Source organism: Nerophis ophidion, linkage group LG17 (assembly GCF_033978795.1).
Source record: "Nerophis ophidion isolate RoL-2023_Sa linkage group LG17, RoL_Noph_v1.0, whole genome shotgun sequence".
In the NCBI taxonomy this organism is placed as follows: domain Eukaryota; kingdom Metazoa; phylum Chordata; class Actinopteri; order Syngnathiformes; family Syngnathidae; genus Nerophis; species Nerophis ophidion.
The window spans coordinates 1,324,327-1,396,415 of NC_084627.1; the positions used below are offsets into that span (position 1 = coordinate 1,324,327).

At 40.9% G+C, this 72,089-nt stretch overlaps 2 protein-coding genes across 4 annotated transcripts in view; both read left to right on the plus strand.

Moving 5' to 3' along the window:
* Positions 1 to 2,986: 2,986 nt before the first annotated feature.
* Positions 2,987 to 40,231, plus strand: zdhhc8a (zinc finger DHHC-type palmitoyltransferase 8a). The gene is made up of 10 exons (XM_061875692.1): positions 2,987 to 3,288; positions 24,742 to 24,863; positions 24,937 to 25,094; positions 31,039 to 31,211; positions 31,278 to 31,380; positions 36,157 to 36,248; positions 36,314 to 36,443; positions 36,518 to 36,632; positions 36,762 to 36,874; positions 38,953 to 40,231. The coding sequence occupies exons 1-10, from the start codon at positions 3,185 to 3,187 to the stop codon at positions 40,069 to 40,071; spliced, it is 2,229 nt and encodes a 742-aa protein (XP_061731676.1). The 5' UTR covers positions 2,987 to 3,184; the 3' UTR covers positions 40,072 to 40,231.
* A 15,523-nt stretch (positions 40,232 to 55,754) lies between these two features.
* The window catches only part of arvcfa (ARVCF delta catenin family member a), a 63,884-nt gene continuing 47,549 nt past the window's right edge, over positions 55,755 to 72,089 (plus strand). Inside the window, exon 1 of one of the 3 annotated variants that reach the window (XM_061875695.1) lies at positions 55,755 to 55,913. In XM_061875695.1, the coding sequence (XP_061731679.1) occupies positions 55,893 to 55,913 (21 nt within the window). In that variant the 5' untranslated portion in view covers positions 55,755 to 55,892. Of the gene's footprint in view, positions 55,914 to 69,145; positions 69,318 to 72,089 lie in introns of those variants that run through there. The other 2 variants (XM_061875694.1, XM_061875693.1) reach the window with 2 other exon arrangements.

Here is a 72,089-nt window from a genome sequence, read left to right on the forward strand (position 1 = left end):
AGGTCCTTAAAAAGTGTTTAGGATTATGACTGTTTTTGCAGCAGGCCTTAAACAGTCCCATAGTATAAAAGTTGTTGGTTCCTAAATACTTCAGAATATTTTTGTTGTAGACGATCTTTGACTTGATATTTTAAGCATCAGGTGCTAAAACTGTCGTTTTCCAACGTCTTTAAAATGTCATATAGAACAGTGTTTTTCAAATACAGTCTGGTGTGCCGTGGGAGGTTATGTAATTTCACCTATTTGGGTTGTGTTGGCCCTGCGATGAGGTGGTGACTTGTCCAGGCTGTACGCCGTCTTCCGCCCGAGTGCAGCTGGGATAGGCTCCAGTAATTAAAGTCTGCAAATTTGCCGTTGTTGTTGAGTGTCGGTGCTGTCTAGAGCTCGGCAGAGTAACCGTGCAATACTCTTCCTTATCAGTAGGTGGCAGCGGGAAGCTAATTGCTTTGTAGATATCGGGAACTTGACAATTTGCAGGTAAAAAGGTATTTAATGCTTAAACCAAAATAAATGAAACGCAAGTGCCGCTAAGAAAAGGCATTGAAGCTTAGGGAAGGCTAAACGAAACTAAAACTGAACTGGCTGCAAAGTAAACAAAACACAAAAATGCTGGACGACAGCAAAGACTTACTGTGGAGCAGACGGCGTCCACAAAATACATCCGAACATGACATGACAATCTGCAAAGAAGGTTAAAATCGACTGAAATATACTTGATCGCGAAAACAAAGCAGGTGCGGCGAATAGCGCTGAAGGAAGACATGAAACTTTTACAACGAAACAGGAAAAGCCACCAAAATTGGAGCGTCCAGACAAGAAGTAAAAGACTACACACAGGAAGACACCCAAAAAACTCCGAATAAGTTACGACGCGATGACTTTGAGACAAGAGCTCTCCCGTCCAAAGGCAAAACCTAGTAACTCACTTCTAGCTGATTTAGACAAAAAAAAGGAAAAACAATCTTATCTTGATGCGGTCTTACAAAGATCTACAAAGTCATCAAATGTTTAGATGTTTTCTTGAGCTTTCATTTTCTTGCCGATTGAGCCATGGATTGAATCTGCTTTCTCCAGATATTTTCTCACAATCTCGGGTGGGCCCCATTCTGTGTTTGCACATTGGCCGTCCAGTTTTTATTTTGACCTCCACAGTTATCTGCCCAAAAGAGTATGCAAGGGGGGAGAATCAAGAACAATACATTTAATCTTCCAAATATCCCCTCGTGCCATAATATCACATAATCAGGTTGACCGTCGGCCCCCATTCGTGCAAATGTCTCATTAAAGACAATAAGGCGACTGACAAAGAAGCTCTGATTGGTCCCTCGAGATACTAGGTTTTTCTGTTGTATCTACGCGGTTATGTGTTAGTTGCTAGGTCCTGCCATGCGCGTAACAGCTTACTTACGGAAATAATTACAATATCGCATACACTAATGTAAAGCATATCACCTAGGAACTCCAAAATTATTATCAGCTCAGTTTTGACCAAAATTGAGTTACTGGGTTTTGCCTTTGGACGGGAGAGCTATCGTCATGCATGGTTGACTATGGTTTGAATTCATATCCAACCTTTACATCAGGGGTGTCAAACTCAAATACAGAGTGGGCCAACATTTTAAACAGAGGTTGAACAAATTAACCTTTTAACAGGGACCCAAACAAGTTTTGCATTAAAAAACATTGTATGCCTTTTTTTATATTTGCAATTTTCTGAGGTAAATATCAAATGTTTTCCACAGGCTAATAATAAATTTGAAAATTAAATAACAATAATGAATTAACCAAAAATTCAAGCCTTGACGTGGGAAGAGAAAATGCATGAATAAAACGTTAATTATTGGTCAGTTTGCTGGAAGTTTCCCGGAAGAGTTAGTGCTGCAAGGGGTTTTGGGTATTTGTTCTGTTGTGTTACGGTGCGGATGTTCACCCGAAATGTGTTTGTCATTCTTGTTTGGTGTGGCTTCACAGTGTGGCGCATATTTGTAACAGTGCTAAAGTTGTTTATACAGCCACCCTCAGTGTGACCTGTATGGCTGTTGACCAAATATGCCTTGCATTCACTTGTGTGCGTGTGTGTGTGTGTGTGTAAAAGCCACAAATATTATGTGACACGCTGTTAGTATGGAGGAAAAGCGGACGTGACGACAGGTTGTAGAGAACGCTAAAGGCAGTGCCTAAATGCACGCCCTTAATATAGTTGTCCAGGTGGAAATCGGTAGAAATTCGGGAGAATGGTTGCCCCGGGAGATTTTCAGGAGGGGCACTGAACTTCGGGAGTCTACCGGGAAAATTAGGAGGGTTGGCAAGTATGAGTATTAGCGGTGAATGCGGTGTTACAGCGGCACCGACGCTTTATAAGATCTAATGCTAAATTGATATTGCCTCAAGGGCCAAATTAAATTACACGGTGGGCCAGATTTGGCCCGCGGGCCAGAGTTTGACACCCGTGGCATACATGAACAACTTTTTACTGGCAATATCTGCTGCTGAGTTTCATTTTTTTTTGAATGATTTCTGCTGGTGGTGTACCTCCACATTTTTTCAATGAAAAAAAATGTGCCTCGGCTCAAAAAAGGGTGAGAAACACTGATATAGAATATACAAGTGGTTTTTGTCGCCCTCCAGTGGTCAGCTAAAATACAACAGGATTAGTAAGGCAGGTGCAATGTTCATATAGAATGTAAATGGCATAAAAGTGGTGTTTTAGAAGTGTTTTATACTAGAAAATGATTTGAAATGAGAATGTTTGAATGTTTTTAAACATAATGATCGAAGCCGAGACTTTTTACGTGATCTGTTCCTTCAAAGATGCTCATAAAGTTGTATTGTTGGAAAGTAGACATACTTTGTGTTAGAGTTGTATAAAACATACAATTTTTTTTTTTTTTTTTAAGTCACCTCTCGCCCATTCAGTGTGCTGTGGCGGACTTCCACGTCACCCACGAGTGAAAGCTCCACCTTTGGGATGAAGCGAAGCTGCCAGCTCTCACTGCCCTGCAGGCACTCTCAGGACGGGATGCGCGCTTCCTCCTCCTCCTCTTCCTCCCACATTCTTTTTTTTTTTTTTTTACTCGAACATGCTTCTCTTCTTCTTCCAGGGACTTTTCCACGGTCGGACTAGCGAGGACGTGCTCGGTCTTCTCCCCGCCGCTATGACACGGCAGTGAGCGCACCGGACAGGATGCCCGCCAGCGGCTCCGACTCCCTCAAAGCGTCCGCTTTCATTCCCGTGTGCACGGCCGCCTTCCTGCTGGTGGCGGCCACGTCACTCTTCTTCGTCTTCACGTGAGTCCCCCGCACTTTTGCCGCTTCTTATCGATACAGGCACCCTTTTAGAGGAGCCGATACCAACTTTCAGACGTGTGTGCAACATGCATACCTTGTCTCCACTCTATGCATACTGTACGTACATCCAACCAGCATGTGTCCCATCATCCAACCAACCAATAATGCAACATGCATCCAACCAACCTTGTCTCAGATCTATGCATACTGTACATGCATCTCAACATCCATCCATGCATGCATCCAACCACCCATACATCATCCATCCAGCATGTGTCCCACCATCCATGAATGCACATGTAGCCATCCAAGCAACCAATAACTCAACATGCATCCAACCAACCTTGGCTCGGCTGTATGCATACTGTACTTGCATCTCAACATCCAACCACCCATGCATCATCCATCCAGCATGCGTCCCATCATCCATGAATGCACATGTAGCCATCCATCCAACCAACCAATAATGCAACATGCATCCAACCAACCTTGTCTCCACTCTATGCATACTGTACTTGCATCTCAACATCCATCCATGCATGCATCATCCACCCATGCATGCGTCCCACCATCCATGAATGCACATGTAGCCATCCAACCAACCAATAATGCAACATGCATCCAACCAACCTTGGCTCGGCTGTATGCATACTGTACTTGCATCTCAACATCCAACCACCCATGCATCATCCATCCAGCATGCGTCCCATCATCCATGAATGCACATGTAGCCATCCATCCAACCAACCAATAATGCAACATGCATCCAACCAACCTTGTCTCCACTCTATGCATACTGTACTTGCATCTCAACATCCATCCATGCATGCATCATCCATCCAGCATGCGTCCCACCATCCATGAATGCACATGTAGCCATCCAACCAACCAATAATGCAACATGCATCCAACCAACCTTGGCTCGGCTGTATGCATACTGTACTTGCATCTCAACATCCAACCACCCATGCATCATCCATCCAGCATGCGTCCCATCATCCATGAATGCACATGTAGCCATCCATCCAACCAACCAATAATGCAACATGCATCCAACCAACCTTGTCTCCACTCTATGCATACTGTACTTGCATCTCAACATCCATCCATGCATGCATCATCCACCCATGCATGCGTCCCACCATCCATGAATGCACATGTAGCCATCCAACCAACCAATAATGCAACATGCATCCAACCAACCTTGGCTCGGCTGTATGCATACTGTACTTGCATCTCAACATCCAACCACCCATGCATCATCCATCCAGCATGCGTCCCATCATCCATGAATGCACATGTAGCCATCCATCCAACCAACCAATAATGCAACATGCATCCAACCAACCTTGTCTCCACTCTATGCATACTGTACTTGCATCTCAACATCCATCCATGCATGCATCATCCATCCAGCATGCGTCCCACCATCCATGAATGCACATGTAGCCATCCAACCAACCAATAATGCAACATGCATCCAACCAACCTTGGCTCGGCTGTATGCATACTGTACTTGCATCTCAACATCCAACCACCCATGCATCATCCATCCAGCATGCGTCCCATCATCCATGAATGCACATGTAGCCATCCATCCAACCAACCAATAATGCAACATGCATCCAACCAACCTTGTCTCCACTCTATGCATACTGTACTTGCATCTCAACATCCATCCATGCATGCATCATCCACCCATGCATGCGTCCCACCATCCATGAATGCACATGTAGCCATCCAACCAACCAATAATGCAACATGCATCCAACCAACCTTGGCTCGGCTGTATGCATACTGTACTTGCATCTCAACATCCAACCACCCATGCATCATCCATCCAGCATGCGTCCCATCATCCATGAATGCACATGTAGCCATCCATCCAACCAACCAATAATGCAACATGCATCCAACCAACCTTGTCTCCACTCTATGCATACTGTACTTGCATCTCAACATCCATGCATGCATGCATCATCCATCCAGCATGCGTCCCACCATCCATGAATGCACATGTAGCCATTCAACCAACCAATAATGCAACATGCATCCAACCAACCTTGTCTCAGCTCTATGCATACTGTACTTTGATCTCAACATGCATGCATCCAACCACCAATGCATCATCCATCCAGCATGCGTCCCATCATCCATGAATGCACATGTAGCCATCCAACCAACCAATAATGCAACATGCATCCAGCCAACCTCATCTCAGCTCTATGCATACTGTACATGCATCTCAACATCCAACCACTCATGCATCTCAACATCCATCCATGCATGCATCCAACCACCCATACATCATCCATCCAGCATGTGTCCCACCATCCACAAATGCACATGTAGCCATCCAACCAACCAATAATGCAACATGCATCCAACCAACCTCGTCTCAGCTGTATGCATACTGTACATGCAACTCAACATCCAACCACCCATGCATCATCCATCCAGCATGCGTCCTGTCATCCATGAATGCACATGTAGCCATTCAACCAATAATGCAACATGCATCCAACCAACCTTGTCCCAGCTCCATGCATACTGTACTTGCGTCTCAACATCCATGCATGCATGCAACCACCCATGCATCGTCCATCCAGCATGCGGCCCGTCATCCATGAATGCACATGTAGCCATCCAACCAACCAATAATGCAACATGCATCCAACCAACCTTGTCTCAGCTCTATGCATACTGTACTTGCATCTCAACATCCATCCACGCTTGCATGCATGCATCCAACCACCCATGCATCATCCATCCAGCATGCGTCCCACCATCCATGAATGCACATGTAGCCATCCAACCAACCAATAATGCAACATGCATCCAACCAATCAACCTTGTCTCAGCTCTATGCATACTGTATTTGCATCTCAACATCCATCCATGCATGCATCCAACCACCCATGCATCATCCATCCAGCATGTGTTCCATCATCCATGAATGCACATTTAGCCATCCAACCAACCAATAATGCAACATGCATCCAACCAACCTTGTCTCGGCTGTATGCATACTGTACATGCATCTCAACATCCAACCACCCATGTATCATCCATCCAGCATGCGTCCCATCATCCATGAATGCACATGTAGCCATCCATCCAACCAACCAATAATGCAACATGCATCCAACCAACCAACCTTGTCTCCACTCTATGCATACTGTACTTGCATCTCAACATCCATGCATGCATGCAACCACCCATGCATCATCCATCCAGCATGCGGCCCGTCATCCATGAATGCACATGTAGCCACCCAACCAACCAATAATGCAACATGCATCCAACCAACCTTGTCTCAGCTCTATGCATACTGTACTTGCATCTCAACATCCACCCACGCATGCATGCATGCATCCAACCACCCATGCATCATCCATCCAGCATGCGTCCCATCATCCATTAATGCACATGTAGCCATCCAACCAACCAATAATACAACATACATCCAACCAACTTTGTCTCAGCTGTATGCATACTGTACATGCATCTCAACATCCAACCACCCATGCATCTCAACATCCATTCATGCATGCATCCAACCACCAATGCATTGTCCATCCAGCACGTGGCCCATCATCCATGATTGCAAACGTAGCTTTCCAACCAACCATTAATGGTTGGTCGATCATGCACACGCTGTACGTATCCAACCAACCATCAATGCTACGCCCATCCATCAGATCCTGCATCCAACGTCCAGCCATCCAGCCTTGTGTCCAAGTGTCACATACTGCCATATCTCAAGCATCCGTCATCATCCACAAACATGTCCAGATCCATTCAAATCCATCCACACCTAAAGCTTATCATCCAACCCATTTATACATCCATCCATCCTGATTTGCGCATGCAATTGCTAAAATAGTTTCCCCCTGCTATAATTGTCACGTGACCCATAAAAGCAGGAGCACATGCTGCCTTGATGCCGTGACACCGATCTGACGACGAAATGTTGCACTTTTACCGATAAGACACCTTTTCCCACCGACACCAGCGCCCCACATTGAGATCGACCATGATGCACTTTTAAACATGCCGCCTCCCACAAAAACCCTCCCTGGGAGTGAGGTTTTGACCTATTTGTGGGGAGATTGGAAAGAGTCCACATGAGGCGGAGATCCATTTAAAAATGTAAACAGATAAAAACACAAAGCACATTCCCATACTGAATGATATCAGTTGTGTTCCGTGGTGACCTTTCACCTCCGTGGCCGTATCTGCCCCACTTTCCCGTACGTGTAGACGTATATGTTGCAGCTTTTTACACGGACGGGAACGCAGCGGCAGATTGGGAGTGCGGGAGGATTAGGATGCTGGATGCCATGTGATCCCCATCTGGGAAAAGGGAGTCAGAAACCTTTCTTCCCACGTCAGATGTGTCACACTCACGCATTTCATTCTTGGTCATCCTCATGAAATTGTCAATAAATGCGTGTTTAGCTCAAGAGGAACATTCATCCCATCGTGTTTAAACCTTGTGTAATGCTTGCATTGTTGTTACTCAGCCAGCGTTTGTGGGTCTGATGGACCCGTTGCATTTTCTGGCTTTTAATGCCTCACAATCCAGCCCTTTTATGTTAAAATACTGAACATATGTTTACCTTATCCCAATAAAAATCTGTTCAGTATTTAAACATAAAAGTGTTGGATTGTGAGGCATTAAAAGCCAGAAAATGCAACGGGTCCATCAGACCCACAAACGCTGGCTGAGTAACAACAATATGAACGTTGCACGGAAAAGTTCTCTGCCAGTTTCTGCATCCCACAGGGATTCTTCTTTTGTGCTTCTGCACCTGCGGTTCCCACACAAGGTTGCAACATTGTTTGTCAACACTGTCTGCTCTCATTTTCTCGCACATTTGTCCCTCTGATGTTCTATGTACTTACACTCTGTCCTCCTTGCTGCCTAGGCCTGGTGTGTGTGTGTGTACGTGTATGTGTGTGTGTGTGTGGGGGGGGTTACACAGAACATCAATTTCCACACTTCTTTTAGCCCCGGGTCCAGTGGACCAGGACATCTTATATGTAATATAAATGTGTAGGGGGTGTGTATGGTGTGTGGTCATTAAATATGTATTCTGATATATGTTCTTCACAGAAAATGAGCCAAAGTCAGTTAGTCTCAGTTTGAAAAATTAATTATTGTTTGATTTTTATTTTAATAAAAAATTCAAACTGGCCCCACAGACCTGAACACCACACAAGGGTTAAACTTGCGCTATTGAACAGGCCTGAAAAGTTGATCCTGTGCTTCATACCCATATCTTCAACTTACAAATTTTTTTGTTTACAAAATTGCCTAAAATGAAAACACGCTAACATATAGCATGTAAATATTCTTATAGTTAGTTAGCGTGTCATGAAAAAGTCTAGCATTTTGACTTTGAAACAGTTTGGTTGAGAAGTGTGAGAATACAGAAGTTGTCAATTGGAATTTAATGGAGTTTCAGTTTCAGTTTGAATTGTCAGTTTCATTTCTACTTCTTGTTTTACAACGTCTATTCAAATTCAGTTCCAGTTCATGGAATTTGTAAGACATTCTCAATTCAATTTGCAGCTTTTCACACAATTATCATTGCAGAACTGTGTGTGTGTGTGTGTGTGTGTGTGTGAGTGTGTGTGTGTTCTGGCAATGCTGACTTAGTGGGGACATCGCTCTGTTTACACAGTCACCGTTAGGGGACCTCTGACGGTATGGGCACAAAAAAAAACAGTCTCCTGAAGGGAAACCTTTTTAAATGATAGTCAGAACCATTCTGAAGATGCCTAAGAGATTTTTAAGCTTTGGCCCATAAAACATTAATAGTACTGTGATTCTGTATGGTATCCATGAGAGATGCGCGGTTTGTGGTCTCGTCCGCGGATAAACCGGTTGACATGACGAAAAAATAGATTTTAATTAGATTCGGGCGGGTGGCGGTTGAACCATCCGGAAATATTTGATATGCATGGTTCTGTGATCGGTATCCTTTGCCTTTCAAAGTGCCGTTTAAGACCCGTGTCATAAAGCGAAGAAGACAATAGGAGACGCTATTATTCTCCTGAATAACTGCCGGTAGTCACCCAGATAATAAGTATTAGGGCGTGCTATGAAGCCATTGGCTTTGTCGCCTACAACAACATGTACGATCTGCTTGTCAGTCCAGCATCGTGTTGTGTGTGGCTTCCGCGGCAACACACACACGACTGCAAGGCATACTGGGTGACACAGAGTACACTAATGGTTGTGATATAAACATTTTTAACACTCTTAGTAATATGCGCCACGCTGTGAAGCCACACCAATTAAGAACGACAAACACATTTCGGGAGAACATCCTCACAGTAACACAACATAAACGCAACACAACAAATACCCATAATCCTTTGTATTCATGACACTTCCTGACTATTTTATACACCCCGCTAGCAGCAACCCCCCCGTGTGTCGGTAAGGTGGGCGGGGTTGGGGGCGGCCCTAAGCTCTGGAACACTCTGCCGCTCCATGTTCAAACTGCTTCCACAGTGGAGTGTTTTAAGTCTCGTCTTAAGCCCCACTTTTATTCTTTGGCTTTTAACACTACGTGAGTTGTGTGGTCCTCTGTCCTCTGTTGTCCTCTGTGTTTTTTATACACTTTGATTTTTTATTTTACTGTTTTAATTGATTTTACCCTTTAAAATAGTTTTTAATCATATTTGTTTTTATATTGTTTTTATTGGTTTTATTTTTATTCATTTTTTGTTTTATTCAGTCATTGGTGGAGCATAATATTGTTTTTAACATGGCTGTGCAGCACTTTGGAAACGTTATTGTTGTTTAAATGTGCTATATAAATAAAGTGGATTGGATTGATTGATTGGATTGGGGGTGTAAAATATATTCAGGTATTGGTCACGGATACAAAGGATTATGGGTATTTGTTGTGTTGCGTTTATGTTGTGTTACTGTGAGGATGTTCTCCCGAAATGTGTTTGTCAATCTTGTTGGGTGTGGGTTCACAGTGTGGCGCATATTAGTAAGAGTGCTAAAGTTGTTCCTAACACAACCATCAGTGTACTCTGTCTCACCCAATCTTGAACGTGTAATTGCGGAAGCTGCACTCAACTTGTTGCCGGACAAAGAATCGGTTCGTACATGTTGTTGAAGGTGTCAAAGGCGATGTCTACACAGCACGTCCATATTCTTGTCATCAGGATGAACGCTTTTGGATAGTCGCGGGAACGTTAGCGTCTGCAATTGTCATCATTACTCTGTGAGACAGGTTTAAATAGCTCTGTGAGTGGTAAAGGCGGACAACGTCTGATGTATTTCAGCGGGCGGTTGGCGGGCGGGTACGGTCCTGATTAAATGTTGGTTCGGGTGGACGGCAGGTGGATGACGACTTTGGTGATGCGGATGCGGATGATATAATTGCCTATCCTCGCATCTCTAGTATCCATCCTTAGTTAAACCTAATGTATTTTTCCAAAAACTGAATCTGGTTTAGTGTTCCTTAGGAGGACATTTTCATACAGCATGATTATAAAACATTATTACCTTAAAGTATGGTTCACATTCAGAATTTTCCATTCCTTCTATGTATGGTAGTTGGAGTTGCAGACTACTTCATTACTGCTAAATAGCAGTTTTCATTAATGTCACAGAAGATGCAGGATTTGCTTTAACATTTAAGTGGTGAAACTTCCTGAGGATCATGTCGTATTTAATTTGAATTTTTTTTTTTAAATGGTCCTCACACAGTAGTTACGTACAAATTTGTGTGAATTATGCAAAATTATTTAAATTTGGTCCCCATGAACCATAATAACTATTTTTCCCCAGGGTCCCCAGTAAGTATGATCAGCACATTACTTCATCAATCCAGAGATTTAAAGACGTGTCTGAGCTAACTGGGCAGTGACCATTTTACTTCATTTTTTTTTTTATGCCTCCACAACCTGTAGAAAGGGTGGTCCCAACTGCAGCCTTTTTTAGATGAAAATAGCACTTTAGATCCATTTCAGTCTGGATACAAAGCTTTGCACAGTACTGAATCTGCACTTTTAAAGGTTTTTAATGACTTGCTTTTAATGTCTGATTCTGGCAGCTCTGCCATTTTAGTGCTTTTAGATCTTACAGCTGGCTTTGACACAGTCGACCACACAATTCTTTTAGACCGCCTGAGAGACTGTGTGGGTGTCAGGGGGACTGCGTTAGATTGGTTCAGATCTGACCTGTCTGAGAGGTCCTTCTCTGTCAGGCTGGGGGACGCCACCTCCTCTTCTGCCCCGCTTTACTGTGGTGTCCCCCAGGGATCTATGTTAGGCCCCATCCTGTTCGCTCTTTATCTCCTCCCTCTTGGAGATATTTTTAAGAAACATGGAGTGTTTTATCACTTTTATGCAGATGACTGCCAAATTTATATGCCGATTTCAAAAAGCCACGGCCCCCTTACACCCCTTCTTAACTGTCTATGTGACGTCAAGGCTTGGTTAGCCCAGAATTTTTTAATAATGAATGAGGGAGAAACGGAAATTTTAGTTATTGGTCCGGCCCTCACTAACTTGGGACCATTGCAAAATGATGTGCGTCCCAAAGTCACCAGCCTTGGCGTCACTATAGACAGCCATTTTAAACTAGACAAACAAGTCAATGGCGTTTTAAAATCGTGTTTTTATCACCTTTGTCTTTTAGTAAAGGTTAAACCGTTTTTATCTTTTAACCTTTGGCCTGGACTACTGCAAATGCACTTTATGCTGGCATTAGCCAAAAAGCTCTCTCCCGGTTGCAGTTAGTCCAGAACGCGGCAGCACGACTTTTAACAGGGGCCAGGAAACGCCAGCATATAACCTCAATTCTTCAGAGTTTGCACTGGCTCCCTGTTCATTTTAGAATTTATTTTAAAACATTGCTGTTTGTTTTTAAATCTTTACATGGACTGGCACCTCAATATATCTCGGACCTCATCCAAATTTACATTCCTACGCGCGCTCTGAGGTCCGAAAGCCAGTTCCAGCTCGTGGTGCCCAAGACCAGACTTAAGACCAAGGGAGACAGGGCCTTCCCTGTGGTCGGCCCTAAGCCTTGGAACACTCTGCCCCTCCATGTTCAAACTGCTTCCACAGTGGAGTGTTTTAAGTCTCGTCTTAAGACCCGCTTTTATTCTTTGGCTTTTAACACTACGTGAGTTGTGTGGTCCTCTGTCCTCTGTTGTCCTCTGTGTTTTTTATACACTTTGATTTCTATTTTACTGTTTTAATTGATTTTACCCTTTAAAATAGTTTTTAATCATATTTGTTTTTATATTGTTTTTATTGGTTTTATTTTTATTAATTTTTTGTTTTATTCAGTCATTGGTGGAGCATAATATTGTTTTTAACATGGCTGTGCAGCACTTTGGAAACGTTATTGTTGTTTAAATGTGCTATATAAATAAAGTGGATTGGATTGGATTGGTCCCCACAAGTCATGATCAAAAACTTGGATTGTGTGTGTGTGTGTGTGTGTGTGTGTGTGTGTGTGTGTGTGTGTATTCTTCCTTGCCATCTTCCTGCTTTTGTTCTCCAGACCTTGAACTTGTTTTTTTCAACGTCACGCCTCCTCCACAAAAAAAAAAGAGAAAAAAGCAGCAGATAAAATCCATACTTCTCACTTTGTCCAGCTATTTAGAGAAAAGCTATACACATGTATTTTTTTTCAGAAAGTCAAGTAAAATATGAAAAAAATTTTAAAAGTTTAATTTTGCTGAACCGAGCTATGGGGCGGCATAGCTCGGTTGGTAGAGCGGCCGTGCCAGCAACTTGAGGGTTGCAGGTTCGATTCCCGCTTCCGCCATCCTAGTCACTGCCGTTTGTGTCCTTGGGCAAGACACTTTACCCACCTGCTCCCAGTGCCACCCACACTGGTTTAAATGTAACTTAGATATTGGGTTTCACTATGTAAAGCGCTTCGAGTCACTAGAGAAAAGCGCTATATAAATATAATTCACTTCACCTCACTGAATCTGCACCAAAACGTACAGGAAAGTATTCCCGGCCCTTCACTTTCCCCACATTTTGTTGTGTTACAGCCTCATACCGAAATGGAAAAAAGTCATTTTTGTCCTCAAAATTCTGCACACAATACCCCATAATGACAATTTTTTATTTTTTATTTCGTCCAAATTTAATAAAAATAAAAAGTAAGGAATGACATGCATTAGTATTGACATCCTTTGCTCAATACTTTGTTGATGCACCGGCAGCAATTATATAAATATAAATAAATGGGTTGTACTTGTATAGCGCTTTTCTACCTTCAAGGTACTCAAAGCGCTTTGACATTACTTCCACATTTACCCATTCACACACACATTCACACACTGATGGAGGGAGCTGCCATGCAAGGCGCCAACCAGCACCCATCAGGAGCAAGGGTGAAGTGTCTTGCTCAGGACACAACGGACGTGACGAGGTTGGTACTAGGTGGGAATTGAACCAGGGACCCTCGCCACGCCGTCCCTATACTAAGCAGTTTGGCCCATTCCTCTTTGCAGCACCTCTCAAGCTCCATCAGGTTAGGTGGGATGCGATGGTTTTCCTCCAGGATGTCTCTGCACTTTGCTGCATTTATCTTTCCCTCTAACAATTATTGTAGTCATTTTTATGTTGTCCTGCAACATAATCAAACAAATAGCGATCCATCCGTTGCATAATTTTGTCTGCACGCCTTCGAAAACACTCTTTACTCATCTTAAGCGGACAGTACAAAAATGTGTGTGTGTGTTGTGTATTGTCTTGTAGTTCTACCCTTCTTGAGACATCAACAAGGAAAAGTACCTTGAAATGAAGTAAATTATATTTATATAGCGCTTTTCTCTAGTGACTCAAAGCACTTTTACATAGTGAAACCCAAGTTACATTTAAACCAGTGTGGGTGGCACTGGGAGCAGGTAGGTAAAGTGTCTTGCCCAAGGACACAAAGGCAGTGAGTAGAATGGCGGAAGCGGGGATCGAACCTTTAACCCTCAAGTTGCTGGCACGGCCACTATACCGACCGAGCTATACCGCCTCACAAGTTAGGACCAAAATCATGGTCCCAATACAGAAAACCATTGCATCTAACAGAGAGCCAAATACTAGAATTCGTGAACATTGCTCCAAAGCCAGGATTTTTTGTTGTTGTTGATTTAATGCGCGTCCAAAAGTAAACATTGACAGGTGCAAAGGCATATATGCTAAAACAAGACGGAAGCTAAAGAAGGACTTCCCTATTCGTCCCTGAAAAAAAAAATGGCCAGGTGAACAGCCGATTTTACGACTTCTGGTGCTGACGTAAGACAACACGCGTCCTAAAAGTGACCATAGGATGAACAAATAGACTACAATACTAAGACTATAGCGGCCATCAACAGTTAGCTTCTACAGCTGGGTTGTCCAAAGTACGGCACAGAGGCCATCTGTGGTCCGTGACTCATTTGTCATCCCCCTTAAACACGTTACAAAAAACAAAAAATAGAGATCTCATTTGCACCCCTGGTGGTGAAATCTGTCACAATGAGGGCGGTGCCAAAAAGGAGGGATTTTTCAAATTGACTGGTGTCGGTTTTAAAAGTGCTCCCCCTCTGGTCAACATATGAAATAACAAGTGTGTGTAAACATTTGAAGCGCTCCCCTTCTGGCCAACATATGTAATAACAAGTGTGTGTAAGAAATAGTAATGCGCCCCCTTTTGGTCAAAAGTAATACAAATAAAAAAAGAAATATTAGTATAGAGACATACTGTAATAAGTTGAAGTAAATAATGAAGATTAAAAAGAAATTACAAAAAACTAAAGAACTTTTTAAAAAGCAAGTCTTTTTCTCACAATGTATAAAATTGAGAACAATTTCTCATATTTTCGTTTCTGTAATATTGCAATATTTTCTCGTAAAATTATTCTTTTATGTAAAATTATTCCTCTTTAATGCAAAATTTTGTCATATAAAATTCTGACTTTATCACAATTTTGCCATTTTTTTTTGTCGTTCTTGTAAAATGGTGACATTTTTTAAATGGAATGATGACTTTTACCATAATTTTGCCAAGTGAAACTGCAATGATTATGATAATATTAACAATTTTTTTTAGTTTTCTTATAAAATTGGGACTTTTGTGGAGTAAAATGACGACTCTTTTCATAAAATTGCCCAAATTTTAAGCTTCTTTTGAAAAATTGCGACTGTTATTGAGTAAAATTCCACTTTTTATCGTAATATTGCACAAATGTTCAGTTTTTCTTGTAAAATTTCGACTTGCATTAAGTCAGGGGTGTCCAAACTTTTTCCACTGAGGGCCGCACACTGAATAATCAAAGCAAGCGGGGGCCATTTATTTAAAAAAAAAACAATCCAATATATGTATAAAAAATATACATTTAGACCTCCACTCAGGCTTGATCCCGGGGACCCTAAAGGGTTTTGGTAAAAATAAAATGTTAAAAATGTGTCATTATTCAGTATTATTATTTTTATAATAATTAAAGTTTTAAATCTCTAGATCAACATTAGGTCAATCTGTCAATATGACGTTTTTAAAGATTGAAGTTGTATGCTTTTTTGGTATTAAAAAAAAAAATGTTTTTTATTGAAAAAAACACAAAATATGCAATATTTTCACCCAATAACATTTTTAAGTAGAATGTTTGAGATTATATAGTAATTGGAGCCGGAAAAAGGTCAACAATTCATAACAGCATTGATTTTAATTCACTATTATTTTTTGTGCAATGACACTTAAAAACAAAACACTCTGATCCAAAAGGGTCCTACTCATAAAAGTGTTAAAAAATAAATTATACTTTTTTTTTTTACTGTTTACTTTTAATACAATGGTCTCGAGATCAACTTCCGATCTATCTGTCAGTTATAAGTTGTTTTTTTTTGTTTATGTTTTTTTGTTTGTTCGTTTTAGGCCATTCTTTAAAAAAAAAAAAACAGCTCAGTTTTTGATATGGCAAACACAAAATATCCAACATTTGCCTCAAAAAATATCTAAAAGTGGAATATTTAATGTGACGTAATTGGAGCCTTGAATTGGTCAATAATTCATAATTGATTTTGATTCACTATTTTTTTTAATTTTTTTTTTAAGAAAGAAACAGCCTGCATGGCAGCTTTGTGTTATTAGAGTAAACATTGCAACATGTTCTTGTTACATTTCACCTGTTTCCTCTTTTATAACACTTTTTATGTCTTTAATAGGGATTCACGGTGGCAGAGGGTGTAGTGCGTCTGCCTCACAATACGAAGTTCCTGCAGTCCTGGGTTCAAATCCAGGCTCGGGATCTTTCTGTGTGGAGTTTGCATGTTCTCCCCGTGAATGCGTGGGTTCCCTCCGGGTACTCCGGCTTCCTCCCACCTCCAAAGACATGCACCGGTGGATATGTTGATTGGCAACACTAAATTGGCCTTAGTGTGTGAATGTGAGTGTGAATGTTGTCTGTCTATCTGTGTTGGCCCTGCGATGAGGTGGCGACTTGTCCAGGGTGTACCCCGCCTTCCGCCCGATTGTAGCTGAGATAGGCGCCAGCGCCCCCCGCGACCCCAAAAGGGAATAAGCGGTAGAAAATGAATGAATGAATGTCTTTAATTTTTTGCCAAAGTTTTTTTAAAATGACCTGCGGGCCGCAAATGTCCCCCGGGCCGCATTTTGGATACCCCTGTTTTAAGTAAAATGACGACTTTTATTATAGTACCGCCAAAATTTTATGTTTTTCTTGCGAAATTGTGACCTTTTTCTTGTGAAATTCCAACACATTCTTGTTTGTATATGCATAGTATGTATATATTATTAATGTTGTAAATACAAATCTTTATATATCTAGAAAGGGTGGTCCTAAAGAGGGAGGCATTTTCCTCGGGTCTCAAGAAGGTAACAAATACAATAACGTGTGTGTGTGTGTGTGTGTGTGTGTGTGCGTGTGTGTGTGTGTGTGTGTGTGTGTGTGAGAGTGTGTGTGGTGTGACAGCCGACATAGTGGTGATGTCATTAACAGTATTTCAACAACTTGCAGCTTGACTGAACTGTCTGCTGTGCCACTGACCCACTGCAGGGATGAGGACAGCGTGAGCAGCTTACTACTGTGTGTGTGTGTGTGTGTGTGTGTGTGTGTGTGTGTGTGTGATTTAATACAGCTCTGGCCAGGGCTCTTTCATTAGGTGGAGGGCTTGTCTTGTGGGGTAATGAACTGTCCTTCCCTGGTGGCGCGGTCCAGATGGCCCTCGGACCAACGGAGTCCATCAGGAGACGAGCACATTTGTAATCCGGTTCTGAAGAAATCAGTGCCACCGGTTCTCACACGGCTGTGACATGATCCAATTATCTGACAGTAGAACGCAATCTGCAAGACACACATCACTTTATTGGGCTCGGTCAGTTTTTCCTCTATAAAAAGGAAAGCAAATATTGTTTTTGATTGCGTTTTTAAAAAAAAGGAAGCTGACATGCACCTGGGGATAGGTTGATTGGCCCTAGTCTGTGAATGTGAGTGTGTTGGCCCTGCGATGAGGTGGCGACTTGTCCAGGGTGTACCCCACCTTCCGCCCGATTGTAGCTGAGATAGGCGCCAGCGCCCCCCCGGCCCCCCGCGACCCCGAAAGTGACTAAGCGGTAGTAGAAAATGGATGGATGGATAGAAGCTGGTGTAAAAGATTTCAAATAATAATTATGAAAGAAATGGTTAAAAAAATAAATAAAAAGAAAACATGTAGATGAGGTACTGTATAGAAAATAATTGAAAATAACATAAAATGAACAAATCAAGGTTAAAAAAATATTTAAAATAATACGTTTTAATAATCAAAAATATAAACATACTACAAAAATGTATAATATAATAATATAAAAATAAAATAAAATGGGGTTGGTAAAAAAAAAAGGTGCAGTGAAACTATACAAAACTGGAGTGTAGGAAATAACTGCAAATTGTTTTAAATGTATTCAAATAAATAGATTATAAAATATAGATTACATTAAATATTATTCTAAATGTAAATATAATGAGATTCAAAACATAAAATACACTTATAAAAGGATTTAGTTGCCAGTGGAACACTTGGATACATTTATATATTAAATGTGTTTTATTTTTATAATACTATAGTAATTTTAGGATATATAATACAATTAAAAAAATAAATACAATTACATTATAAAAAAATAATTATTTTAGATATTTGTTCTTTTAAAAAAAAAACATCTAGTAATAGACCAAGATAGTATAAACTACCATGAATGTGTCATTGATGTTAACATTATATTATCCTATATGTATCCTTTATATGATGTGTTGTATGATACATATAAGGCGCTGTGTGTGTGTGTGTGTGGGGGGGGGGGGGGTGGACTATCCACTGTGAGGAATCCACAATGGACTGGCAGAGAGGGCCTGTAATCCAGAGTTGATAATCCGGGGAGGAGAGATTAGTGGGTTTGCATCTGGCATGGCATCAGTAGGCGCGCCGCTCAGTGGGGACCCCTCCCCCATGGCCTTAACCCACCAAGTCCTCCAACCAGCCAGCCATAGGGGGGTTTGGGGATTGGACCTGATTTAAAACACATTTTTTTGCTGTGTTTTTTTTTCACTTTCCAATGCATCTCATACAGAACTACATTAGAAATATGGCCTTTTTAAGGGTAGCAGTAATGAATGCTGACAATACAATTACGGGCATTTTGTGATGCTTCTCTTCATTTAGCCACGTTTACGTCCATCAGTGAACTCCAGCCCCACTTTATAATCTCACATAGCTGTGATGTATATGCTTAATCAATCAATCAATCAATATTTATTTCTATAGCCCCAAATCACAAATGTCTCAAAGGACTGCACAAATCATTACGACTACAACATCCTCGGAAGAACCCACAAAAGGGCAAGGAAAACTCACACCCAGTGGGCAGGGAGAATTCACATTCAGTGGGACGCCAGCGACAATGCTGACTATGAGAAACCTTGGAGAGGACCTCAGATGTGGGCAACCCCCCCCCTCTAGGGGACCGAAAGCAATGGATGTCGAGCGGGTCTAACATGATACTGTGAAAGTTCAATCCATAGTGGCTCCAAGACAGCAGTGAGAGTCCCGTCCACAGGAAACCATCTCAAGCGGATCAGCAGCGTAGAGATGTCCCCAACCGATACAGGCGAGCGGTCCATCCTGTGCGATTAATCACAGAAAATGATGGCATTAATCATGAAATTATATACACTGGCAAATTTTACGTATGAGTGCCGAAAACAATACCTCTTTCTGTGTACTCAGTAGTAATACACATTTCCACCACAAGGGGCGGTAATGACAATACAAGTGTGGCGCTAAAGTCAAGTTTCTTAAGTGCAAAATGATGATTAAAGTGGTAAAGCCTTTTTTTTTGTCATTTGCACTTTAATTCTAAATAAAAAGGGACGGCGTGGTGCAGTGGGAGAGTGGCCGTGCGCAACCCGAGGGTCCCTGGTTCAAATCCCACCTAGTACCAACCTCGTCACGTCCGTTGTGTCCTGAGCAAGACACTTCACCCTTGCTCCTGATGGGTGCTGGTTGGCGCCTTGCATGGCAGCTCCCTCCATCAGTGTGTGAATGGGTAAATGTGGAAGTAGTGTCAAAGCGCTTTGAGTACCTTGAAGGTAGAACAGCGCTATACAAGTACAACCCATTTATTTATCATTTATTAATTTTAATGACAGTTTATTGAAAAACATATATATTCTTTATTATTATTTTGTCAGTTTATTTATTTTAGCACTGCATAACTGTGTTTTGCAGTATCTTTGATTAGTTTTTTTTTTACAAAACCCAAAACCAATGAAGTTGGCACGTTGTGTAAAGGGTAAATAAAAACAAAATGCAAGGATTTCCAAATCCTTTTCAACCTATATATATATATATATATATATATATATATATATATATATATATATATATATATATATATATGTATATATATATATATATATCTTGATTGGATTATCCAGAGAATAGTGCTCGATACCGTGGTAGAGCGCAATATGTCTGTGTGGGAAAAATCACAAGACTACTTCATCTCTACAGAACTGTTTCATGAGGGGTTCCCTCAATCATCAGGAGATTTCAAAAAACAAAACAAAAAAAAAACAACAACAAAAAAATCTGATGATTGAGGGAACCCCTCATGAAACAGTTCTGTAGAGATGAAGTAGTCTTGTGATTTTTTTCCCACACCTATATATATATATATATATATATATATATATATATATATATATATATATATATATATATATATATGTATATATATATATATATATATATATATATATACATATATATAAATAGGGACGGGGATGCACGGTTGGGAGAGTGGCTGTGCTAGCAACCTGAGGGTTCCTGGTTCAATCCCCACCTTCTATCATCCGAGTCACGTCCATTGTGTCCTTGAACAAGACACTTCACCCTTGCTCCTGATGGGTGCTGGTTAGCGCCTTGCATGGCAGCTCCCCCCATCAGTGTGTGAATGGGTGGATGTGGAAATAGTCAAAGCGCTATGAGTTCCTTAAAAAGGTAGAAAAGCGCTATCCAGGTATAACCCATTTACTGTCATGATCCGTGGTCCGGATCATTGTTTTTGTGCTATTTCTATTAGTTTGGACTCCCTTTGTTGTTTGTGCACCTTGTGAGTTAGTTTGGTAACTTATTATTTTCACCTGCCTGTTGTTGTTAATTACTTTCTTATTTAAGCCTGCCTTGTCCCGTCAGTCGGTCTTGGTCCCTTTCGTTTCGTTGGCATTTACTAGATTTCTTGTTACCTGATCCTGTGCTAGTGTTAGCATTAGCTTCCGTGCTTTCGCCACGCGTTTCTTTTGTTATTTTCGTCTGTTTTTGTACCAGTGTTTTTGTTATTAAATCATTCTTACCTTTACGTTGTTGTCCGGAGTGTCTATGTTTGCGTTGGAGGAACGATCCCGCATTAAAATGCAACCCACACGCGACATTTACCATATATATATATATATATATATATATATATATATATATATATATATATATATATATATATATATATATATATATATATATAAAGCTCAGGCTAAAAGTTCGACACACTCTCATTCAATGGATTTTTCTTTATTTTCATGACTATTTACATAGTAGATTGTCACTGAAGGCATCAAAACTATAAATATGTGGCTATTTGTTCAACATAGCCACCCTTTGCTCTGATTACTTTTTCGCACACTCTTGGCATTCTCTCCATGAGCTTCAAGCAGTAGTCACCTGAAATGCTTTTCACTCCACAGGTGTGCTTGAAGTTCATCGAGAGAATGCCAAGAGTGTAATCAAAGCACAGGGTGGCTATTTTGAAGAAACTACCGCTTGTCGCTTTTGGGGTGGCGGGGGTCGCTGGAGCTTATGTCAGCTGCATTCGGGCGGAAGGCCGGGTACACCCTCGACAAGTCACCACCTCATCGCAGAAAATTTTTTCAGTTATTTCACCTTTTTTTTTGTGAAGTACATAACTCCACATGTGTTCATTCATAGTTTTGATGCCTTCAGTGACAACAAAAAATGTAAATAGTCATGAAAATAAAGAAAATGCATTAAATGAGGAGAAGGTGTGTCCAAACTTTTGGCCTGTACTGTATATACATCCATCCATTTTCTACCGCTTATTCCCTTTTGGGGTCGCGGGGGGCGCTGGCGCCTATCTCAGCTACAATCGGGCGGAAGGTGGGGTACACCCTGGACAAGTTTCCACCTCATCGCAGGGCCAACACAGATAGACAGACAACATTCACACTCACATTCACACACTAGGGCCAATTTAGTGTTGCCAATCAACCTATCCCCAGGTGCATGTCTTTGGAAGTGGGAGGAAGCCGGAGTACCCGGAGGGAACCCACGCAGTCACGGGGAGAACATGCAAACTCCACACAGAAAGATCCCGAGCCTGGATTTGAACCTTCGTATTGTGAGGCAGACGCACTAACCCCTCTGCCACTGTGAAGCCCGTACTGTATATACAACATACCGTATTTCCTTGAGTTGCCGCCGGGGCGCTAATTGTTTTAAAACCTCTTCTCACTCCGGCACTTACCAAAGGCATGCGGTAAATTTAGGCCTGCGCTTGAAAATTTGAGGATACCATCATGAAAAGCACATTTAATAAAAAAAACGTTATCATGATCTTACCTTTACTTATGAATGAAGTCCATGCGCAGCTCCTTCTGATCAAAAGCATCGATAACTTGTTTATAGAAGTCTTCCTTATCTTTCTTCAGTTTTAAAAGTCTCTCTGTCTCGATGGAGATCTTCCTTTATTACCTCCTGCTTCGATTGAAAGTCCAGTTTAGAAAACGGTTTTATTTTAGATATGTAATCCTCCATGTTAAAAGTGCAAACGAGAGGAAAAAATAAACACACGCTGCTCACTCTTGCTGCTTGTTGTCACTTCTTCTGCAGCCGAGTAGTCGCAAGAAGGATCACTAGCGCCCTCTACCACCAGGAGGCGGGAGTCATTTAATGACTCATATTTGACACACGCAGCTACGGTATATTAATAAAACACAGCTGCTTACGGTTCTTTTTAGCATATTCAATAGCTTGGACCTTAAATCCTACCGAATAGCTCTTAATCTTCTTCCCTTTATGCGATTTCAAATGATTGAAATCAGCCTCCTCCATTTTGAAAATGACGACAGGTGAAGTGTTACTTGTGACGTGACGAGTTTGACCCGGTGGAAATTCTAGACATGCGCTAATAAAAATAATATTTTGCGAAATTAGTTTGACCCGGCGTTAATCCTGACCCGGCGATATTGCTAAGTATGTGCAAATTATTTTGCGAAACGAGTTTGACCCGGCAGTAACTCTAGGCAGGCGCATACTATATACCTGGCGGAAATTCAAGGAAATAAGGTAATCATACACAGTTGTCCCTGCTGGTTGTTGCTGTTACTCTTTGCGCAACATGACCACTTGATCTCCAGCAATTTTATTGCCATTTCTAATCTCTGTTTTTTTTTTGGTACGCTATTATGTTAGAGTAAGCAATTAGCATATACCGTATTTCCTTGAATTGCCGCAGGGTATATAGTATGCGCCTGCTTTGAATTACTGCCAGGTCAAACTCTCTTCGCAAAATAATTAGCGCATGCTTTGTATTACCGCCGGGTCAAACTCGTGACGTCACGAGTGACACTTCCCCTGTCATCATTTTCAAAATGGAGGAGGCTGATTTCAATCATTTGAAATGGCATCAAGGGAAGAAGATTAAGAGCTATTCAGTAGGATTTAAGGTCCAAGCTTACATCACACTCAAATTTTTACCGCATGCCTTTGGTAAGTGCAGGAGTGAGAAGAAGTTTTAAAATACTTAGCGCATGCTTTGTATTACCGCTGGGTCAAACTCGTGACGTCACGAGTGACACTTCCCCTGTCATCATTTTCAAAATGGAGGAAGCTGATTTCAATCATTTGAAATGGCATCGAGGGAAGAAGATTAAGAGCTATTCAGTAGGATTTAAGGTCCAAGCTTACATCACACTCAAATTTTTACTGCATGCCTTTGGTAAGTGCAGGAGTGAGAAGAAGTTTTAAAATAATTAGCGCATGCTTTGTATTACCGCCGGGTCAAACTCGTGACGACACGAGTGACACTTCCCCTGTCATCATTTTCAAAATGGAGGAGGCTGATTTCAATCATTTGAAATGGCATAAAGGGAAGAAGATTAAGAGCTATTCAGTAGGATTTAAGGTCCAAGCTTACATCACACTCAAATTTTTACTGCATGCCTTTGGTAAGTGCAGGAGTGAGAAGAAGTTTTAAAATAATTAGCGCATGCTTTGTATTACCGCCGGGTCAAACTCGTGACATCACGAGTGACACTTCCCCTGTCATCATTTTCAAAATGGAGGAGGCTGATTTCAATCATTTGAAACGGCATAAAGGGAAGAAGATTAAGAGCCATTCTGTAGGATTTAAGGTCCATGCTTACATCACACTCAAATTTTTACTGCATGCCTTTGGTAAGTGCAGGAGTGGGAAGAAGTTTTAAAATAATTAGCGCGTGCTTACTTTTACCGCATTCCTTTGGTAAGCGCAGGAGTGAGAAGAGGTTTTAAATGAATTAGCGCCCCGGCGGAAATTCAAGGAAATACGGTAATCAAAAGATTAATCCGCTGTATTTTTGTCAGGCCGGATCCACCTGCTGCAGTGTCTTCCTTAGGACCCTGCCCTGTGTGTGTTTTTTTTTTTTGTAATCCCCCCCCCCCATGAACACGCACTAATACTCGCTTATCTTTCACTGTAAACAATTACTTTTTGGGATCCCGGCGGAATAAACAGCATGAAGATTATCCCCTAAATTCTTTGTTGTGACCCTGATTTGTGTTAACCTCAACCTGGGTGGGATGGATACTTGCAAGACACATTCTGCTTTCAGGACTTTTTTTTTCCCCCCCCCCTCCCGTGTTGTGTAGATGTCCCTGGCTGGCCGTGACCATCTGTCCCGCTGTGCCACCATGCTGTGCCGTCCTTTTCCTTTTCGTGCTGGCCAACTTCACCATGGCAACCTTCATGGACGCCGGCGTTCTCCCCACAGGTCGGTGATGTTAACCCTAGCTTTTTTTTCACCCCCCCCCCCGAGTCTTCATGTCGCGTCTTCCTTATCTCAGCGGACGAGGACGAGGACAAGGACGACGAATTCCGCGCCCCGCTGTACAAGAACGTGGACGTGAGGGGCGTCCAAGTGCGCATGAAGTGGTGCGCTTCCTGTCACTTCTACAGACCGCCGCGCTGCTCGCACTGCAGTGTGTGCGATCGCTGCGTGGAGGTCAGTGTGAGCACACACGCATACACTTCCACGACCATATTTGGAAGAAACGATAAATATAATAATATACATGGTCCAAGATGTAATACAATGGTTAAATAAAATTTACAGAGCGCACCCAACAAATAAATCAATCAATCAATGTTTATTTATATAGCCCTAAACCACAAGTGTCTCAAAGGGCTGCGCAAGCCACAACAACATCCTCGGCTCAGATCCCACATCAGGACAAGGAAAAAACTCGACTCAATGGGACAATGAGAAACCTTGGAGAGGACCGCAGGTGATGGATCTAACATTGTAGTGGAAGTCGAGTCCATAGTGGATCTAACATAATAGTAAGAGTCCAGTCCATAGTGGATCTAACATAATAGTGGAAGTCGAGTCCATAGTGGATCTAACATTATAGTGAGAGACTAGTCCATAGTGGATCTAACATAATAGTGGAAGTCCAATCCATAGTGGATCTAACATAACATTGTGAGAGTCTAGCCCATAGTGGATCTAACATAATAGTGAGAGTCCAGTCCATAGTGGATCTAACATAATCGTGGAAGTCCAGTCCATAGTGGATCTTACATAATAGTGGAAGTCCAGTCCATAGTGGATCTAACATAACATTGTGAGAGTCTAGCCCATAGTGGATCTAACATAATAGTGAGAGTCCAGTCCATAGTGGATCTAACATAATAGTGAGAGTCCAGTCCATAGTGGATCTAACATAATAGTGGAAGTCCAGTCCATAGTGGATCTAACATAATAGTGAGAGTCCAGTCCATAGTGGATCAAACATAATAGGGAAAGTGCAGTCCATAGTGGATCCAACATAATAGTGAGAGTCCAGTTCATAGTTGGTCCAACATAATAGTGAGAGTCCAGTCCATAGTGGATCTAACATAATAGTGGAAGTCCAGTCCATAGTGGATCTAACATAATACTGAGAGTCCAGTCTATAGTGGATCCAACACAATAGTGAGAGTCCAGTCCATAGTGGATCTAACATAATAGTGAGAGTCCAGTCCATAGTGGATCTAACATAATAGTGAGAGTCCAGTCCATAGTGGATCTAACATAATAGTGAGAGTCCAGTCCATAGTGGTTCTAACACAATAGTGAGAGTCCAGTCCATAGTTGATCCAACATAATAGTGAGAGTTCAGTCCATAGTGGATCTAACATAATAGTGAGAGTCCAGTCCATAGTGGATCCAACATAATAGTGAGAGTCCAGTCCATAGTGGATCTAACATAATAGTGAGAGTCCAGTCCATAGTGGATCTAACATAATAGTGAGAGACTAGTCCATAGTGGATCTAACATAATAGTGGATGTCCAGTCCATAGTGGATCCAACATAATAGTGAGAGACTAGTCCATAGTGGATCTAACATAATAATGGAAGTCCAGTCCATAGTGGATTTAACATAATAGTGAGAGTCCAGTCCATAGTGGATCTAACATAATAGTGAGAGTCCAGTCCATAGTGGATCTAACATAATCGTGGAAGTCCAGTCCATAGTGGATCTAACATAATAGTGAGAGTCCAGTCCATAGTGGATCTAGCATAATAGTGAGAGTCCAGTCCATAGTGGATCTAACATAATATTGTGAGAGTTTAGTCCATAGTGGATCTAATACAATAGTGAGAGTCCAGTTCATAGTGGATCTAACATAATAGTGGAAGTCCAGTCCATAGTGGATCTAACATAGTACTGAGAATCCAGTCCATAGTGGATCTAACATAATAGTGAGAGTCCAGTCCATAGTGGATCTAACATAATAGTGAGAGTCCAGTCCATAGTGGATCTAACATAATATTGTGAGAGTTTAGTCCATAGTGGATCTAATACAATAGTGGAAGTCCAGTCCATAGTGGATCTAACATAATACTGAGAGTCCAGTCCATAGTGGATCTAACATAATAGTGAGAATCCAGTCCATAGTGGATCTAACATAATTGTGAGAGTCCAGTTCATAATGGATCTAACATAATACAAACCCCGTTTCCGTATGAGTTGGGAAATTGTGTTAGATGTAAATATAAACAGAATACAATGATTTGCTAATCCTTTTCAACCCATATTCAGTTGAATATGCTACAAAGACAACATATTTGATGTTCAAACTGATAAACATTTTTTTTTTTTTTGCAAATAATCATTAACTTTAGAATTTGATGCCAGCAACACGTGACAAAGAAGTTGGAAAAGCTGGCAATAAATACTGATAAAGCTGAGGAATGCTCATTAAACACTTATTGTGCAGGCTAATTGGGAACAGGTGGGTGCCATGATTGGGTATAAAAACAGCTTCCCAAAAAATTCTGAGTCTTTCACAAGAAAGGATGGGGCGAGGTACACCCCTTTGTCCACGACTGCGTGAGCAAATAGTCAAACAGTTTAAGAACGTTTCTCAAAGTGCAATTGCAAGAAATTTAGGGATTTCAACATCTACGGTCCATAATATCATCAAAAAGTTCAGAGAATCTGGAGAAATCACTCCACATAAGCGGCATGGCCGGAAACCAACACTGAATGACCGTGACCTTTGATCCCTCAGACGGCACTGTATCAAAAACCGACATCAATCTCTAAAGGATATCACCACATGGGCTCAGGAACACTTCAGAAAACCACTGTCAATAAATACAGTTGGTCGCTACATCTGTAAGTGCAAGTTAAAGCTCTACTATGCAAAGCGAAAACCATTTATCAACAACATCCAGAAACGCCGCCGGCTTCTCTAGGCCCGGGATCATCCAAGATGGACTGATGCAAAGTGGAAAAGTGTTCTGTGGTCTGACGAGTCTACATTTCAAATTGTTTTTGGAAATATTCGACATCATGTCATCCGGATTAAAGGGGAAGGGAACCATCCAGACTGTTATCGACACAAAGTTCAAAAGCCAGCATCCGTATTGATTGATTGATTGATTGATACTTTTATTAGTAGATTGCACAGTACAGTACATATTCCGTAACAATTGACCACTAAATGATAACACCCAAATAAGTTTTTCAATTTGTTTAAGTCGGGGTCCACGTTAATCAATTCATGGTAAATGGTAATGGTATGGGGGTGCATTAGTGCCCAAGGCATGGGTAACTTACACATCTGTGAAGGCACCATTAATGCTGAAAGGTACATACAGGTTTTGGAACAACATATGCTGCCATCTAAGCCCCGTCTTTTTCATGGATGCCCCTGCTTATTTCAGCAAGACAATGACAAGCCACATTCAGCACGTGTTACAACAGCGTGGCTTTGTAAAATTAAAAAGAGTACGGGTACTTTTCCTGGCCCGCCTGCAGTCCAGACCTGTCTCCCATGAAAAATGTGTGGCACATTATGAAGCGTAAAATACGACAGCGGAGACCCCGGACTGTTGAAGGACTGAAGCTCTACATAAAACAAAAATGGGAAAGAATTCCACTTTCAAAGCTTCAACAATTAGTTTCCTCAGTTCCCAAACGTTTATTGAGTGTTGTTAAAAGAAAAGGTGATGTAACACAGTGGTGAACATGCCCTTTCCCAACTACTTTGGCACTTGTTGCAGCCATGAAATTCTAAGTTAATTATTATTTGCAAAAAAAAATAAAGTTTATGAGTTTGAACATCAAATATGTTGTCTTTGTAGCGCATTCAACTGAATATGGGTTGAAAAGGATTTGCAAATCATTGTATTCCGTTTATATTTACATCTAACACAATTTCCCAACTCATATGGAAACGGGGTTTGTACAATGGCAGAACTATGAACAAATAAACAAAACTTACAAACTATGGCATGAAAAACTTACTTGGACCGAGAAAGAGCATGGATCATCGGCATGGATAAAATGGGTGTGTAGGAGGTGATAAGGGGTGATGTCGCCAGGCTGACTGCCTGGTAACTACAGGCTTAAATTATGCTGTGGTGATTAACAGGTGCATGAGTCCAAATGAACCAGGTGCGTGATATGACAGGTGAAAACCAATCGGTAGTCATGGTGACAAAAATATACAAGAGTGCACAATGACAGGAACTAATGGTGTCAAAAACAAAACAGAACATAACTAAACAGAACATGATCACAAACACATGACAAAACTAATGAGTCGCCATGGTAGCTAAACAAGGGAGCGTAAACAGGAACTAAAACGAACAAAAAATAAGGAAAACATAATCCAGACCAAAGATCATGACAGTGGGATGTTCCAAATAAATGTTTGATGAGAATTCCTCAACTTTCTCAGTCTTTTTTGCCACCTGTGCCAGCTTTTTTGAAACATGTCGCAGGCATCGAATTCCAAATGAGCCAATATTTGCAAAAAATAACAAAGCTTACCAGTCGGAACGTTAAGTATCTTTTGTCTTTGCAGTCTATTCAATAGAATATAGGTTGAAAAGTATTTGCAAATCTTTGTATTCTGTTTTTATTTATGATTTACAGAATGTGCTAACTTCGCTGGTTTTGGGTTAGGTAGGTAGGTAGGTAGAACGCTGATGGATTGCCAAGAGGCGCCCCGTAAAAGATGGGAAAAGGTAAAACGCTGGGAAAGAAGATGAGTAAAAAAATCCAATCTAGACTGGGCTCCTAAAGGGGTGCCCAGTCTGGAGTGGGAAAAAAACCTCCGTGCAATCCACACATAAACACGTTACATTTAATCACGACAAACTCGCAACAGAGGGGCGGGGAGTTGGGGCCCTGGAAGGCGACTGCTGCTTTGAAGCGCGTTCATCCAACAATCACCCAAAGGGGAAAAAGCGGTGGTAAAGGCGTGGGGTGGGGATGGGGTGTGTGTGCGTGTATTGCCAAATTGTCTTGGGTGTGATGATGTAATGTTTTTTAGACTGAGGCCGATCTGCAAAATTTCGACTCCAGGTGAAGGGAGGTCAAAAGCGTCTATCAGTAGAAGCATTTAAGTCTCACCTTAAAACTCATTTGTATACTCTAGCCTTTAAATAGACTCCCTTTTTAGACCAGTTGATCTGCCGTTTCTTTTCTTTTTCTCCTATGTCCCACTCTCCCTTGTGGAGGGGGTCCGGTCCGATCCGGTGGCCATGTACTGCTCGCCAGTGTATCGGCTGGGGACATCTCTGCGCTGCTGATCCGCCTCCGCTTGGCATGTTTTCCTGCTGGCTCCGCTGTGAACGGGACTCTCGCTGCTGTGTCGGATCCGCTTTGGACTGGACTCTCGCGACTGTGTGGATCCATTATGGATTGAACTTTCACAGTGTCATGTTAGACCCGCTCGACATCCATTGCTTTCGTCCTCTCCAAGGTTCTCATAGTCATCATTATCACCGACGTCCCACTGGGTGTGAGTTTTCCTTGCCCTTATGTGGGCCTACCGAGGATGTCGTAGTGGTTTGTGTTGTGGTTTGTGCAGCCCTTTGAGACACTAGTGATTTAGGGCTATATAAGTAAACATTGATTGATTGATTGATCATTGAGGTGTCCTCGGGGGTGTTTTTCAGAACAGCCTGGGCCTGTTTCCACGGCATCAAGGCCGTTCGAGGGAGTCAAATCGTTGTTTTTCTCGAGCAGACAAAACCAATGACTTGTCTGTTCTATTCGTCCTCGCTGGATAAGTAGGAATATGCTCATGAAAAAAGGTAATTCGTCCCTATAATCGTCCAGGGTCGGAATTTCAAAGTGTTTTTTAACGAGTGGCTTGCAGCAGCAACGTCAGTGTTGAGTGTAAAAATGGCGACAGATGTAGTGGACAATGAATACAAATGAAAAAAGATGATAGTGTGTGGGTGGAAAAGGCAATAAAAAGGGATTTTTTTTTTTTGGCGTGTGTGTGTGTAGTGAATGACGGACAGAGCGTGACGAAGGGAGAGATCTCAATAATCAGGTTAATCCGTCCCCTCCCGTCCTTTGTAGCCTCGCTAGGAATTCAATTTCTCAGAGAGTCGGTATTCAAAAACAAAAACAAATGTGTGATTTGGTCTCTGCAGGACTTTGACCACCACTGTCCTTGGGTCAACAACTGCATCGGGAGGAGGAACTACCGCTACTTCTTCTTCTTCCTGCTGTCCCTCACCGGTCACATGGTCTGCGTCTTCAGCTTGGGCCTCCTCTACGTCCTGCATCACGCGGACGACCTGTGGAAGCTGCACTGCGCCGTCACGTATCCTTCTTTAAGTCCAGAATGTGGTCTGGGGTTTTGAAAGACTTTCCTTCACCGCCCTCGCAGTTTGGCGGTGGTCAGTATCTCGGGGCTCTTTCTCCTCCCCGTCCTCGGCCTGGCGGGATTCCACCTTTTCCTCGTGTCCAGGGGCCGCACCACCAATGAACAAGTCAGTTTCAATACCCCGATAACAGACAAAAAGTTAACAACAATCAATGAGAATCCACGACTTTGCACGACAAATATACTTTTTTTTTTAAGCATTTACCGTCAAATCAAATGATTTTATTTTCAACATAACTGAACATTTTATGTAGATTTTTTTCTTTATCTTTCTCAAGCCGCTGCCACTTTTCATAGACTTTCTGGGCAGTTTGAATACTCCTGTATCATCTAAAATAAAGACTTAGACTCAGACAAACTTTATAGTTCCACACAATAGCTAAGTTACAAAGGATAGAAAGGATAATGCATGTATAAAGTAGACTAAAAATGTACCATAGTATCAATATCAAATATAACATATATCCAATATTTACATAATATATTGTGGAGGTTGCCCTCTAGGGGGTTCCTCAAACCACCAAACACCTCCATGAGAGCCCAGACCAGGGTTGCAACACTGTTTTATTTTTATAAAATTAGTGCTTTCCAGCAACCGTCTTTTCCTGTCTCTCGCTCGCTCTTACTCCAGCTCCAACGGCGTGTCTCAACCCGGCTGCTGCTAATAAAGGCGACAGGTGATTAGATAACAAAACCCACCTGGGCCATCCACTCACCTGTCACTGTCTTCAAGGGCGGTCCTGGCACATCCCGTTCTGTGGCAGGCTCGCAGGCCACGCCCCCCTACACACACTGATATATATATATATATATATATATATATATATATATATATATATATATATATATATATATATGTATATGTATGTATGTATGTATGTATGTATGTATGTATGTATGTATATATATATATATATATATATATATATATATATATATATATATATATATATATATATATATATGTATGTATGTATATATATATATCAGTGAGGTGTATATATATATATATATATATATACACCAGTGGTCACCAACGCGGTAAGGACCAGATGAGTCGCCCGCTGGCCTGTTCAAAAAATAGCTCAAATAGCAGCACTTACCAGTGAGCTGCCTCTATTTTTTATTTTATTTTATTTATTTACTAGCAAGCTGGTCTCGCTTTGTTCGACATTTTTAATTGTAAGAGAGACAAAACTCAAATAGAATTTGAAAATCCCCAAAAATATTTTAAAGACCTGGTCTTCACTTGTTTAAATAAATTCATTAGTTTTTTTACTTTGCTTCTTAAAACTTTCAGAAAGACGATTTTCGAGAAAAAATACAACCTTAAAAATGATTTTAGGATTTTTAAACACTTGTACCTTTTTACCTTTTGAATTCTTTCCTCTTCTTTCCTGAAAATTTAAATCAATGTTCAAGTATTTTTTTTTATTGTAAAGAATAATAAATACATTTTAATTAAATTCTTCATTTTAGCTATTGTTTTTTCGACGAAAAATATTTGTGAAATATTTCTTCAAACTTATTATGATTAAAATTCCCCAAAAATATTCTGGCAATTCTAGAAAATCTGTAGAATCAAATTTAAATCTTATTTCAAAGTCTTTTGAATTTCTTTTAAAGTTTTTGTTCTGGAAAATCTAGAAGAAATAATGATTTGTCTTTGTTAGAAATATAGCTTGGTCAAATTTTTTTATATATTCTAACAAAGTGCAGATTGGATTTTAACCTATTTAAAACACGTCATCAAAATTCTAAAATGAATCTTAATCAGGAAAAATGACTAATGATGTTCCATAAATTTTTTTTTTTTTTTTTCCCCAAACAGATTCGAATTAGCAAGTTTTTCTCCTTATTTTTTTCGGTTGAATTTCCAATTTTAAAGAGTCGAAATTGAAGATAAACTATGTTCCAAAATTTAATTTTATTTTTTTTCATGTTTTCTCCTCTTTTAAATCGTTCAATTAAGTGTTTTTTTCATTATTTATTCTCTACAAAAAACCTTCCGTAAAAGAAAAAAAAAATGTATGACGAAATGACAGACAGAAATACCCATTTTTTTTAATATATATGTAGATTTATTTATTAAAGGTAAATTGAGCAAATTGGCTATTTCTGGCAATTTATTTAAGTGTGTATCAAACTGGTAGCCCTTCGCATTAATCAGTACCCAAGAAGTAGCTCTTGGTTTCAAAAAGGTTGGTGACCCCTGATATATACAGTTTATAATATATACAGATATATTATATTATTATATCATTTTATATTTTTGTATAATATATAACAAATCTCAATTACCATGTACGATATTACAGTATATGTAAGAGCTGCAGCAAAAAACAGGGCAACATAAATAGAGAGTATATCCAGCAGAAAATATACATTACAAACAAAGAGAGGTAGCTAACATAGAAGTGCTCAGGTAATAGACGGATATCATCTATTGCTGTACGGTGAGTGATTATACGGTTGGATGGAGTTCTTGAATGGAACACTGTGGGAACGAAACTGAAGGAACTGAAGGATTTAAAAAAAACAAAAAAACAAATTTATTTTATACTACATTTATGAAACTATATTGTGAAATAAAACATATTCCAGGATATGACAATGCTTTTTAAAAAATCTGTAAAAAACAGCTAAATATATTGGTTGAAAAATCTTATTAAAATAGGAAAATATGTTTAAAAATTAGGGCTGGGCAACGATTAAAATTTTTAATCGAAGTTAATCGCACTATTCTTCCGATTAATTGCGATTAACTGCATTGTATACGCAAGGCCCAATAATGACTTCAAAAGTAGTGTGTAGTGCACCTTTATTGGAATATTCTCCCACATGAACAAAAGCGCCAAAACATTTGTTGTGCAAACACAATTTAAATCAGTCCTTGTTAAACAGTAGCAGTTAAATCGCATATTTTATGAAAATCAACTCAAAAAATGTAAATAAAAACATTTAAGCTTATTGCCACTGCCAGGGTATTTGAGTTATCCTGTTTGTTATGGAACATAAATATAATCCACATACAAATCTCTGAGCCACAATCATAACATCTGAACAGGCAATTTCTGAGGTAACAGCAGAATTTTTTTTTTTATCAGGGATCTTATGTTTAAAAAACCTATATTATAGGTAGTGGGCTGTTTTAGGGCATTTTTGATCAAATTATCCATAGTAGCAATATTAATAATGTTGTGTTTATTCTGCGTAGTGCACTTAAAATAATTATGACCATATCTAGGAATTGATATGATGGGAATTATCCGATCGTTTGCTTGGTGCTTTGATAAACTGAACGCATCATATACACGGTACTATATTGTGATGTTATGAGCCAGGGAAAAAAAGAACTACCCTACCCAGCATGCAACAGGAGTGACGAGCATAGGTTGTGTCGCCATGACGGCATCTTATATGTTGTGATATGCACGCTCTGAAAGCAAACGTTAAGAACTCAGCCAACACTCCTCGTCTGCATTATTCATAAATAGACAGACAACACATATACTCCGCTGCTTCACAGGCCGCTGGGTGTAGCCGGCAAAGTATTCCCATGCTAGCTAGCCGGTCTAGCAAGCATGCGTCATTCAGTCCAAAATGGCCCGATCTATCCACATTCAGAATTGTCTGCCGGTCGTAAGTGATCCTGGAGTGACCACGCTGTAAGCCAGCCATGAAATTTGCAGAATTGTCCGGTATTTTTGCCAAATGTTCCATCTTTACCAAGAGCCCCTCCACGCCGAAGCCAATCCGGACGACGCCATCTTGTTAAGAAAAGGCGTTAACAAAAAAAAAGCATGTAAACAACATACGCAAATGTGCAATAAAATAATTGTCGGCGTTAATAGATTGATGAGTTAACTCGTAATTAACGCATTAACTTGCCCACCCCTATTAGAAATGCATTGAAAGTATGAGCAAATATTCCGAATTAATATTTAAAACATATGAAAAAAATAAATAAATTCAGAGCATTAAATAACTCATTGAATCATATCATATACCTTCCTAAACAGTCCTAACCTGCTTTGTAAAAATAAAATAGAATTATTAAGCTACTAATGTAAATGGATCAAAGTGCCTCCCAACAACAAGTCCATTTTAAACGCAGCCTCATGCTAAACTTTCCATACCATTTGCTGATTTAAAAAAAAAAAAGGGTGTAAAAATGTAGTTTGGCACCATATTATTGAACGGGGCAAGCGGTAGAAAATGGATGGATGGATGGATGGATGGAATTGCATCCAGTGGCGAGGCGCAGCCGGCGAACGAGCAGGGGGGCAGGGCACAAGATGGCGGCGAGGAGGCGGGTACGGCGACCGAGCGGAGAGCCGGGGCGTGCCGGGAGCGACGCCACAATTTAGTTCAGGTGCGTGGATCGCGCACCGGTACACAATCAACTTATCTCCTCTCAATGTATAAAAGGCCAAGAAGGAAGGCAAATGTGACAGTAGCTCACTGTCGAGCGGGTTGCATGGACCATCAAGGAAAGACATGATCGAGCAGGTTTGACTCTGGTTTATTTTTCAGCTCCTCCTCCACTGCTCGCTCTTCGGTCCACTCTTTAGCCGCCCACGTCGTCGTCGTCTGCGGCTCACTCTCTGTCGCGTTCGCTCCTCAAGCAATGCTCAAGCAATGCTGCGGGCTCTCCAACTCCTTCTGCCCCGTTCTCTCCTCCTTCTCCCCTTTTATACATTGAGAGGAGATAAGTTGATTGTGGCGTCGCTCCCGGCACGCCCCGCCTCTCCGCTCGGTCACCGTCCCCGCCTCCTTGCCGCCATCTTGGGCGTGCCCTGCCCCGCTGCACGTTCGCCGGCTCCGCCTCCCCACACATCCACATCCATAAGCCGTTTTATTTGGATGTGCTTTACTGCAGGTAACTGGGAAGTTTCAGGGTGGCGTGAACCCGTTTACACGCGGTTGTTGCAACAATCTGGAGTATTTGATCTGCAGTCCCTTCTCGCCGAGGTAAGTGCTGTCTGTTTTTGCTGCTAAAGATTTTTTTTTTCACAAATGGTTCCTTCGTCCTTCAGGTACACAGCCAGACCTCGCAGGAAGTCAGTGATCCACATCCAGCCGCCCTTCCTGAGACCTGAGATTGACAGGCAGGCGTCAGTCAAAGTCACGGACAACGGCAATCACAGCCAGGACCTTCAAAACCGAGTAAGCTCAAGCATGCAAATTGTGTTGTCTGAACATGGCCACCTCTCACGTCTTTTACGTTCTTCTTTCGTCAGCGTTCCTCTGCTGGAGCCGTGGAGCTGTCGGACGTGAAACAGCAGAAAAGTCCGCCTCCGCTGCCACCGAAACCTGAACACGGGCTGCTGAAAAGCCACCTGGTATCCATGGAAGGTACTCTAACGAGCAGGGATTCTCTACAATAATATTAGAACACAGCAGATGTTGGACTTTTACACTGAAACCTTGTGAAAGCAGTCCACTGCACATCTAGCAGCTTCTTTTTTCCTCCCAATTCTCCAGAGATGGGACATCACACCAAGTCCATCATCCCTGTGTCCATCCCCACCGTCCCACAGCTGCGTCCTGTCCTGGAGGCCATATCCAGAGGATCATCACCCATTCCTCCAGAGCAGGTGCATGCATAGGAACATGACAGTAACATGATTGCAAAATGACGGTAACATGATAATAACATGTTTGATACATGATAGTAAAATGACAGTAACATCATGGTAATATTATAACATAATAACATGATAGTAACATGACAGTAACATGACGGTAATATGATTGTTAAATGACGGTAACATGAAAACATGTTTATTACATGGTAGTAAAATGACAGTCACCTAATAATATCATAACATTACAATAACATGATAGTAACAGGACGGTAACATGATTGTAAAATGACGGTAACATGATAATATGTTTGTTACATGATGGTAAAATGACTGTAACATGATAGTAATATCATAACATAATAACATGACAGTAACATGACGGTAACATGATTGTAAAATGACGGTAACATGATAACATGTTTGTTACATGACAGTAAAATGACAGTCACATAGTAATATCATAACATTACAATAACATGATAGTAACATGATGATAACATGATTGTAAAATGACGGTAACATGATAACATGTTTGTTACATGATAGTAAAATGACAGTAACATCATAGTAATATCATAACATAACAATAACATGATAGTAACATGACGGTAACATGATTGGAAAATGACGGTAACATGATAATATGTTTGTTACATGATAGTAAAATGACAGTCACATAGTAATATCATAACATTACAATAACATGACAGTAACATGATGGTAACATGATTGTAAAATGATAATAACATGTTTGACACATGATAGTAAAAAGACAGTAACATTATGGTAATATTATAACATAACAATAACATGATAGTAACATGACAGTAACATGACGGTAATATGATTGTTAAATGACGGTAACATGATAACATGTTTGTTACATGGTAGTAAAATGACAGTCACATAATAATATCATAACATTACAATAACATGATAGTAACATGGGGTAACATGATTGTAAAATGACGGTAACGTGATAATAACATGTTTGTTACATAATAGTAAAATGACAGTAACATTATAATAATATAACATTACCATAGCCTGATAGTAACATGACGGTAACATGATTGTAAAATGATGGTTACATGATAGTAACATGTTTGTTACATGACTGTAAAATTACAGTAACATCATAGTAATATTATAACATAACAATAACATGATAGTAAAATGACAGCAACATGATTGTAACGTGATTGTAACATGTCGGTAACACGATAATAACATGTTTGTAATATGACAGTAAAATGTTTGTTACATGATAGTAAAATGTCAGTTACATCGTAGTAATATTATAACATTACAATAGCATGATAGTAACATGACAGTAACATGATGGTAACATGATTGTAACATGGCGGTAACATGATAATAACATGTTTGTAACATGATAGCACAATGACAGTATCATGATAGTAACATATCATTACAATAACATGAGAGTAACATGATGGTAACATGGTTGTAACGTGATGTAACGTAATAGTAACATGTTTATAATAAGATAGTAATATCATTCAAAACATGATTGTCACATAATTAAACATAGTAATAGTATCATAGCATAGTAGTAATATGATAGTAAAACAGCATAATAATAACAGGTTGATCACAGAATTGTAACATGATACTAACTTGACAGTAACAGGATAGTATCAAGATAGTAACATGATAGTAGCAGTAACCGAATAGTAACAAGAAAGTAACAGGATAATAACATGAACAGGATTGGAAGAGAACTGTGTCGTGATAGTAACGTCACAGTAACAGGATGTTACCAAGGTCAAGTGGGTGTATACAAGAGGCGGGCTAATCTAGATATGGTGTGTCAGAGGTGTACATGTCCATGAGGTCTTTAAAAGCCCGAACTTGAAAGCCCACCTCTTGGATGGATTGTTCTCATCTTTGTTTGTCATAAACATAAACAGACTCTAGGTAACATTTTACTGTTACAGCATCATTAAAAAGGTCATAAAGGGGACCTTTTTAACATTTCCCACTTGTGGAGTACATTGTGGTTCTCTACAGTCCGAGGGGTCCCCCGCGTGACCAACATATGTCCATGTCCTTGTGTGGCGCAGCTGCTGAAGGCCTCAGAGCAGCAAGTGGGCAACAAAAGTCCGGAGCGGAACGGAAGCCCCCTGAGAGGAGTCCTGCCCCTCCTGAAGGCCACCAGCACCATCTCAGGCTCGGTGCAGTTCAGCTCCATGACCCTCAACTCACGCTCGCTCAAACACGGCGGCCGTCACCCCGGCTGCAAGTCCCAGCTGCCCGCCCTCCACACGGACGGCCCCGCCTCCTCCGGCGTGCTGGCCAACCACAGCAGTTACGACAACCTGACAGACCCCCAGTGCGGGGCCCAGAGGTCCCACCCCGCAGTCAGCTTCTTCATGAGCTTGGGTCCCGACGGCGGCGTGGTGCAGAGACCCCCCCCTCTGGCCTACACGCCCCAGGTCTACAGCCCCGTCTTCGTGGGGGTCGCCCGACACTCGCCTCAGCCCAGAGACACCTCCCCTTCCCTGCAGGGTCTCGCCTCCAGGGACCCGTCGCCGTCCTTCCCGGTCGGCTACATCCAAAGAGAGCCTCCCTTCGCGGGGTCGGCTCTGGCAATGCGAGACATGAAGACCCACAGCCTGAGCTCCACGCCCCAGAAGTCCACCGCCTCACTTTACGACTCCCTCTCCAAAAGCCTCATCTCCTCCATCCACGAGCGGCGGGAGATGGAGGACCGGGAGCGGATGCTGCGCCTGCACGCCAGGTCCCAGGCCCTCTTCGGCCCCGACGCGTCCGTCTACGACATCCCCTGCAGGAGGAGCCTCCCGCCGGACAGCGCCCGGCCCCAGGGCGCCCGGGGGCCCACCCCTCCCGCTTACGGCTCCAGGGAGTTCCTCATGAGCACGGGGGTCCTGGGTTACGGCCTGAGGACGTCGCCTCTCTCCAGCTCGTCCACGTCGTCTCTGAGCCGCGGCCCAAATAGAACGCAGAGCGGCGGCGGCAGCAGCTGCAGCCTCCAGGGTAAGGCGCCCTCGTCCTCGCCGGGCTACGGTCCTCCTGAACGACAACCGTCAACGTGCACGCTGGCTCGTTTACCTTCTTCCAGCACCTCCGGCGCCGCCCCTCCATACGCTTCCTACGGCACTGCCAAGAGACCCTCCCTCGCTGAGGGGAAGGACGAGGTCAGCCTGGGAGCCTTGAAGTGACACTCAACCAATCATCTTGCACAGGACTGAAATATATCACAATATCTCACTTTCACAGTTTTTTGTTTTTTAAAAACCTGTTTTGTTATTGCTTTTGTGAAACAGCACCACTGTGGTCTCCTAATGAAATGTATTTACTAGTATTGTGTTTATATATGAATAAAAGTATTTTGTAACTCTCACTTTTCTACTTCTCGGCTGTCATTAAAAACGACATCTAATCACAGGACGTGTACCTAATCAAAAGGCAGGGAAAAAGATTTCATATTTTTACGTATGTGAGGGAATCTATTTGTTATTTATTTTTAGCACAGATTTATTTTAAAACACAACATTACTGTTTAACAGCTGAACGCTGGAAGTCCTCTGCAAAGGATTTGTTTCCCTCTGGTGGACAGTTGCAAGACAATCCCCAGATAACAAGTAAATTCAGTTGATTATTATTTTTTTTTTACCAATGTACTTTTATTATATATATATATATATATATATATATATATATATATATATATATATATATATATATATAAAAAACAAGTGAATTATACTTGTCATATAACTACTGTATTAGTGTCATGCGATTGTTCTTCTCACCAGTTAATGATAACAACCACCTTGCACAATGTGAACCAAACTAATGCACAAAATTAAAATTTTTAATGGACTTGCAAGCATGGAGACTGGTCATATAATTACTGTACAACTGCCACACGATTGTTTTTCTCACCAGTTAATTATAACCACCACCTTGCATAATGTGAACCGAAATAATTCACAAAAAACAACTGAATTTACTTATTATATATATATATATATATATATATATATATATATATATATATATATATATATATATGTATATATGTATATATATATATAAATATATATATATATATATAAAAACAAGTGAATTCACTTGTTTTTTGTATACATACATACATACATACATATATATATATATATATATATATGTATATATATATATATATAAAAACAAGTGAATTATATACATATATATATATATATATATATATATATATATATATATATATGTATGTATATAAACAAGTGAATTCAGTTGTTTTTTGTGAATTATTTCGGTTCACATTATGCAAGCTGGTGGTTATAATTAACTGGTGAGAAAAACAATCGTGTGGCAGTTATACAGTAATTATATGACCAGTCTCCATGCTCGCAAGTCTATTAAAAATGTTGATTTTGTGCATTAGTTTGGTTCACATTATGCAAGGTGGTTGTTATCATTAACTGGTGAGAAGAACAATCGCATGACACTAATACAGTAATTATATGACAAGTCTCCATGCTTGCAAGCGCACTGAAAACGTTCATTTTGTGCATTATGACGAGTCTTATGTTTAAGTTTGGCAAGGCGGCGGTTATCATGAACGGCAGATGGGACGCCTAATCCCGTTACAGTAATTACAGGACAAGTCTCTGTGCTTGCTTGTGCATGTGCATATTAAACGTTTTTCAATATTATGACTGGTTATGTTTTTTTAAGGTGGTGGTTATTGGTAATAACTGGAGGGAAGTGCGAGTGCATTAATCACATGGCAAGTGTACATCAAACGTGCTTATGCGTGAGCAAGTGTGCTGTAAACTTTGACATTGTGCGTTGTTGCAAGTTGTATTATGCAAGGTGGCGGTTTTCATTAATAACCATCAATCACATTTACACTAATACAAGTCGCTGAGTTTGCTTGCGCATGAGCAAGTGCACTTTAAACCCGTATGTATTATCATAACTCAATCTGTTCATTTCTAATAAGCAAGGTGGTAGTTGTTGTTAATAACTGGAGAGAGGTGCGATTGCATTGATTGATATGACCTGAACTCATGCAATTAAAGCGGTCCATGTTTTCACAGGTTTTTTTTGCAGCGATAAAAACGGAAATGAAAAAGAAAGAACACGTCAGCCACAAAGTCGTCCTTTTTATCCGCTGCCTCTTCTCGTTATTTCACGGCCAAGCTCTGTATGAGCTGGAAAAAAAAAAAAAAAAAAAAATACTCTTTGGCCTTTGTGGATTTTCTTTCATTTGGCGGCCAAACACATCGCTAATTGGCTGCAGTTTGTCTTGCATGCTTGCAGTCTGGATGCAGTACAGTATGTCTTCCTTTCTTTATTTCTACCGTCATAAAACTCATAATAATAGAAACAACTACTACTGCTAATTATGATCATGACAATAATAATGGAAACCCAAATAGAAATAAAAAAATACTATATTTACCTCCGCTACTACTGCTGATCATCATAATACAATTACGACTACTAATACCTCTATTGTTATTATTTGTATTACTAAGTAAAGGTGAAACTACACACATACATACATTTAAAAAAAATATAGAATATCCATCCATCCATCTTCTTCCGCTTATCCGAAGTCGGGTCGCGGGGGCAACAACCTAAGCAGGGAAACCCAGACTTCCCTTTCCCCAGCCACTTCGTCTAGCTCTTCCCGGGGAATCCCGAGGCGTTCCCAGGCCAGCCGGGAGACATAGTCTTCCCAACGTGTCCTGGGTCTTCCCCGTGGCCTCCTACCGGTTGGACGTGCCCTAAACACCTCCCTAGGGAGGCGTTCGGGTGGTATCCTGACCAGATGCCCGAACCACCTCATCTGGCTCCTCTCCATGTGGAGGAGCAGCGGCTTTACTTTGAGTTCCTCCCGGATGGCAGAGCTTCTCACCCTATCTCTAAGGGAGAGCCCCGCCACACGGCGGAGGAAACTCATTTCGGCCGCTTGTACCCGTGATCTTATCCTTTCGGTCATGACCCAAAGCTCATGACCATAGGTGAGGATGGGAACGTAGATCGACCGGTAAATTGAGAGCTTTGCCTTCCGGCTCAGCTCCTTCTTCACCACAACAGATCGGTACAACGTCCGCATTACTGAAGACGCCGCACCGATCCGCCTGTCGATCTCACGATCCACTCTTCCCCCACTCGTGAACAAGACTCCTAGGTACTTGAACTCCTCCACTTGGGGCAGGGTCTCCTCCCCAACCCGGAGATGGCACTCCACCCTTTTCCGGGCGAGAACCATGGACTCGGACTTGGAGGTGCTGATTCTCATTCCGGTCGCTTCACACTCGGCTGCGAACCGATCCAGCGAGAGCTGAAGATCCCGGTCAGATGAAGCCATCAGGACCACATCATCTGCAAAAAGCAGAGACCTAATCCTGCGGTTACCAAACCGGAACCCCTCAACGCCTTGACTGCGCCTAGAAATTCTGTCCATAAAAGTTATGAACAGAATCGGTGACAAAGGACAGCCTTGGCGGAGTCCAACCCTCACTGGAAATGTGTTCGACTTACTGCCGGCAATGCGGACCAAGCTCTGGCACTGATCGTACAGGCGGAGGATGTAGCGGAACGGAGAGGCGGGGGCATACCTGGGGCAAGGCCGCCGTAATCCAAGTCAGGTGCGTAACACACACACCGGGTCGCAATATCTCCATCTCCTTCCTCCTTCTCCTCTCTTAAATTCTGTCAGGGGATGGACAGATTGAGACCCGGTGTGTGTGTTACGCACCTGACTTGGATTACGGCGGCGTTGCCCCAGGTACGCCCCCGCCTCTCCGTTCCGCTACACCCTCCGCCTCCTGGCCTCCATCTTGAGCCGGGCCAAAGAGCGTCACATCGTGTTGTCGGCCCGTCGTCTTCGTCTCTCCACAAATATGTACTAATAAAAATAATGCTAAAATAAATAAAAAGGTGTATATGTAAAAAATATATTGTAAAATAATCGTAAAATATATATGTATTACTATGATAAGGTATAGTAATGATGAAACAGACTACAACATCAGAGTGGACACTTGCAGTTTAATTAGCCCACACAGACTCTGCAGGGTCTTTTTTTTTATATCCTTTTTTTAACTTTCTGTGGACTCAGTGAAGATTTTTGTGCCAATTAACCCCCTGCCCCTACACACACACACACACACACACACACACACACACACACACACACACTTGTATTTGTGACCTTTTTGAGACCGCCGAAAAATGCCACCCTTTCTAGATATATAAAGATTTATATTTCCAACATTAATAATATATACATAATATGCAAATATAAAAAAGCTTGTTGTGATAAATTAATTGGAATTTCACAAGAAAAACTAAGAATTTTGTTAGTATTTTAATAAAAGTCGTTATATTACTCAACGCAAGTCCAAATTTTACCAGAAAAACGGAACATTTGTGCAATATTATGATAACAGTTAAAATTTTCCTTAATAACAGTCCCAATTTAGCTGCTGTCTTGTTTTATCATATATTGCTGCCTCTGCACATGTCAATGTTTACTTTTGTATACCCATTAAAGCAACAAAAAAATCCAGACTTTGGAGCAATGTTCACGGACTCTAGTATTTGGCTCTCTTTTAGACACAATGGTTTTCCGTATTGGGACCAGGATTTCGGTCCATGCAAGGTACTTTTCCTTCTTGGGACCTCTGAAAAATGCCTCCCTCTTTAGGACCACCTTTTCTAGATATATAAATATTTGTATTTACACCATTAACAATACATGCATAATATGCATGTATAAAAAAGCTTGTTGTGATAAATGAGTTGGAATTTCACAAGAAAAAAAGTCACAATTTCACAAGAAAAAGGTCACAATTTCCCAAGAAAAACTTAGAATTTTGTTAGTATATTAATAAAAGTCGTCATGTTATTCAACGCAAGTCCAAATTTGACCAGAAAAACTGAACATTTGTGCAATATTATGATAACAGTTGGAATTTTACTTAATAACAGTCGCAATTTTACAAGAAAAGCTTAAAATTTGGCAATTTTATGGAAAGAGTTGTTATTTTACTTGACAAAATTTGATTACAAAACATTACTATTTTGGCAATCTTATAATAATAATAATCGTAATTTTACTCGGAAAAATGGTGACAAAAGTCATCATTTTACTGTAGAACAGGGGTGCTCACACTTTTTCTGCAGGCGAGCTACTTTTCAATTGACCAACTCGAGGGGATCTACCTCATTTATATATATCATTTGTATTTATTTATTTATGAAAGAGACATTTGTGTAAACAAGTTAAATGTGTTTAATGATAATACAAGCATGTGTAACACATATAGATGTCTTTCTTTCACGAAGACAAGAATATAAGTTGGTGTATTACCTGATTCTGATGACTTGCATTGATTGGAATCAGACAGTAATGATGATAACGCCCACATTTTCAAATGGAGGAGAAAAAAAGTTTTCCTTTCTGTACAATACCACATGAAAGTGGTTGGTTTTTGGCATCTAATTCATCCAGCTTCCATACACTTTACAAGAAAAACATTGGCGGCAAATTCCGTAGCTTGCTTGATTGACATTCACGGCACCCGAGGGTCTTGTGAGATGACGCTGGCTGCTGCCAGTTCATTATTATGAAAAAATGACAGAGAGGAAGGCGAGAAACACTTTTTATTTCAACAGACTTTAGCGCCGTCCCTTCCGTCAAAACTCTAAAGGCCGACTGCACATTTCCTATCTTCACAATAAAAGTCTTGCTTCATGTTGCCCACGCTAACAAAATAAGAGTCTCGGAAAGCTGGCGTGCACAAGTGATGTGCACGCCAGCTTTCTGAGGGATCGTTTGTGCACGCCAGTTTTCCGAGACTCTGTATTTAGTTAGCGCAGGCAGCATGAAGCAGGGCTTTTATTGTGAAGATAGGAAATGTGCAGTCGGCCATTAGAGTTTTGACGGAAGGTACGGCGCAAGAGTCTGTTGAAATAAAAAGTGTTTCTCGTCTTCCTCTCGGTCATATTTTAATAATAATGATCTTGCAGCACCCAGCGTCATCTCACAAGACCCTCCGGTACCGTGAATGTCATTTAAGTGACGTCTTGGTGAAGATTGATGATCACTAATTTTTAGGTCTATTTTTTTTAAAAGCCTGGCTGGAGATCGACTGACACACCCCCCGCGGTCGACTGGTAGCTCGCGATCGACGTAATGGGCACCCCTGCTGTAGAAGCTAACTGTTAATGGTCACATATGGGACGCGGTTTGTCTTACGTCAGCACAGGAAGTCGTAAAATCTGGTGTTCACCTGGTCGTTCTTTTTTTCAGGGACAAATGGGGAAGTCCTTCTTTGGCTCCCGTCTTGTTCCATCAATATATTTCTGCCTTTGCAACTGTCACTGTTTACTTTTGGAAGTGCATTAAATCAACAAAAAAATCCTGACTTTGGAGCAATGTTCACGGACTTTAGTATTTGGCTCTCTATTAGATACAATGGTTTTCCGTATTGGGACAATGATTTCGGTCCTCACTTGTTCCTTGTTGATGTCTCAAGAAGGGTAGAAATACAAGAACACACACACACACACACACGCACACACACACACACACACACACACACACACACACACATTGTCGTGCTGTGTGCTTTTCATGCTGGCATATAGCAACTGACCACACGTGCACACAAACGATAAACGTACAACAGGGCTTAACAATGTGTGTGTGTGTGTGTGCGTGTGCATGTGTGTGTGTGTGTGTGTGTGTGTGTGTTGCACTTTCCATTGCTTGCCAATGCTGCATATTAACACAGCAAAAGGTCACCAGTGGCCTTGAACGCACCCGAAAGGTCGCTTTTTCCCTTTTTTTTTGTTTCTTTTTTGCACGGCAGAACCAGCAAGACTTGTTGCCAACGTGCCCAAATCCACTTCCTGTTGATTTGATCAGCGGTAACACAAGTCGACAAGACCAGGCCTTCGCTAAAGTAGCGTGCTTTTTAATCCTCGTTGTCGCTCCGAGGAGGGATGCTGAGGAGAAGGAGTCGCGTGGCTGCCACCGCTGCTGCTTGGGAAAAAAATGACAATCAAGCCTGTTGACGACGAAGCATATCAATGAGCCGTGAGCGAGGCAGTCAGCCGCCAAAATCTAGGTCAGCGTGCGTGTCAGGCGTCGACACACTCTTTTCTTTACTTCTTACACGAGGATGTCAAACGAGACAAAATGTGCTCATTAAAATGTTGCAATACTTTAACACCAACAAATAATCTCATTTATTTCCTTGACCTATTTGCTTGGTTGTGTTTGCACTTTTTAAATAAACTTTTTCTCCGACAAACAAAAAACATGTCATGGCGTGGGACAAACACAAAACTGTGGCATGAAACAAACAAACATAAACTATGGTGAGGAACAAACACGAAACTGTGGCAAAAACAAACAGCATAAACTATGGCGTGGAACAAACACAAAACTGTGGCATGAAACAAACAACATAAACTATGGCGTGGAACAAACACGAAACTGTGCCAGGAAACAAACAAACTATGGCGTGGAACAAACACAAAATAGTGGCATGAAACAAACACCATAAACTATGGAATGGAACAAACACAAAACTGTGGCATGAAACAAACATTATAGAGTATGGCGTGGAACAAACACAAAACTGTGGCATGAAAAAAAAAACATAAACTATGGCGTGGAACAAACACGAAACTGGGGCAAAAACAAACAGCATAAACTTTGGCGTGGAACAAACACAAAACTCTGGCAGGAAATAAACAAACATAAACTATGGCGTGGAACAAACACAAAACTGTGGCATGAAAAAACAGCATAAACTATGTCTTGGAACAAACACAAAACTATGGCATGAAACAAACATAATAAACTATGTCGTGGAACAAACACAAAACGGTGGCATGAAACAAACAAACATAAACTATGGTGTGGAACAAACACAAAACTGTGGCATGAAACAAACATTATAAACTATGGCGTGGAACAAACACAAAACTGTGGCATGGAACAAACAAACATAAACTATGGCGTGAAACAAACACAAAAATGTGGCATGAAACAAACAGCATAAACTATGGCGTGAAACAAACACAAAACTGTGGAATGAAACAAACAGCATAAACTATGGATTGGAACAAACACGAAACTGTGGCATGAAATAAACACGACTTACGTGGACACAGAATGAATCGAACAACATGAACTATGGGATCGCATGAAAACGCGCATGAAACTATGGCATGAAAAGAGCAACCAGACCGACTAACTGGCAACGGCAGGCTTAAATAATAGTCTCTTGATTAGAGACAGGTGTGACCCGAACACAAAAGGCAGGTGAAAATCATAAGTTGTCATGGAAACAAAAACAAACAAGGGTGCACAAAAACAGGAACTAATGGAATCTTAAAGTAACAGAAAATAACAAAAAACATCATCCAGACCACAGATCATGACGCGCACAAGTGAATGCAGCGCATACTTGGTCAATAGCCATACAGGTCACACTGAGGGTGGCCGTATAAACAACTTTAACACTGTTACATATATGCGCCACACTGTGAACCCACACCAAACAAGAATGACAAACACATTTCGGGAGAACATCCGCACCGTAACACGACATAAACACAGCAGAACAAATACCCAGAACCCCTTGCAGCACTAACTCTTCCATAACTTGAGTTGATTTATTTTGGAAAGCCTTGTTACATTGTTTAATGCATTCAGCGGGGCATCACAACAAAATTAGGCATAATAATGTGTTAATTTCACAACTGTATATATCGGTATCGGTTGATATCTGTCAAGACGTGGACTATGGTGTGATTTGTTTTCCCGTGGTGCAAAGCGACTGGATCGGACAAAAACTATGGACATAAAACAAAACTTGCAAACTATGGCATTAATAAAGAAAACTTACTTGGAATGAGAAAAGAGCATGAAAAAGAGCAGCATGGATCATCAGCATGAATAACAAGGGTGTGTAGAGGGGGATGTCGCCAGGCTGACTGCCTGGCAACTACAGGCTTAAATAGATGTGACGTGATTAACAACAGGTGCGCGAGTCCAAATGAATCAGGTGCGTGACATGAGGACAGGTGAAAACTAATGGGTTGTTATGCAAACAAAGCAGGGAGTGAAAAAACAGGAACTGACAGAGTGCAAAAACCTAACAGAACCTAGCCAAACTAAACATGATCACCAAGACATGACAATATCGTAATCGGTAATTAAGAGTTGGACAATATCGGAAAAAGTTAAAGTACCAATCATTGGTACTAGGTGTGGTGAAATGTGTCCTCTGCATTCGACCCATCCCCTTGATCACCCCCTGGGAAGTGAGGGGAGCAGTGGGCAGCAGCGGTGCCACGCCCGGGAATCATTTATGGTGATTTAAGATCGGATATCGGCAAAAAAAGCCATTATCGGACATCTCTAATCGCCGCCCCTTGCTTGAAAGGCCTTTGGAAGAGATTCAAACACCTCTCGAGAGGACAAGTCTAGAACCATTGCTGTGTTTCGAGGTGAGTCCGAATATATCCGACCAGAACTTCTCAACCCCGAACTCCAGCTCAGGTTCCCTCTCCCCACAGAGAGGTGATATCTGTTGTGTTTTTGTCATTTCCCTGCCTTCTCTTTTGTGGTGTCTGTTTTTCTTCAGTCAATTAGTCCCCAGCGAGGCGCACCTGCAACAAACCTCTACCCAGTAGTATTTAAGCTCGTCACCAACAGCTGGTCCCTGCACTTCCCACCTGCATGTGCCTGATTCACGTCGTCCTGCCTGGTAGGTTGTCTCTCCTTATTCCTGAAATTCCTCACCTCTTTGTGTTTGCTTCCTCGCCACCCTGAGATGATTTTGTGTTGGACCTTTTGTTGAGCTCAGTGTGCCCTGGCCTTTTCCCCTGCTGACATACTTGCCAACCTTGAGACCTCCGATTACGGGAGGTGGTGGGGTTGGGAGCGGGGCGTGGTTAAGATGGGAGGAGTATATTTACAGCTAGAATTCACCAAGTCAAGTATTTCATATATATATATATATATATATATATATATATATATATATATATATATATATATATATATATATATATATGAAATACTTGACTTGGTGAATTCATATATATATAGATATATATATATATATATATATATATATATATATATATATATATATATATAGGGCTTCACGGTGGCAGAGGGGTTAGTGCGTCTGCCTCACAAAACGAAGGTCCTGCAGTCCTGGGTTCAAATCCAGGCTCGGGATCTTTCTGTGTGGAGTTTGCATGTTCTCCCCGTGAATGCGTGGGTTCCCTCCGGGTACTCCGGCTTCCTCCCACTTCCAAAGACATGCACCTGGGGATAGGTTGATTGGCAACACTAAATTGGCCCTAGTGTGTGAATGTGAGTGTGAATGTTGTCTGTCTATCTGTGTTGGCCCTGCGATGAGGCGGCGACTTGTCCAGGGTGTACCCCGCCTTCCGCCCGATTGTAGCTGGGATAGGCGCCAGCGCCCCCCGCGACCCCAAAAGGGAATAAGCGGTAGAAAATGGATGGATATATATATATATATATATATATATATATATATATATATATATATTTATATATATATATATATATATATATATATATATATAATTATTTCTTATATACATATAAGAAATACTGTGAGGACTGGTGGGCATTGTGATGCCGGGTTCGATTCCCTCGAGGATGCGTTGACGTGAACACAACAAAGGTAGGATCTTAAAATATTTATTTAACAAAAAGGAAGCTCTGAACAGAAATACTGGAGCTAATAAAAAGGCAAACCAAAAACGCTAGTATGAAAACTAGGAAGTAAAAATAGACAAACTTAAATAGCACGTTGGCACAAAAGAGAAAACAAATCATCAGCATGTAAACTGGACAAAACAAGTGGCTTAGCGTGAGAAGCTAGCGAGAATAGAAATACTTGCGAGAAAGTAAATGATCAAAATCCAGACGTACAGTGGTGTGAAAGCAAACTGGAAATAAGGAGTCGGAGAAATATACAAAATGGAAAAATAAATAGTGTAGATCTGAGCAGCAGATCGCAACAGTATTCCCCCCCAACAAAAGACAGATACCAGATGTCTCAAAAAAAAAAAACTAAGAAAAAACAAAACTTGAACCCCCTCCCCAAAACAGAAAGTCCACAAACGAAGGGAGGGCGGAGGGAGGCCACGGTGGAGGGTCGCCAAGTCGTGTGTCCCCGAATCCACCGGGACAAATCATGTGGCAGTGGCGGACGGAAACGCCGGTGCCGCAAAAGTCTTGGTGGGCGACCTCGAAAAGGCCACATTGGTGGCCGCTGAGAAGGTGGGCGTGCGTGGCGCCAAAAGTTAAGCAGCCTTAGGGTTTTTAGGGAAAGTCTTGAGGGCTGCTGCTGTTTGCACCATTGGCGTCCAGTTACTGACCTTTGAGAAGGCAGACTGCAGGCCCCAGATTGCTGCTTACGCAGCAGGCCAACTCGAGGACGCAGAGACATCGTCGAGGAAGCTGGAGGCGGAGTCATCGTCGGCGCGGAAACAGGTGCGGGTGCTGCAGACGAAGAAGGCGGTGTCGTAAAGGCAGGCGTAGTCGTCGTCGTCGTGGAGGCAGGTGCAGTCGTCGCCGTCGTGGAGGCAGGTGCAGTCGTCGTCGGTGGCGCTGGTGTAGGCTCCAGTCCCGTCGTCGGTGCGGGTGTGGGCTCCAGCCCCGTCGTCGGTGCTGGTGTGGGCTCCAGCTCTGGAGCTGGTGCTGGAGTGGACTCCAGCAATAGGGATGGTGTTGGAGTGGACTCCAATAATAGGACTGGTGCTGGAGTGGGCTCCAGCCTAGGAGCAGGTGCTGGTGTGAGAACCAGGTGAAAGTCTGAAACCGGTGTGAGAACCAGTTCTGGGTTGGAGGCTGGTGTGAGAACCAGGCTAGAGTCCATTTCTGGTGCGAGAACCAGGCTAGAGTCCATCTCTGGTGCGAGAACCAGGCTAGGGACAGAACTACATGGACTAGGACAGCGACTAAGACATGGACGGAACACAGGTGGTGGAGGACGCGCTGGAGTTTGTGGCTTAGCAGGTTGCAACTGTGCTACCTCCGTAGCACAGCTGCTAACCTGAGCCCCCTCTTCAAACAATGGATGCCAGACGTATTCCTTATCATGTGAAGAGGTATCTAAGGGTGGGTGGAGGGAGGTTAGGAGGAAGGCAGATTCTTCCCTACTAGAATTACTAGAAGAACCCTTAGAAAAAGGAGAAAACCCCATAGATTTGGGCTGGGCTTGAGGACTTAGTGACTGAGATGAACAAGAAGGTGAAAATTGAGAACTAGACTTGTATCTGGAAAACACGTCCTTATGGAGATCCTTCTTATCAATATTGTCCAGAAAATTAAAGTCAATATAATTAGAAAAAGGCTGAGAATTATAGTCCAAAAAATTCTTTTTGATGACGTCACCGGAAGGCGTTACCGACATGACGTCACCGCTGCCGTCTGTGAAAGAGACATGGCGGTCGAAAGAAAGTGTGGACATGTAACTAAAGGGATTACCAGGCTTGTGAGGAGTATCCTGGATGGGTTGAAGTTTGCTGTGTTCGCTGAAAGACAGTTGTGGAGTAGAAGCGTCACTGCATTGGGCAGCTCGAGCCGCTTCGGAAGGCACATCACCGTAATGACGGATCTCTGCCTCCCGTGCTCGGAGCTTTTTCCACGTGCCTATATCAAAGGCTTTCTCTTTCCAGCTGTCAATCGCGAAGGAATCTCTTGCTGGGTTCATACTGTGAGGACTGGTGGGCATTGTGATGCCGGGTTCGATTCCCTCGAGGATGCGTTGACGTGAACACAACAAAGGTAGGATCTTAAAATATTTATTTAACAAAAAGGAAGCTCTGAACAGAAATACTGGAGCTAATAAAAAGGCAAACCAAAAACGCTAGTATGAAAACTAGGAAGTAAAAATAGACAAACTTAAATAGCACGTTGGCACAAAAGAGAAAACAAATCATCAGCATGTAAACTGGACAAAACAAGTGGCTTAGCGTGAGAAGCTAGCGAGAATAGAAATACTTGCGAGAAAGTAAATGATCAAAATCCAGACGTACAGTGGTGTGAAAGCAAACTGGAAATAAGGAGTCGGAGAAATATACAAAATGGAAAAATAAATAGTGTAGATCTGAGCAGCAGATCGCAACAAATACTTGACTTTCAGTGAATTTGTCACGCCTGTAAGTTTATGTTTTGGTTAGCTTATGCTTACTTTTTTGGACATTTAAGTTCTGTCTTGGCACTTCCTGGTTTGTTTTCGTCTCCATGCCAACTGATTACTTTTCACCTGTCATGTCACGTCACTGTCCTCAGCCTCACACCTGTTTTCACTAATTATCATAGCTACTTAAGTCACTCTTTTTCTTGTCTTCATTCTGGGATCTTCACGCACGCTACCCATGCTGCACCTCCTTCATGCCCTCGTCCATAGTTCCATGCCGTGTAAGTTTTTGTATTTATGCCATTGTGCTAGTTTTGTTTATAGTTCATTATTATTCATGCCAATCGAGCAAGTGTTTTTGTTTCATGTTTGTACTTTGCAGCATTTATGCTAGTCTTTGTTTGTTCATAGCCAAATGTCTGTACCTCCCTGTGAGCGCCCTTAGTTTGTTTATTTTTTATTATAGTTTTTAAATAAACAACAATGTACTCACAGCCACGTCTCTTCCGTGCAAATCATTCTCTGCATCGAGGAAACAACTTTAATCCAAGCCGAGTTGTGACAGAATTCTAGCTATATATATTTTTTTTAATTTTATTATATATATATATATATATATATATATATATATATATATATATATATATATATATATATATATATATATAAGAAATACCTGAATTTCAGTGTTCATTTATTTACATGTATACACTCACATAACACTCATCTACTCATTGTTGAGTTAAGGGTTGAATTGTCCATCCTTGTTCTATTCTCTGTCACTATTTTTGTAACCATATGCATGTACAATAGATGGCAGTATTGTCCTGTTTAAGAGTGTCACAACATTGCTGTTTACGGCAGACGAACTGCTTTACGGTAGACGAAAACGTGACTGCTGTTGTCGTTACCGCGCTGGGAGGACGTTAATGAAACTGGCTAACAAGAAACCCACATAAGAAACCAAGAACTCGCCCTCGATCATTCTACAGTTATAACGTCATTGGGCAGACACGCTGTTTATATTGTGGGAAAGCGGATGTGAAAACAGGCTGTCCTCACTCAGGTCCGCATGGAGCTGGAGGGGGCGTGGCCTCCAGCTCTGCCTGAATTTCGGGAGATTTTCGGGACAAGATTTGTCCCGGGAGGTTTTCGGGAGAGGCGCTGAATTCCGGGAGTCTCCCGGAAAATCTGGGAGGGTTGGCAAGTATGCCTGCCGACCACTGAGGGACCTGCTTTTGTTTGCTTATTCATGGTGTGCACTTCTGCCCCATCGTCTTTTGTTATACTTTCTGAACTCATTAAATTTTCCCTTTTTGTAATTCTACCTTGCCTCCAGTCTCTGCATCCTGGGGTCAGCTCCCTGACCCATTCCTAACAGATATCCACGTTTCAAGAGTTACATTCTGCAGCCAAGTGTCTCAGTTTGTTGGTGACAAACCCCAAGATGCAGAGATGCATTGCGTAAGAAAACATGAATTAATAGAACAGTAAAACAAGAACAAACCAAAAGGGTACGAACAAAAGGCGCGCACAAGGCGCATAACAAACTTGGCTAAGAACAAAAACACTTACTGTGACACGACGGAACTATGGCCTGAGCAGAGGGTACAGAAGTACAGGACTGTCTCAGAAAATTTGAATATTGTGATAAAGTCCTTTATTTTCTGCAATGCTGTAATGTCATACATTCTGGATTCATTACACATCAACTGAAATATTGCAAGCCTTTGATTATTTTAATATTGCAGATTATGTCATACAGTTTAAGAAAACTCAAAAATCTTATCTCAAAAAATCAGAATATTTCCTCAGACCAAGTAAAAAAGCTGTATGCCCTAATCAGCAATATTAAAAATAATAAAAGGCTTGCAATATTTCAGTTGTGTAATGAATCCAGAATGTATGACATTTTCATGTTTTTAGTCGCAGTACAGAAAATAAAGGACTTTATCACAACATTCTAATTTTCTGAGACAGTCCTGTAGACAAAGCTATAAACGACAAGACAGGTAGTGGTGACATCGACACGAAAATAATCCAGCCCAGAGTGGAGGAACAAGCTGGTCTAAATAGCACCTGGCTGATTGACACCAGGTGTGGCCCAGTGCCAATCAGCCACAGCTGATGGGAAAAAGCACTCAGGGATAACAGCAGGCAATAGACACAAACAGAGGAAAAACTAAAACTTATCCAAACGGTCAGGGACAAGCCTGACACCAAGGTCCTTATTGTTGACTGCCGGACTCTTTTTGAGGTATCAAGTTTCCTTAAAAAGTTTGTTGTTGTGCCTCACCAGTAACCTTTGACCTTATAAATAGACCTCCCGCCCCAAAAAATAATAATAAAAAAAATAATCCAGCCCACAATGTTGTGTAACGCCATCCCACAGCAGCGTGCTTGTCGCTGCAGCAAGAGTCCCAACAAATTCTCCTTCTCCGAGACAAACGAGAGCGGGCGTCTCTGTGTTCCAGCTGCCTCTGCTTGCGCGTGTGTGCGTGTGTGTGCAGCACAGTGTGGATTCAGCACCTTGTTAATAGCGAGCATATTAACTGCAGCACACATCCAGGGGGGGGGAGGAGCAGCGGCACCTGCATGGCTCGCATGCATGCTGGACAAAATGTGTTGCGTTTATGAGGGTGCACAGCAGAAGAGGAGGGGTGTGTGTGTGTGTGTGTGTGTGTATGTGTGTGTGTGAGGTTTGAACTGGCTGCTCACAGGGAGGCAGGAATTAGGCAGAGGAGAGCAGCAAACGTCTGAGGAGGAAAAAGAAGGAGAGGAGTAGGAGGAGGCAACCTTGTGCCTCAATCATGCCTGCACAAGTGAAGGAGGTAAGTGTGTGTGTTTGTAAATGTGTGTGTGTGTGTGTGTGTGTAGAGGCTGCAGAGAAAGGAGCTTTATGTCATGCAGGAGGCGTCAATTGCTTCACCTCCTTGCCTGCTGTTCGGTGCAGTCTCCTTGTGTTGCATGAGAGGAAATAGGATGAGGAGGGAGGGCATGAGGCATGATGCTGACATCTTCATCAAGTGTGTGTGTCCGTATGAATGCACGAAAGCTGATGTCTCAGTGAGTGTGTGTGTGTGTGTGTGCAAGATAATGACATAGTGCACACACACAGTGTTGAGCGTGCTGCCATCATGTATCGCATTAAATCCGACCATGCAGCATTTAACTATTTGAGGGGCGACCAGAAAGGCGAAAGTGGCGCTGAGGAAGAAAACTGTATTTAAAAAAAATAATAATAATGAAATATGTAATTGATGATGGAATATGCTGTCATATACTTCAACTTGACACAATTACTGCAGTATTCTGTTTACCTTCTTGATGTTATTATTGTTTGAGTAAGAAGCCCTGCATATTTGAATGAGATTCAATGCAAGAGTTTGCAATCATGAAGATACTTTATGGTTTTCAATATTGTGAGTTTTTTTTAGTATTATTAATTGCATCACATACTGTAGACATATGGCCATACTACTGCAAAATATTCAACCATTGACTGAATTTAGTTGTATTTACATTTTAATTTTGTTATTTTACAAATAAGACAATTTGTCCCAAAGAAAAATAATCATATGAATAAATAATATAAACTTTTTTAGTTAATATTTTTTGTAACATTATTTGGTATAACTGTATATAGCTAATTATTTTTGTTGAATTTTTTATCAGACATACACACAAAATGTAATAATTTGACTGCATTTAATTTTATTGTAATTTAAAAAAAAAATACAAGTAAGATTTATTATCCTAGGGGATTATAGTAAAAGTTTATTGAAAAATATATAAAGAGGATTTTTTTTTTTTTTAATCTGTTGATTTTGATTGAATTATCAGTCATACACATGACAAAATTATGGCTAAAACATTTAATCATTAATTGTATTTATTTTAACTGTAATTAAAACATTTTTTTTTACATATAAGATCATTTTTTCCAACATAATTTGTTTTTTCTAAACAAAATAATTTGAAAAAACACCCACATAATTTTTTTAGGTAATTGATTTTTATTTAATTATTAGACATATATGGTGAAATTACATCTAAACATTTAATCATTGAATGCATTTAATCGCAATGCAAATTTCAAAATGTTATTTACAAATTACATAATTTTTTTGGATAATTAATTGTAATTATATTTTTTTATCAAACATCACATAGGGAAATCCCTGCAAATCTATTTAATTATTACAATTCAAATCACATTCTTTGTTTTCATTGTATTTTTAAAATTAGATTTACAAGTAACATTTTTTCCGAGGGAAATAATTTTATCAATATTTAATTGAAAAATAAATAAATAAAAAGAAAAACCTTTTCAAAATAAATAATGGTGAAATTAATCCCGACACATTTGACTATTTTTAAAATAATTTATTGTAATACAAAATGACAGTACAAATAAAGTAATTAGAGAAATGTTCGATACTAACAATCTTCTAAAAGGATTTAATTTGAGACAATTTTTCCACAAAGAAAATTATTATTATTATTACAACTATACGTTGCAAAATCTTTATTTTTTTAAAACTCAACAAACTAGATGCAGTTTTGAAAACATTTTTTTTTTTTAAATCAGACAAGATGAGATTAATCCCAACTAATTTGACTATTTTTAAAAGTAATTTATTGTAATATATAATGTCATTAAAAATAAAATAATTAGAAAAATGGTCAATACTAACAATCTTCTAAAACAGTGGTTCTCAACCTTTTTTCAGTGATGTACCCACTGTAAAAAAATGTTTTAATCCAAGTACCCCCTAATCAGAGTAAAGCATTTTTGGTTGAAAAAAATGCTTTGAATTCATATTTTGTTAAAGTATTATTCATTAAATATATTTATAAAGGATTTTTGAATTGTTGCTATTTTTAGAATATTTTTGAAAAATCTCACGTACCCCTTGGCATACCTTCGAGTACCCCCAGGCGTACGCATACCCCCATTTGAGAACCACTGTTCTAAAATAATTCAATTTGATTCAATTTGAGACAATTTTTCCACAAAGAAAAATATTATTTTTACTACAACGATGTTATAATTTTTTTTTTAAATTAAACTAACAAGATGCAATTTTGAAAATTAAAAAGTAATCCTACTTTATTGTAAATCAGTTTTATTCATTTAATCTCATTGCAAATTTCAAAATGTTACTTACGAATTACATAATTGATTTGTTAATTAATTAAAATTATATTTTTTATCAGACATCCCATAGGGAAATCACTGCAAACCCATTTAAATATTACAATTTATTTATTATTATTTTTTTGTCCTTTCCAGCTTCTCAGGCAAATCATATAGTTGATGTAGATGCCCATTAAAAAAAAAAAAAAAAAAAAATATTACAATTTAAATTACATTCTTTATTTTAATTGTATTTTTTAAATTGTATTTGCGAGTAAAAAAAAATTCTCAATGGAAATCATTTCAGAAATATTGATTGAAAAAAAAAAAAATAAATAAAAAAAGCATTTTAAAAATCAGACATGGTGAAATCAATCCCTACTAATTCGACTATTTTTTAAAGATAATTTCTGGTAATATAAATTGACAGCAAGACAAACACAATTTTCAACAACAACAATCTTTAAATATAATTTAATTTGATTTAATTTGAGATGATTTTTCCACAAAGAAAATTATTATTACTACAACTACGTTCCAATTTTTTTTTAAACTAAACTAACAAAAAGCAATTTTGAAAATTAAAAAAGTAATCTTAATTAATTATAACTCAATTTGATTTGTATCAGACACAAACATTCTTGACTCTACGTGATTTAATTACATTTTCAACCTGTTCATAATTTACTGTCACAATTTGATTTTGGGTGACTATATAGAATTATTTAATTCATATCAAAAAGAAAACACATCCTTGTTGTGTAATACTAACATGTCTACTGGCCTTAAAGTCCTACTGAAACCCACTACTACCGACCACGCAGTCTGATAGTTTATATATCAATGATGAAATATTAACATCGCAACACATGCCAATACGGCCTTTTTAGTTTACTAAATTGCAATTTTAAATTTTGCACGGAAGTCTCATGCTAAAACGTCGCGGTCTGATGACGCGCGTGCGTGACGTCACGCATTGTAGAATACATTTTGTTCCAGCTATAAGTCGTCTGTTATCATCGCATAATTCCACAGTATTATGGACACCTGTGTTGCTGAATCTTTTTAAATTTGTTCAATGAATAATGGAGACGTCAAAGAAGAAAGCTGTAGGTGGGAAGCGGTGTATTGCGGCCGCCTTTCATCTCCGTAATATCGCTAAAATTCGCTCCATTCTGTCCACTAAAGACCCTGAGATCATTATCCATGCGTTTGTTACGTCTCGCCTCGACTACTGTAACGTATTATTTTCGGGTCTCCCCATGTCTAGCATTAAAAGATTACAGTTGGTACAAAATGCGGCTGCTAGACTTTTGACAAGAACAAGAAAGTTTGATTACATTACGCCTGTACTGGCTCACCTGCACTGGCTTCCTGTGCACTTAAGATGTGACTTTAAGGTTTTACTACTTACGTATAAAATACTACACGGTCTAGCTCCATCCTATCTTGCCGATTGTATTGTACCGTATGTCCCGGCAAGAAATCTGCGTTCAAAGGACTCCGGCTTATTAGTGATTCCCAAAGCCCAAAAAAAGTCTGCGGGCTATAGAGCTTTTTCATTTCGGGCTCCAGTACTCTGGAATGCCCTCCCGGTAACAGTTCGCGATGCCACCTCAGTAGAAGCATTTAAGTCTCACCTTAAAACTCATTTGTATACTCTAGCCTTTAAATAGACTCCATTTTTAGACGAGTTGATCTGCCGTTTCTTTTCTTCTTCTCCTATGTCCCACTCTCCCTTGTGGAGGGGGTGCGTTCCGATCCGGTGGCCATGTACTGCTCGCCTGTGTATCGGCTGGGGACATCTCTGCGCTGCTGATCCGCCTCCGCTTGGGATGGTTTCCTGCTGGCTCCGCTGTGAACGGGACTCTCGCTGCTGTGTTGGATCCGCTTTGGACTGGACTCTCGCGACTGTGTTGGATCCATTATGGATTGAACTTTCACAGTATCATGTTAGACCCGCTCGACATCCATTGCTTTCCTCCTCTCCAAGGTTCTCATAGTCATCATTGTCACCGACGTCCCACTGGGTCATTATTGTCACCGATGTCCCACTGGGTGTGAGTTTTCCTTGCCCTTATGTGGGCCTACCGAGGATGTCGTAGTGGTTTGTGCAGCCCTTTGAGACACTAGTGATTTAGGGCTATATAAGTAAACATTGATTGATTGATTGAAACACAGCCGGTGTTTCATTGTTTACATTCCCGAAAGATGACTGTAGATTCCTAAAGTAGCCTTAAGCTGGACGCTCCTCTACTATCACATTCACTCCGCTTGCTGCGGCAACAACAAAACAAAACTCCAGACGTTCTTCTTCGTTTGTATGGTTTACTTGTGATATTAATAATTCAAAACATAAAACAGTCACGATGTGGGAACAAATGAATGACAAAATAAAGAGAGTTTGTTGCAGTACTAGTTACTAGTTACTAGTTCACGGTGGGAGAGGGGTTAGTGCGTCTGCCTCACAATACGAAGGTCCTGCAGTCCTGGGTTCAAATCCAGGCTCGGGATCTTTCTGTGTGGAGTTTGCATGTTCTCCCCGTGAATGCGTGGGTTCCCTCCGGGTACTCCGGCTTCCTCCCACTTCCAAAGACATGCACCTGGGGATAGGTTGATTGGCAACACTAAATTGGCCCTAGTGTGTGAATGTGAGTGTGAATGTTGTCTGTCTATCTGTGTAGGCCCTGCGATGAGGTGGCGACTTGTCCAGGGTGTACCCCGCCTTCCGCCCGATTGTAGCTGAGATAGGCGCCAGCGCCCCCCGCGACCCCAAAAGGGAATAAGCGGTAGGAAATGGATGGATGGATGGATAGTTAGAAAAAGTATGAATGAGAATAAGTATGAGTGAGCGTCAAGCTTAAGGCTACTTTAGGAATCTACATTTTAGTCAAAAAACGGTGTGGCTCGATTCCACCGCACCTGACAGCAATTACCCATGACACTTTGCGTCCAAAAACCCCCTTACCACACAGATCCTTCCGCCATATATGCACTTAAAACAGTTATGTCATCATTTTGACAAATGTAATAATTACAATTAAAGTGAGATTTATATAATTACTCCAAGCATTCAATATATCAACTTTCTTATCATGCAAATAAAGTAAATAGTCCCCTTTAGTCCGAACTTTATCGTCGATGTTCTCTACTAAAGGGATTATCCAGAATTATCCTTGTAAATTTGTCTAATAACATCTGAATCGCTCCCACTGTAGTCTTTTTTTTCCCCTTTTTCTAGTCCTTCACTCTCACTTTCCTCATCCACAAATCTTTCACCCTCGCTCAAATTAATGGGGAAATTGTCGCATTCTCAGTCCGAATCGCTCTCGCTGCTGGTGGCCATGATTGTAAACATTGTTCAGATGTGAGGAGCTCTACAGCTCGTGACGTCACGCGCATATCGACTGCTACTTCCAGTACAGGCAAGGCTTTTTTTTATCAGCACCAAAAGTTGCGAACTTTATCGTCGATCTTCTCTACTAAAGGGATTTTCCAGAATTATCCTTGTAAATTTGTCTAACATCTGAATCGCTCCCACTGTAGTCTTTTTTCCCCTTTTTTCTAGTCCTTCACTCTCACTTTCCTCATCCACAAATCTTTCATCCTCGCTCAATATAATGGGGAAATCGTCGCTTTTTTGGTCCGAATCGCTCTCGCTGCTGGTGGCCATGATTGTAAACATTGTTCAGATATGAGGAGCCCTATAACTCGTGACGTCACGCGCATATCGACTGCTACTTCCGGTACAGGCAAGGCTTTTTTTTATCAGCACCAAAAGTTGCAAACTTTATCGTCGATGTTCTCTTCAAAAGGAATTTTCCAGAATTATCCTTGTAAATTTCTCTAATAACATCTGAATCGCTCCCACTGTAGTCTTTTTTTCCCCTTTTTCTAGTCCTTCACTCTCACTTTCCTCATCCACAAATCTTTCATCCTCGCTCAAATTAATGGGGAAATTGTCGCTTTCTCGGTCCGAATCGCTTTCGCTGCTGGTGGCCATGATTGTAAACATTGTTCGGATGTGAGGAGCCCTACAACCCGTGACGTCACGCGCACATCGACTGCTACTTCCGGTACAGGCAAGGCTTTTTTTTATCAGCATCAAAAGTTGGGAACTTTATCGTCGATGTTCTCTACTAAAGGGATTTTCCAGAATTATCCTTGTAAATTTGTCTAATAACATCTGAATCGCTCCCACTGTAGTCTTTTTTTCCCCTTTTTCTAGTCCTTCACTCTCACTTTCCTCATCCACAAATCTTTCATCCTCGCTCAAATTAATGGGGAAATTGTCGCTTTCTCGGTCCGAATCGCTTTCGCTGCTGGTGGCCATGATTGTAAACATTGTTCGGATGTGAGGAGCCCTACAACCCGTGACGTCACGCGCACATCGACTGCTACTTCCGGTACAGGCAAGGCTTTTTTTTATCAGCATCAAAAGTTGGGAACTTTATCGTCGATGTTCTCTACTAAAGGGATTTTCCAGAATTATCCTTGTAAATTTGTCTAATAACATCTGAATCGCTCCCACTGTAGTCTTTTTTTCCCCTTCTTCTAGTCCTTCACTCTCACTTTCCTCATCCACAAATCTTTCATCCTCGCTCAATAAAATGGGGAAATCGTCACTTTTTTGGTCCGAATCGCTCTCGCTGCTGGTGGCCATGATTGTAAACATTGTTCAGATGTGAGGAGCTCCACAACTTGTGACGTCACGCGCATATCGACTGCTACTTCCGGTACAGGCAAGGCTTTTTTTTTATCAGCACCAAAAGTTGCGAACTTTATCGTCGATGTTCTCTACCAAAGGGATTTTCCAGAATTATCCTTGTAAATTTGTCTAATAACATCTGAATCGCTCCCACTGTAGTCTTTTTTTTCCCTTTTTCTAGTCCTTCACTCTCACTTTCCTCATCCACAAATCTTTCATCCTCGCTCAATATAATGGGGAAATCGTCGCTTTTTTGGTCCGAATCGCTCTCGCTGCTGGTGGCCATGATTGTAAACATTGTTCGGATGTGAGGAGCTCTACAACTCGTGACGTCACGCGCATATCGACTGCTACTTCCGGTACAGGCAAGGCTTTTTTTTAATCAGCACCAAAAGTTGCGAACTTTATCGTCGATGTTCTCTACCAAAGGGATTTTCCAGAATTATCCTTGTAAATTTGTCTAATAACATCTGAATCGCTCCCACTGTAGTCTTTTTTTCCCCTTCTAGTCCTTCACTCTCACTTTCCTCATCCACAAATCTTTCATCCTCGCTCAAATTAATGGGGAAATTGTCGCTTTCTCAGTCCGAATCGCTCTCGCTGCTGGTGGCCATGATTGTAAACAATATTCAGAAGTGAGGAGCTCCACAACCCGTGACGTCACGCGCACATCGTCTGCTACTTCCGGTACAGCCAAGGCTTTTTTTTATCAGCACCAAAAGTTGCGAACTTTATCGTCGATGTTCTCTACTAAATCCTTTCAGCAAAAAAATGATCAAGTATGACACATAGAATGGACCTGCTATCCCCGTTTGTATAAGAAAATCTCATTTCAGGAGGCTTTTAGAGAGGAACAATAAAGGTAACTTTGGACTATTTTCTTGGATTAACTTGCATATAATTGGATCCCTTTGACGGGCAAAAGTTTGAGGACGCTTCTCCATGCTATTTAATGAGAAAGTTAGCTTGATGAGTGCATTCCAGGCTGTAGAGAGTGAGCAAACAAAGCACAGTCGGAACATCGTCGTCGACCTATTTGGCTCAGCAATGCACTTTTTAGTGACGCTGCACTGACTTATTTAAATAAGCTTTGACTCAGAGCTGGCCTGGCGACCCCCCGAATCCACCCCCCTCTGGAGCTTGACTCATCAGACAGGGTGAAGGGGGCGGGGGGGTGAGGACAACAAACGGGGCCCTGTCCTGTCTGCCCAGCCGACCATCACTCTCGTCCTCATCAAACTGTCTGCAGGCGAGGTCCACGCACTTTTTTTTTTTTTTTTTATTCGCCCAACTATCCAATATGGCGGTTATTGAGGGGGGGTCATCTCCTGACCCCTTTTATCTCCGCCTGCCTGCGCTCTCTTCACAGCACTTTGCACAGACCCATTTGGGTCTGATACGGATAAAAGCGGGACAGACGATTACCAGGAATGAGAAGAAGAAAAAAAAAAAAATCGCAAAAGTCAAACACAGATGAACGAGAGCGATCAGCCACTTGTTGCTAGGCAGATTTGGTGAAAGCCCCAAAGTCTAATGGAGCCCTGTTTCCGTGGCAACTTGGGACAGGGGTTTGTGCTGCCTCACACGGCTGCCAAAGGACAGGGAGATGTGGCGGCAGCACCGTCACAATAATGTTTACTTTCATGTTAGAGGACAAGTTCCATAGAGAATAATGACATAGAAATAGTCTGTTCCAGGGTCAAACTCTCACCAGCATGAACCGTTTTAACGTTTTTTAACTCAACATAAAAAGAGCGGAGTGCTCCTGTCAAATAAAGAATCTGCGACGTTTTTGCAGTAGCTTGTTAAAAAGAGCAGTCAAATAGAGAATCTTTGACCTTTTTTGCAGTACGTCGTTAAAAAGAGCAGAGTGCTCATGTCAAATAGACGATCCCTGACATTTTTTGCAGTCGGTCCTTAAAAAGAGCAGAGTTCTCCTGTTAAATAGACGATCTTTGACGTTTTTGCAGTACGTCCTTAACGGAGTTCTCCTGTCAAATAGACGATCTCTGATATTTTTTGCAGTAGGTCCTTAAAAAGAGCAGAGTTCTCCTGTCAAATAGACGATCTTTGACGTTTTTGCAGTACGTCCTTAACGGCGTTCTCCTGTCAAATAGACGATCTCTGACATTTTTTGCAGTAGGTCCTTAAAAAGAGCAGAGTTCTCCTGTCAAATAGACGATCTTTGACGTTTTTGCAGTACGTCCTTAACGGAGTTCTCCTGTCAAATAGACGATCGCTGCCTTTTTTTGCAGTACGTCCTTAAAAAGAGCAGAGTTCTCCTGTCAAATAGACGATCTTTGGAGGTTTTTTGCAGTCGGTCCTTAAAAGGAGCAGAGTTCTCCTGTCAAATAGACGATCTTTGACGTTTTTGCAGTATGTCCTTAACAGAGTTCTCCTGTCAAATAGACGATCTCTGCCTTTTTTTGCAGTAGGTCCTTAAAAAGAGCAGAGTGCTCCTGTCAAGACGATCTTTTGAGGTTTTTTGCAGTACGTCGTTAAAAGGAGCAGAGTTCTCCTGTCAAATAGACCATCTTTGACGTTTTTGCAGTAGGTCCTTAAAAAGAGCAGAGTTCTCCTGTCAAATAGACGATCTTTGACGTTTTTGCAGTACGTCCTTAGCGGAGTTCTCCTGTCAAATAGACGATCTTTGACGTTTTTGCAGTACGTCCTTAACGGAGTTCTCCTGTCAAATAGACGATCTCTGCCTTTTTTTGCAGTAGGTCCTTAAAAAGAGCAGAGTGCTCCTGTCAAATAGACGATCTTTGGAGGTTTTTTGCAGTCGGTCCTTAAAAGGAGCAGAGTTCTCCTGTCAAATAGACGATCTTTGACGTTTTTGCAGTACGTCCTTAACAGAGTTCTCCTGTCAAACAGACGATCTCTGCCTTTTTTTGCAGTAGGTCCTTAAAAAGAGCAGAGTGCTCCTGTCAAATAGACGATCTTTGGAGGTTTTTTGCAGTACGTCGTTAAAAAGAGCAGAGTGCTCATGTCAAATAGACGATCTCTGCCTTTTTTTGCAGTAGGTCCTTAAAAAGAGCAGAGTGCTCCTGTCAAATAGACGATCTTTGGAGGTTTTTTGCAGTACGTCATTAAAAAGAGCAGAGTGCTCGTGTCAAATAGACGATATTTGACGTTTTTGCAGTACGTCCTTAACGGAGTTCTTCTGTCAAATAGACGATGTCTGCCTTTTTTTGCAGTTGGTCCTTAAAAAGAGCATAGTGCTTGTGTCAAATAGAGGATCTTTGACTTTTTTGCAGTACGTCCTTAAAAAGAGCAGAGTGCTCCTGTCAAACAGATGATCTTTGACATTTTTTGCAGTAGGTCCTTAAAAAGAGCAGAGTGCTACTGTCAAATAGACAATCTTTGGAGGTTTTTTGCAGTAGGTCCTTAAAAAGAGCAGAGTTCTCCTGTCAAATAGACGATCACTGACATTTTTTGCAGTAGGTCCTTAAAAAGAGCAGAGTGCTCATGTCAAATAGACGATCTTTGGAGGTTTTTTGCAGTAGGTCCTTAAAAAGAGCAGAGCGCGCCTGTCAAAACCAGGATCTTTGATGTATTTGCAGTAGCTCCTTAAAAAGAGCAGAGTGCTCGTGTCAAATAGAGAATCTTTGGCCTTTTTTGCAGTACGTCCTTAAAAAGAGCAGAGTGCTCCTGTCAAACAGACGATCTTTGACATTTTTTGCAGTAGGTCCTTAAAAAGAGCGGAGTGCTACTGTCAAATAGACGATCTTTGGCATTTTTTGTAGAACGGCCTTAAAAAGAGCAGAGTCCTCCTGTCAAATACAGAATCTGTGACAATTTTGATGTAACTACTTAAAAATAGGAGAGTGCTCATGTCAAATAGAGAATCTGTGACGTTTTTTGCAGTAGGGCCTTAAAAAGAGCAGAGCGCGCCTGTCAAAACTAGGGTCTTTGATGTTTTTGCAGTAGCTCCTAAAAAAGAGCAGAGTGCTCGTGTCAAATAGAGAATCTGTGACGTTTTTTGCAGTAGGGCCTTAAAAAGAGCAGAGCGCGCCTGTCAAAACCAGGATCTTTGATGTTTTTGCAGTAGCTCCTAAAAAAGAGCAGAGTGCTCGTGTCAAATAGAGAATCTGTGACGTTTTTTGCAGTAGGGCCTTAAAAAGAGCAGAGCGCGCCTGTCAAAACCAGGATCTTTGATGTTTTTGCAGTAGGTCCTTAAAAAGAGCAGAGTGCTCATGTCAAATAGACGATCTTTGGAGGTTTTTTGCAGTAGGTCCTTAAAAAGAGCAGAGCGCGCCTGTCAAAACCAGGATCTTTGATGTATTTGCAGTAGCTCCTTAAAAAGAGCAGAGTGCTCGTGTCAAATAGAGAATCTTTGGCCTTTTTTGCAGTACGTCCTTAAAAAGAGCAGAGTGCTCCTGTCAAACAGACGATCTTTGACATTTTTTGCAGTAGGTCCTTAAAAAGAGCGGAGTGCTACTGTCAAATAGACGATCTTTGGCATTTTTTGTAGAACGGCCTTAAAAAGAGCAGAGTCCTCCTGTCAAATACAGAATCTGTGACAATTTTGATGTAACTACTTAAAAATAGGAGAGTGCTCATGTCAAATAGAGAATCTGTGACGTTTTTTGCAGTAGGGCCTTAAAAAGAGCAGAGCGCGCCTGTCAAAACTAGGGTCTTTGATGTTTTTGCAGTAGCTCCTAAAAAAGAGCAGAGTGCTCGTGTCAAATAGAGAATCTGTGACGTTTTTTGCAGTAGGGCCTTAAAAAGAGCAGAGCGCGCCTGTCAAAACCAGGATCTTTGATGTTTTTGCAGTAGCTCCTAAAAAAGAGCAGAGTGCTCGTGTCAAATAGAGAATCTGTGACGTTTTTTGCAGTAGGGCCTTAAAAAGAGCAGAGCGCGCCTGTCAAAACCAGGATCTTTGATGTTTTTGCAGTAGCTCCTTAAAAAGAGCAGAGTGCTCGTGTCAAATAGAGGATCTTTGATGTTTTTGCAGTTCGTCCTTAGAAAGAGCAGAGTGCTCCTGTCAAATAGATGATCTTTGACATTTTTTGCAGTAAGTCCTCAAAAAGAGCATAGTGCTCCTGTCAAATAGACGATCTTTGGAGGTTTTTTGCAGTAACTCCTTAAAAAGAGCAGAGTGCTCGTGTCAAATAGAGGATCTTTGACGTTTTTGCAGTAAGTCCTTAAAAAAAGCATAGTGCTCCTGTAAAATAGACAATCTTTGACCTTTTTTGCAGTAGGTCCTTAAAAAGAGTCGAGTACTCCTGTCAAATAAAGGATCTTTGACATTTTTGCAGTAGCTCCTTACAAAGAGCAGAGCGTGCCTGTCAAAACCAGGATCTTTGATGTTTTTGCAGTAGCTCCTTAAAAAGAGCAGAGTGCTCTGTCAAATAGAGGACCTTTGACGTTTTTGCAGTAAGTCCTTACAAAGAGCAGAGCGCGCCTGTCAAAACTAGGATCTTTGATGTTTTTGCAGTAGGTCCTTTAAAAAGAGCAGAATGCTCGTGTCAAATAGAGGGTCTTTGACTTTTTTGCAGTAGGTCCTTAAAAAGAGCAGAGTGCTCCTGTCAAATAGACGATCTTTGACATTTTTTGTAGAACGGCCTTAAAAAGAGCAGAGTGCTCCTGTCAAACACAGAATCTGTGACGTTTTTGCGGTAACTCCTTAAAAAGAGCAGAGTGCTCGTGTCTGATAGAGGATCTTTGACGTTTTTGCAGTAAGTCCTTAAAAAGCAGAGTGCTCTGTCTAATAGAGGATCTTTGACATTTTTGCAGTAAGTCTTTACAAAGAGCAGAGCGCGCCTGTCATAACTAGGATCTTTGATGTTTTTGCAGTAGCTCCTAAAAAGAGCAGAGTGCTCGTGTCAAATAGAGGATCTTTGACTTTATTGCAGTACGTCCTCAAAGAGAGCAGAGTGCTCCTGTCAAATAGACGATCTTTGACATTTTTTCAGTAGGTCCTTAAAAAGAGCAGAGTGCTCCTGTCAAATAGACGATCTTTGACATTTTTTTAGAAAGGCCTTAAAAAGAGCAGAGTTCTCCTGTCAAATACAGAATCTTTGACGTTTTTGCAGTAACTCCTTAAAAAGAGCAGAGTGCTCGTGTCAGAGGATATTTGACGTTTTTGCAGTAAGTGTCACGCCTGTAAGTTATGTTTTGGTTTTGGTCATGCTATGTTTATTTTTTGGACATTCAGTCACGTTTTTCACTTCCTAGTTTTGTTTGTTTCCATGCCAACGCATTAGTTCCCACCTTGTCTCGCCCCTGCCCTCAGTCCCACACCTGTTCCTGATTATCACAGCCAGTATTTAAGTAATTTTCTTTCTGTTCATCATTCTGGGATCTTCACACTCGCTCACACGCTACCCATGCTGCACCTCGATTATCTGCTTCATGCCTTGCCATGCTGTCCATTTTGTCCACGTAAGTTTTTGTTATTCATGCCACTGCGCAAGTGTTTTTGTTTCATGTTTATAGTTTATAGCCTTTGTGCTAGTCTTTTGTTTCATAGCCCAAGTTTTGTACCTCCATTGTGAGCGCTTTTTGTTTGTTCCTGTTTTTAGTTTATTAGTGTTAAAATAAAAATGTCTTTACCTTCACGCCGTTTCCACTCCATTCGCTTTGCACCCCGGGAAAACAAACCAAGACCAAGTCCAAGCCTGACAGTAAGTCCTTTAAAAAGAGCAGAGTGCTCTGTCAAATAGGGGATCTTTGACGTTTTTGCAGTAAGTCCTTACAAAGAGCAGAGCGCGCCTGTCAAAACTAGGATCTTTGATGTTTTTGCAGTAGCTCCTTTAAAAAGAGCAGAATGCTCGTGTCAAATAGAGGATCTTTGACTTTTTTTGCAGTGCGTCCTTAAAAAAAGCATAGTGCTCCTGTAAAATAGACAATCTTTGACCTTTTTTGCAGTAGGTCCTTAAAAAGAGTCGAGTACTCCTGTCAAATAAAGGATCTTTGACATTTTTGCAGTAGCTCCTTACAAAGAGCAGAGCGCGCCTGTCAAAACCAGGATCTTTGATGTTTTTGCAGTAGCTCCTTACAAAGAGCAGAGTGCTCGTATCAAATAGACGATCTTTGACATTTTTTGCTGTAGGTCCTTAAAAAGAGCAGAATGCTCGTGTCAAATAGAGGATCTTTGACTTTTTTTGCAGTACGTCCTTAAAAAAAGCATAGTGCTCCTGTAAAATAGACAATCTTTGACCTTTTTTGCAGTAGGTCCTTAAAAAGAGTCGAGTACTCCTGTCAAATAAAGGATCTTTGACATTTTTGCAGTAGCTCCTTACAAAGAGCAGAGCGCGCCTGTCAAAACCAGGATCTTTGATGTTTTTGCAGTAGCTCCTTACAAAGAGCTGAGTGCTCGTATCAAATAGACGATCTTTGACATTTTTTGCTGTAGGTCCTTAAAAAGAGCAGAGTGCTCCTGTCAAATAAAGAATCTGTGACGTTTTTGCAGTAGCTCCTTAAATAGAGCAGTCAAATAGAGAATATTTGACCTTTTTTGCAGTACGTCCTTAAAAAGAGCAGAGTGCTCGTGTCGAATAGAGGATCTTTGACTTTTTTGCAGTACGTCCTTAAAAAGAGCAGAGTGCTCCTGTCAAATAGACGATCTTTGGCATTTTTTGTAGAACGGCCTTAAAAAGAGCAGAGTGCTCCTGTCAGAGGACCTTTGACGTTTTTGCAGTAAGTCCTTACAAAGAGTAGATGCGCCTGTCAAAACTAGGATCTTTGATGTTTTTGCAGTAGCTCCTAAAAAGAGCAGAGTGCTTGTGTCAAATAGAGGATCTTTGACTTTATTGCAGTACGTCCTTAAAAAGAGCAGTGCTCCAGTCAAATAGACGATCTTTGACATTTTTTGCAGTAGGTCCTTAAAAATAGCAGAGTGCTCCTGTCAAATAGACGATCTTTGACATTTTTTGTAGAACGGCCTTAAAAAGAGCAGAGTGCTCCTGTCAAACACAGAATCTGTGACGTTTTTGCGGTAACTCCTTAGAAAGAGCAGAGTGCTCGTGTCAGATAGAGGATCTTTGACGTTTTTGCAGTAAGTCCTTAAAAAGCAGAGTGCTCTGTCTAATAGAGGATCTTTGACATTTTTGCAGTAAGTCTTTACAAAGAGCAGAGCGCGCCTGTCATGACTAGGATCTTTGATGTTTTTGCAGTACGTCCTTAAAAAGAGCAGAGTGCTCCAGTCAATTAGACGATCTTTGACATTTTTTGCAGTAGGTCCTTAAAAAGAGCAGAGTGCTCCTGTCAAATAGACGATCTTTGGCATTTTTTGTAGAACGGCCTTAAAAAGAGCAGAGTGCTCCTGTCAAGCACAGAATCTGTGACGTTTTTGCAGTAACTCCTTAAAAAGAGCGGAGTGCTCGTGTCAGAGGATCTTCGACGTTTTTGCAGTAAGTCCTTAAAAAGAGCAGAGTGCTCGTGTCAAATAGAGGATATTTGACTTTATTGCAGTACGTCCTTAAAAAGAGCAGTGCTCCAGTCAAATAGACGATCTTTGACATTTTTTGCAGTAGGTCCTTAAAAATAGCAGAGTGCTCCTGTCAAATAGACGATCTTTGACATTTTTTGTAGAACGGCCTTAAAAAGAGCAGAGTGTTCCTGTCAAACACAGAATCTGTGACGTTTTTGCGGTAACTCCTTAAAAAGAGCAGAGTGCTCGTGTCAGATAGAGGATCTTTGACATTTTTGCAGTAAGTCCTTAAAAAGCAGAGTGCTCTGTCTAATAGAGGATCTTTGACATTTTTGCAGTAAGTCCTTACAAAGAGCAGAGCGCGCCTGTCAAAACTAGGATCTTTGATGTTTTAACAGTAGCTCCTTAAAAAGAGCAGAATCCTCGTGTCAAATAAAGGATCTTTGACTTTTTTGCAGTATGTCCTTAAAAAGAGCAGAGTGCTCATGTCAAATAGACGATCTTTGACATGTTTTGCAATAGCTCCTTAAAAAGAGCAGAGTGCTCCTGTCAAATAGACGATCTTTGGCATTTTTTGTAGAACGGCTTTAAAAAGAGCAGAGTGCTCCTGTCAAATACAGAATCTGCGACGTTTTTGCAGTAACTCCTTAAAAAAAGCAGAGTGCTCGTGTCAGATAGAGGATCTTTGACATTTTTTGCAGTAAGTCCACAAAAAGAGCATAGTGCTCCTGTCAAATAGACAATCTTTGACATTTTTTGCCGTAGGTCCTTAAAAAAAGCCG

Coding starts and splice junctions, on each gene's coding strand:
- zdhhc8a (XM_061875692.1), top strand. CDS start 3,185: ATGCCCGCCAGCGGCTCCGACTCCCTCAAAGCGTCCGCTTTCATTCCC. Junction 24,864..24,936: donor CGCCGGCGTTCTCCCCACAG/GTCGGTGATGTT, acceptor TCCTTATCTCAG/CGGACGAGGACGAGGACAAG. Junction 36,249..36,313: donor TGCAGTCCCTTCTCGCCGAG/GTAAGTGCTGTC, acceptor TTCGTCCTTCAG/GTACACAGCCAGACCTCGCA.